The sequence below is a fragment of the Lolium perenne genome, chromosome 2, assembly GCF_019359855.2.
Source record: "Lolium perenne isolate Kyuss_39 chromosome 2, Kyuss_2.0, whole genome shotgun sequence".
NCBI classification, from domain to species: domain Eukaryota; kingdom Viridiplantae; phylum Streptophyta; class Magnoliopsida; order Poales; family Poaceae; genus Lolium; species Lolium perenne.
In genome coordinates this window covers 212,596,058-212,668,146 of record NC_067245.2, presented here as the reverse complement: position 1 = coordinate 212,668,146, position 72,089 = coordinate 212,596,058, and the positions used below count along the sequence as shown (strand labels likewise).

The window sequence follows — 72,089 nt, the reverse complement described above, 5'->3', positions numbered from 1 at the left end:
TCGTTGTGGAGGAACTCGTCGTCCGATGACGACGTCGTGATGCCAGTAGTCGCGCCGGAGCGCTCCCCAAAAACCTGATTGCCCCTCACCCGTACAGGTTCACGAGAGGCAGGGTTCCGGAGACCTACTGTCCCGGCAGTCGGTGCACGCCGACGGACGGGATGAGGAAGACAAAGGCGGCGGCGCAAAGAACTGGAAACAGGTAGTCGCGTATGCATCTAGACTTGCGGCTAGGGTTGCGCAGAGCCTTATGTAGTGCGGTTCGGGAAGGTCGTGGGGCGCAGCCCACGTCCGAGTCAGCACAGCCACGATCCAGAAAAACCGGAAGGCAAAACGGCTGAGTAACGCGTCCGTTAATGACTCAAAATTGATTACACAATTAATTTCCCAAATAACAAAAACCCATAAGCTCGGCTCGGCGAGATTCCCGCAACCCGCGGCGCGTCGTGACGTGTTGTGACGAGGCGAGGCGAGGCGTGGCGAGGCGAGCCATGGTTTGTGAAAGAAAGGTTGGAAGGAGTGCCAAATAAATATGCAATAATTCATGGGAGCCGCTCTTGAAAGTCCGGTTGGCGAGGTAGTTAGCGTACCCATTACCATTCGTTGACAACAACAAACACCTCTCAAAATAATTTTACTCCTGTCTTTATAAAAATGAAAAGCTCTAGCGCATGTTAATCCCTGCTTCCCTCTGCGAAGGGTCAATCTTTTACTTTTATGTTGTGTCTCCATTACTTCTTTGAGCACTATCTTGAGAGCACAACTGTCATTCTTAGTACAATATGCTTGTCTCAAAATATGATTGATTGTGGTATAACTTTGATGCATTTATCTTTTGACAATCACTACTTCTAGTCTTTCTATGAACTCCAGAGGTGCCCGGGCATTTATGTTTTGCCAATCAAATACAGGCAAGCGAGATACCACTTTATCATACTCTCTTATGAACATTGCAATCCTGCTTATATACATGATTCATGATACTTATTATTAATTGTTGGTACCTCTCCATGATTGATATAGCTGTTAGATGATCTTATTTGCATGTATCTCATTATGAATTGTTTAAGTATTAGCCATAGCATGAGAATATATACATCATATGAGCAAATGTGTTCGTGAAAGTTCTTTTATCGCTCAGTTGTTAACTGAATTGCTTGAGGACAAGCAATAAGCTAAGCTTGGGGGGAGTTGATACGTCCAAAACGTATCTACTTTCCCGAACACTTTTGCTATTGTTTTGCCTCTAATTTGTGTATTTTGGATGCAACTAACACGGACTAACGCTGTTTTCAGCAGAACTGCTCTGGTGTCTCGTTTTTGTGCAGAAATCCAACTTTCGGGAAAAACCTCGGAATTTATGCAGAAGGCCCTATTTTCCCAGGAAACTAACGGAGCCAGAAGGGCAATTGAAGTGGAGGCCCGAGGGCCCCACACCATAGGGCGGCGCGGCCCAGGGGGGGCCCGCGTGGCCCTGTGGTGTGGCCCCCTCGGCCGGCCTCCGACGCCCTCCTTCGGACTATTTATCGGCCTCGACCTAAAAACGCCAGGGGAGAAGTCGAAGTCGCCAGAAACCCACCAGAACGCCGCCACATCGCGAAACTCCGTCGCGGGAGCCAGAAGTCTCCGTTCTGGCACTCCGCCGGGACGGGGAATTGGAGGAGATCATCGCCGCCATCACCGCCAACGCCTCTACATCAACCAGCAATGTTTCCCCCATCCATGTGTGAGTAATTCCCCCGCTGTAGGCCGAAGGGGATGGTAGGGATTGGATGAGATTGGTCATGTAATAGCATAAGATTGTTAGGGCATAGTGCCTAGTGTCCGTAATTGGTACTTTGATGATATTGTTGCAACTTGTTATGCTTAATGCTTGTCACTAGGGCCCGAGTGCCATGATCTCAGATCTGAACATGTTATTGTTTCATCATGATATTCATTGTTTATTGATCTTACCTGCAAGTTGTATACACATGTCACTGTCCGGAACCGATGGCCCCGAAGTGACAGAAATCGGGACAACCGGAGGGAATGGTAGCGATGTGAGGATCACATGTGTTCACGGAGTGTTAATGCTTTGCTCCGGTACTCTATTAAAAGGAGTACCTTAATATCCAGTAGTTTCCCTTGAGGCCCGGCTGCCACCGGCTGGTAGGACAAAAGATGTTGTGCAAGTTTCTCATTGCGAGCACGCACGACTATATATGGAACACATGCCTATTGATTGCTCTGTACTTGGACACCGTTTTATTATTATCTGCAAATGCCCTGCTATGATTGTTACATGAGTTTCTCTCATCCATGCAACGCCCGTTATCCGTCCCCGTGCCTACAGTATTTTAATCCTGCTGTTTACTAAAATCACTACTGCTGTCTCTGTTACTCTGCTGCTGTTATTTCACTACTGCTCTTTGCTATAAAGCTGTTACTCTTGATAAACTCTTGCGAGCAAGTCTGTTTCAGTGCAGCTGAATTGACAACTCCGCTGTTAAGGCTTCCAAGTGTTCTTTGTCTCCCCTTGTGTCGAATCAATAAATTGGGTTTTACTTCCCTCGAAGACTGTTGCGATCCCCTATACTTGTGGGTCATCAAGACTATTTTCTGGCGCCGTTCTTGCGGGAGCATAGCTTTATTTGGAAGTTCACTTGGATTATTATTGTTCGTTGCAAATTCTCCATCATGGGTAAACCTCGCGATACTAAGATCGCCATATTACCATCCACTACAAGAAAAGGTACAATTCTGAGTACCTCCGCTACACTTGATTCACCATCTGTGATTGATAAACTTGTTTCACCGCCACATGCTTCGCATGCGGGTACATCTGCTGAATCTGAACACTCTCATAATATTGATAATGTTTCTGCTGTGCTTGATGATAGTGGTTCATTGGGATCTTTTCTAGATGCTACAATTGCTAGGTCTAGACAAATTGAAAATACTGAAACTCCTAATGATACTACACCTGTTAGTTCACCTGAACTTGGTTATTTTAGTGATGATCCTGAGGAAGATTATGTGGAGCTTAATGATGATTTTATTGAAAAATGCAATGCTACTACTGATGCAAGAAAAATTAAAAAGTTGCTTGCAGAACATGCTGTTAGATATAAACTGTCTCCTGATCCTAAGTTTGCCACATCTCCTATAAATATTAGGGATAAAGATTATGATTTTTCTCTTGATCTATCTCATATAGCTATTGTTGAGAAAACACCCTTTTGTGGTACTGAAAAAGAAAGTGCTGTTGAACACATGACTGAGCTATCTACTCTTAGTAGCTTGTTTTCTGATGATGTCAAGATGCGTACTTACTTTGTTGCTAAAATATTTCCATTCTCATTAAAGGATGACGCTAAAACTTGGTATAATAATTTGCCACCTAATTCTATTAGAAGTCCGAAAGAATTGCTTGATGTTTTCTTTCGCAAATACTTTCCTGCTAGTGCTCAACATATTGCTTTGCAGAGAATTTATAACTTTAATCAGGAAGATGAAGAGAAATTGCCTGAGGCTTGGTCGAGATTTTGCTCTCTTATTAGAGCTCGACCTGAGCATGATCTGGAAAAGCATGATTTACTTGATATATTTTATAGTGGACTAACCATTGAGTCTAGGGCATACTTGGATAGTTGTGCTGGTTGTGTTTTCAGGAAAAGAACTCAGGGCAATATTTGAAGAATTATTGGCTAAAATAAGCCGGAATCATGATGAATGGACTACGCCTGAACCGACTCCAACTCCAATATTGAAGAAGCGGGGTTTAATTAAATTGAATGATGAAGATATGAGGGAAGCCAAGAAGTCTCTCAAGGAGAAAGGTATTAAATCTGAAGATGTGAAGAATCTACCTCCTATAGAAGATATATGTAAGATAATTCCCCCTTCATCCATGATTGAGGTAAATTCCCTTCAACGCTTTACTAGGGAAGATATTCCGTATTCGAAACCTCCTGCACAATGCTTAGATGAGTTTGATAATTATATTGTTAAGCAAGAAAATTTTAATATGAGAGTAGAGAATCATTTAATGGAAAATTCTCGAGCTATTAGTGAATTGCATGATATTGTGGAGAGAACCTCCAATGATGTTAAGATGCTTGTTAAACATTTTCAAATGATTCAAACTCAAATTGATCAACTCACTAAAGTGCAGAATGACTTGTTAGGAAATAATTCTAAAGAGAAACATGCTTATGAAGTAACAACTAGAGGTGGTGTCTCTACCCAGGATCCTCTATATCCTGAAGGGCATCCCAAAAGAATTGAACAAGATTCTCAACGCATTGAACCTAGTGCTCATTCTAGGAAGAAAAAGAAGAAGAAGCATAAAAATGTTGTAGAATCCTCTGAACTTGTTAATGATCCTAATAGTATTTCTATTTCTGATGCTGAAACTGAAAGTGGTAATGAACATGATAATGATAAAGATAATGATAAGAATGATACTCCTGATAAAGAAGAGGTTGAAGAAGAACCTGAAAAGCATGCTAAAAATAAAAAGTATACTAAGGAAGACTTTATTGCTGAGAAACATGGTAATGAAAGAGAACCTTGGGTGCAAAAGCAAATGCCTTTTCCTGCTAAGAAACTAAAATCAAAGGAAGAAGAACATTATAATAAATTCTGTGATTGGATGAAACCTTTATTCTTGCAAATCCCTTTGACTGATGCTATTAAATTGCCACCTTATTCAAAGTATATGAAAGATATTGTTACTAACAAAAGGAAAATCCCCAATGAGGAAATTTCCACTATGCTAGCTAATTACTCTTTCAATGGCAAAATTCCAAAGAAGTTGGGCGACCCAGGTATACCTACTATTCCTTGTTCTATTAAGAATAATTATGTTAAAACTGCTCTATGTGACTTGGGAGCCGGTGTTAGTGTTATGCCTTTTTCTCTTTATAAGAGACTTTACTTAGATAAGTTGATACCTACTGATATATCTTTGCAAATGGCTGATAAATCTACTGCTATTCCTGTTGGTATATGTGAGAATGTTCCTGTTCAAGTTACTACTAACTGCTTGATATTAACTGATTTTGTTGTGTTGGAAATGCCTGAAGATGATAATATGTCTATTATTCTTGGGAGACCTTTTCTTAACACCGCAGGGTCTGTTATTGATTGCAACAAAGGAAAGGTTACTTTCAATGTTGATGATAGGGAGCATACCGTTTATTTTCCCAAGAGGATTGAGAAAGCGTGTGGAGTTAATACTATTTCTAATGTGAGAACTATCAAAGTGGGAACTATTGATTGTCCTATATATGAGCCCAAGGAAGAATATCAAACTCTCGTGATTGGATCCATATCAATACAATTCAAGGTAACATGATTGATTTGAGGTTTATTTCTTCTTATGCTATGAAATAGTTATTTGGTGACAAGACTTGATCAACCTTGTTAACGGATACTTTTTATATGCATAGAGGAGGTAAACAACATATCTTTCTTCCTCCACTTGCTCTAGTTGCTGTAGCATTTTTAATTTGCAAAGTTCTTTAGTTATTTGAAGATTTCGAAATTTTTCCTGGCCAGTAATAATAAACTAAATACCCAGAAATGTGCGTTTTTCAAAGTTTTCAAAAATTCACAAAAATTATACCGTTGGTCCTATTTTTCGACGAGGCACCTGGGAGCACCAGAGGATGACCTGTGGGGCACCAGAGGGCGCCAGACCACAGGCCGGCGCGGCCAAGGAGGTGGCCGCGCCACCATGTGGTGTGGGTCCCCCTTTGCCCCACTTTGCCATCTCTTCCTCCCAGACTCTTCTCTCTCCCGAAAAAACTCGTACCAAGTTCCTCTCTCTCGCGTTTTTGCTCCAGAGCTCCAGATTTTTTGATCTCTTTGCTCAGCCCAGATTTCTGTCTGAAATTTGGCACATTTGCTCTTCGGTATGTGACTCCTCCACCCATCCAAGTAGAATTTTGTTTGGTTGAGTATATCTTGAATATTTTGCTGCTGTAGGTAACATGTTTAGTGAGCTTGCATGCTTGTTCTAAGTGGTAGAAACTAGTTTTGATGCATGATTAGTACTCTAGCAAGTCCCTATGGTAGTTTCCCTCAATTATATGTCACCAAATCAAATTTTTATATTGTTTGTTGAAATTTCAGAAAATGGAGTGGAATAGATATCACTTGAACCAGCAAGAATTGGAAGTCCAACAAGTTATGATAGTCAATCGTGAAGAGGGAGTATACCCCTCTTACTACCCGTGCGCGGATTTCATGAGAAGCGCGGGGATATTTGAAGATGTTCAAACTCTAATTTCTCGTGCAGGGCTGAGTGACTTTGTTGAAGGAGAGCCAAGACAATATGTAAAATTAACTATGGCTTTTGTGCAGGACTTCAAGTTTAATTGGTCACGATCTAACCCCACGGTCCAGTATAAAATTTACAATAAAACTGTCAACTTGCCATTTAGTGCTTTTTGTGCTGCAATTAGAATACCGCAATGGGGGTCGTGCGAGAAGATAAGGGGATCGCCGCAAGAACTCTCGGATCTTTACAAGATGATTTGCGATGGAAGGAGTTTCTCAGGTGAAAGTGGTAAAATCACTAGTATTCAGCTCCCGGCTATCCGCTACTTTGCCTATTTTATTACCAAATGCGTTCTTGCTAAAAGGATTGGTGGTAAACTTTCTATCCCGGATTTGGCTTTTCTAGCTGCAGCACTGCAAAATAGTAGGTCTTATAATTTGGGGGCATTAATAGCTTATAGACTTGCTACTAACCGGGAGAAAGGTGGAATTTGTGGAGGTCTCATCGCCTCTCGTTTACTAGCTTTTCATAATGTAGAACCTCATCATTTTGATATTCCGTTCCCCATAGAAAAACTTGACATAGCCTCTATGATTAAACATGAATTTGTTTCAGATTCCTCCAACTTGGGTAACCTGTATTATAAGATGATATTTTATAAGAAAGTTTGGAGAATAACTAAGAAAACTGAGAAACTAGTAAGATTGCCTGCGCCTGTTTTGTCTAACCTTGATTCCAGGGGAGATTGGTCGGTTACAGAAGGTGCACTGGATGCACACATAGAGAGAGGAGGCCATCATGCAAGAGATGACATAGAGGTCGAGGAGCACCTCGACTCATCATCCGATGCAGCAAGTTCCTCGCATCAACATGGTGGATATGCGGAGCCTCCACGCTTTTCTTCTGCGCAGGAACTTTACTATGACTACTCCATGGACTACCCACCGGCGAGGAACAACGACCCTCGTTGGGGTTGAACTCCACTTAGGCCAAAAGCCTAAGCTTGGGGGGAGGTATACCGGCATCACTCATTCTTTGCATATTATGGTTGCTGGATACTTGCACATACTTGTTTTGTTCGTTTGAGTGGTTTTCTAATAAGAGGAAGATGATATTTGGGGAAATGCTGCCTGAAAACAGATTCTGGAACGTTACCGTAAAAATTGTCAAAAATAGCCAGAACGTCGTTTTAAGCTGCAAATTTTTGTGCAGGTTCCCCCGGTTGTTATCTAACTTTCATTAGTTGAACACTTTTCGATCTGAGCAACGTAAGATTTTTGTAAAAATCGATTTCTGTACTGCTGTCAGGTTTTGGCAGATTTCTGCCATCTCGCTTTTCTGTGTTTCTTTTAGTTTGCTATTTCTTGTTTTTGTTTTGTTTCCTTCCCAAAACACAAAAAGACCAAAAATATTTCTGTTGTTTCTCTTCACCATTTGTTTGCTTTGGTTTCTTGCATTTGTTTCACTTTATTTGCTATTTCTAGTTTGCTATAAGAAAACCCAAAAAGATTTTACTTTGTTTGCTTGTTTCCTTTTGTTCTTGTTTGCAATTCGAAAACACCAAAAATATTTGCTGTTCTTCTCTGGTTTGTAAAGTTCATTATGAGTTCAATGGTCTTCGGTGGCTGGAGCGTGGTTTTCATTTCATATTATCCAAGCTACACAAGTGAAAAGGCAATAATGACGATCTACGACAATCTGATTGTGGTGAGAGGCTGGTATGAACTCTATTTGTTTTCATTTTTGTACATATACTCATCCATATGAGCATGCTTAGTTGGTACATGTGAAGTATATGTTATTTGAGAAAGTCTAGTAGTTTATGATCTCTCATGTTTAGCTCCAATCTATTAATATGAGTAGCATGTCATGGATGTTTGTTTGCATTGTTTTATTCATAAGTAAGTATGGCATTGTGGTATCCTCCTCTGAATAATTCATTCATATCGACTTGGCACATGCTCACGCATGCATATGACTGAACAAAAAGTCAATTAAGCCTCGATGATTTATATTGCTTCAGAGTTCTTGTATCACTTTTATGCCTCCGTTAATATATTTTGCCGCAAGCATGATTATGACGATTCTTTGCTCTCTTGATTTGTCGCTCCCTAGTCTATTGCTAGCCTTCACTTGTACTGAGCGGGAACGCTGCTCGTGCTTCCAAACACATGAAAACCAAGTTATTCCAAAGTGTCCACCATAAATACCTATGCATGGCATTTCAAACCATTCCAAGTAAATTCTCATGCGCTACCTTTAAAACCTTCAAAATGCTTCTCAATTTGTGTTTATGTTTCATAGCTCATGAGGAAGTATGTGGTGTTTAGCTTTCAACCTTGTCATTTACTTTTGACGGACTCTCATATGGACTAGTGGCACATCCGCTTATCCAATAATTTTGCAAAAAGAGCTGGCAATGGGATTCCCAGTCCCGAATTAATTAACTTAAATAGACACTCCTCCATGGTTTGTGATTGTTGGACGGCACCCGAAGGATTCGGTTAGCCATGGCTTGTGTAAGCAAAGGTTGGGGGGAGTGTCATCATCATAATAAAACTAAAATAAAAAGGCACTCCTTCATGGTATGAGATTGTTGGCAGGCACCCGAGGATTCGGTTAGCCATGGTTTGTGAAAGAAAGGTTGGAAGGAGTGCCAAATAAATATGCAATAATTCATGGGAGCCGCTCTTGAAAGTCCGGTTGGCGAGGTAGTTAGCGTACCCATTACCATTCGTTGACAACAACAAACACCTCTCAAAATAATTTTACTCCTGTCTTTATAAAAATGAAAAGCTCTAGCGCATGTTAATCCCTGCTTCCCTCTGCGAAGGGTCAATCTTTTACTTTTATGTTGTGTCTCCATTACTTCTTTGAGAACTATCTTGAGAGCACAACTGTCATTCTTAGTACAATATGCTTGTCTCAAAATATGATTGATTGTGGTATAACTTTGATGCATTTATCTTTTGACAATCACTACTTCTAGTCTTTCTATGAACTCCAGAGGTGCCCGGGCATTTATGTTTTGCCAATCAAATACAGGCAAGCGAGATACCACTTTATCATACTCTCTTATGAACATTGCAATCCTGCTTATATACATGATTCATGATACTTATTATTAATTGTTGGTACCTCTCCATGATTGATATAGCTGTTAGATGATCTTATTTGCATGTATCTCATTATGAATTGTTTAAGTATTAGCCATAGCATGAGAATATATACATCATATGAGCAAATGTGTTCGTGAAAGTTCTTTTATCGCTCAGTTGTTAACTGAATTGCTTGAGGACAAGCAATAAGCTAAGCTTGGGGGGAGTTGATACGTCCAAAACGTATCTACTTTCCCGAACACTTTTGCTATTGTTTTGCCTCTAATTTGTGTATTTTGGATGCAACTAACACGGACTAACGCTGTTTTCAGTGAACTGCTCTGGTGTCTCGTTTTTGTGCAGAAATCCAACTTTCGGGAAAAACCTCGGAATTTATGCAGAAGGCCCTATTTTCCCAGGAAACTAACGGAGCCAGAAGGGCAATTGAAGTGGAGGCCCGAGGGCCCCACACCATAGGGCGGCGCGGCCCAGGGGGGGCCCGCGCGGCCCTGTGGTGTGGCCCCCTCGGCTGGCCTCCGACGCCCTCCTTCGGACTATTTATCGGCCTCGACCTAAAAACGCCAGGGGAGAAGTCGAAGTCGCCAGAAACCCTCCAGAACGCCGCCACATCGCGAAACTCCGTCGCGGGAGCCAGAAGTCTCCGTTCTGGCACTCCGCCGGGACGGGGAATTGGAGGAGATCATCGCCGCCATCACCGCCAACGCCTCTACATCAACCAGCAATGTTTCCCCCATCCATGTGTGAGTAATTCCCCCGCTGTAGGCCGAAGGGGATGGTAGGGATTGGATGAGATTGGTCATGTAATAGCATAAGATTGTTAGGGCATAGTGCCTAGTGTCCGTAATTGGTACTTTGATGATATTGTTGCAACTTGTTATGCTTAATGCTTGTCACTAGGGCCCGAGTGCCATGATCTCAGATCTGAACATGTTATTGTTTCATCATGATATTCATTGTTTATTGATCTTATCTGCAAGTTGTATACACATGTCGCTGTCCGGAACCGATGGCCCCGAAGTGACAGAAATCGGGACAACCGGAGGGAATGGTAGCGATGTGAGGATCACATGTGTTCACGGAGTGTTAATGCTTTGCTCCGGTACTCTATTAAAAGGAGTACCTTAATATCCAGTAGTTTCCCTTGAGGCCCGGCTGCCACCGGCTGGTAGGACAAAAGATGTTGTGCAAGTTTCTCATTGCGAGCACGCACGACTATATATGGAACACATGCCTATTGATTGCTCTGTACTTGGACACCGTTTTATTATTATCTGCAAATGCCCTGCTATGATTGTTACATGAGTTTCTCTCATCCATGCAACGCCCGTTATCCGTCCCCGTGCCTACAGTATTTTAATCCTGCTGTTTACTAAAATCACTACTGCTGTCTCTGTTACTCTGCTGCTGTTATTTCACTACTGCTACTGCTATAAAACTGTTACTACTGATAAACTCTTGCGAGCAAGTCTGTTTCCAGGTGCAGCTGAATTGACAACTCCGCTGTTAAGGCTTCCAAGTGTTCTTTGTCTCCCCTTGTGTCGAATCAATAAATTGGGTTTTACTTCCCTCGAAGACTGTTGCGATCCCCTATACTTGTGGGTCATCAATGTACACAATGAAATCATGTCCAAAGGACTTTGCAGTCCTCTGTCTCTTGCTCCTTCTGGGAGCTTCATTGTCATCCTCCACAGGATTATCAAAGTGTTCTCTAGCCATGGTAGGTTCAGGAAATAATTCCTGAGTAGATGAACTGGGCATCTCCTGAATTGATGAGCTAGACGTTTCTTTCATAGGAAAGATGTCCTCAAAGAAAGTCGCATCATTCGACTCCATAATTGTACCAACGTGCATGTCGGATACCTCAGATTTTACTATCAAAAATCTGTAGCCAATGCTATGAAATGCATATCCCAGAAGAACACAATCCACGGTTTTTGGTCCAAGCTTGCGCTTCTTGGGTATTGGCACATTTACTTTTGCCATATAGCCCTAAGTTCATAGGTAAGAGAGTTTCAACCTTTTCCTTTCCCATTCCTCAAATGGGGTAATGGTTTTGTTCTTTTTGGGGTGATACATCTCCGACGTATCGATAATTTCTTATGTTTCATGCTTGTTTTATGACATTACCTACATGTTTTGTTCACACTTTATGATGATTTTATGCGTTTTCCGGAACTAACCTATTGACGAGATGCCGAAGTGCCAGTTTCTGTTTTCTGCTGTTTTTGGTTTCAGAAATCCTAGTAAGGAAATATTCTCGGAATTGGACGAAATCAACGCCCAGGATCTTAAAATCCCACGAAGCTTCCAGAACACCCGAGAGCCGCCAGAGGGGAGCCCTGTGGGCCCCAGATGATAGGCTGGCACGGCCAGGGGGTGGGCCGCGCCCCCCTATTGTGTCGTCGCCTCGTCAGCCCTCCGACTCCGCCTCTTCACCTATATAAAGGTCCCTGACCTAAATCTTCGATACGGAAAAGCCACGGTACGAGAAACCTTCCAGAGCCGCCGCCATCGCGAAGCCAAGATCTGGGGGACAGGAGTCTCTGTTCCGGCACGCCGCCGGGACGGGGAAGTGCCCCCGGAAGGCTTCTCCATCGACACCACCGCCATCTTCATCACCGCTGCTGTCTCCCATGAGGAGGGAGTAGTTCTCCATCGAGGCTAAGGGCTGTACCGGTAGCTATGTGGTTCATCTCTCTCCTATGTACTTAAATACAATAATCTCATGAGCTGCCTTACATGATTGAGATTCATATGATGATGCTTGTAATCTAGATGTCATTATGCTAGTCAAGTGGATTTTACTTACGTGATCTCCGGAGACTCCTTGTCCCACGTGTGTAAAGGTGACAGTGTGTGCACCGTGTGGGTCTCTTAGGCTATATTTCACAGAATACTTATTCACTGTTATGAATAGCATAGTGAAGTGCTTATTTATATCCCTTTATGATTACAATGTGTTTTGTATCACTATTAATCTATCATGCACTCTAAGGTTATTTAAATATGAATATCGAATGTTGTGGAGCTTGTTAACTCCGGCATTGAGGGTTCGTGTAATCCTACACAATTAGTGGTGTTCATCATCCAACAACAGAGTGTAGAGTGGTTTTATTATGTGATCAATGTTGAGAGTGTCCACTAGTGAAAGTATAATCCCTAGGCCTTGTTTCCAAATACTGCTATCGTTGCTTGTTTACTGTTCTACTGCATCTGTACTGCCTGCAATATTAACACCATCAACCACACGCCAGTTGTAGCATCAAGTATTTTCTGGCGTTGTTACTGCTGCTCATATATATTCATACCACCTGTATTTCACTATCTCTTCGCCGAACTAGTGCACCTATACATCTGACAAGTGTATTGGGTGTGTTGGGGACACAAGAGACTTCTTGTATTGTGGTTGCAGGGTTGCTTGAGAGGGATATCTTTGACCTCTTCCTCCCTGAGTTCGATAAACCTTGGGTGATCCACTTAAGGGAAACTTGCTGCTGTTCTACAAACCTCTGCTCTTGGAGGCCCAACATTGTCTACAAGAATAGAAGCACCCGTAGACATCAAGCACTTTTCTGGCGCCGTTGCCGGGGAGGAAAGGTAAAAGGTACTCACACTCCGGATCTCTGCTACTAAGCTATTTTCCGGCACCGTTGTAAGTGCTCGAAGATATTTCCTTTAGATTCTGCAATTGCATCTTTTTGTTTCTTGTTTTACACTAGTTTGGCATAATGGAAAGCAACATGGAGCTTTTTATTCTTTTTCCTGAGTTAAGACATGGATGGTTTGATGCGAAAATTAAAAAACCCATGGAATATATTAGTATGAACACTTTGAACACCATTGTTGCTAATGATATGGAAAATTCTAAGCTTGGGGAAGCTGGTTTTGATGAGCATGATCTTTTTAGTCCCCCAAGCATTGAGGAGAAAATTTACTTTGATGATACTTTGCCTCCTATTTATGATGATTATAATGATAGTAGTCTTTTGGTACCGCCTGTTATGGAGGATAAATTTGATTATGATTACAATATGCCTCCTATATTTGATGATGAGAATAATAATGATAGCTACTTTGTTGAATTTGCTCCCACTACAACTAATAAAATTGATTATGCTTATGTGGAGAGTAATAATTTTATGCATGAGACTCATGATAAGAATGCTTTATGTGATAGTTATATTGTTGAGTTTGCTCATGATGCTACTGGACATTATTATTAGAGAGGAAAATATGGTTGTAGAAATTTTCATGTTACTAAAACACCTCTCTATGTGCTGAAATTTTTGAAGCTACACTTGTTCTATCTTCCTATGCTTGTTACTTTGCTCTTCATGAACTTGTTTATTTACAAGATTCCTATGCATAGGAAGCATGTTAGACTTGAATGTGTTTTGAATTTGCTTCTTGATGCTCTCTTTTGCTTCAAATACTATTTCTTGTGAGTGCATCATTAAAACTGCTGAGCCCATCTTAATGGCTATAAAGAAAGAACTTCTTGGGAGATAACCCATGTGTTTATTTTACTACAGTAATTTTGTTTTATATTTGTGTCTTGGAAGTTGTTACTACTGTAGCAACATCTCCTTATCATAGTTTTGTTGCATTGTTGTGCCAAGTAAAGTCTTTGATAGCAAGGTTCATACTAGATTTGGATTACTGCGCAGAAACAGATTTCTTGCTGTCACGAATCTGGGCCTAATTCTCTGTAGGTAACTCAGAAAATTATACCAATTTACGTGAGTGATCCTCAGATATGTACGCAACTTTCATTCAATTTGAGCATTTTCATTTGAGCAAGTCTGGTGCCTCTTAGAAATTCGTCTTTACGGACTGTTCGTTTTGACAGATTCTGCCTTTTATTTCGCATTGCCTGTTTTGCTATGCTTGATGGATTTTTCTATTCCATTAACTTTCAGTAGCTTTGTGCAATGTCCAGAAGTGTTAAGAATGATTATGTCACCTCTGAACATGTGAATTTTGATTGTGCACTAACCCTCTAATGAGTTGTTTTGAGTTTGGTGTGGAGGAAGTTTTCAAGGATCAAGAGAGGAGGATGATACAATATGATCAAGAAGAGTGAAAGCTCTAAGCTTGGGGATGCCCCGGTGGTTCATCCCTGCATATTTCAAGAAGAGTCAAGCATCTAAGCTTGGGGATGCCCAAGGCATCCCCTTCTTCATCGACAAAACTATCAGGTCACTTCTCTTGAAACTATATTTTTATTCGGTCACATCTTATGTGCTTTACTTGGAGTGTCTGTATGTTTTTGTTTTTGTTTTTGTTTGAATAAATGCTTGTGTGGGAGAGAGACACGCTTCGCTGGTTCATATGAACACATGTGTTCTTAGCTTTTAATTTTCATGGCGAAGGTTGAAACTGCTTCGTTAATTGTTATATGGTTGGAAACAGAAAATGCTACATATGGTAAATGGTATGATGTCTTGAATAATTTGATACTTGGCAATTGTTGTGCTCATATGGATCATGTTTAAGCTCTTGCATCATATTCTTTGCACCTATTAGTGAAGAAATACATAGAGCTTGCTAAAATTTGGTTTCCATGATTGGTCTCTCTAAGGTCTAGATATTTTCTGGTAAAGGTGTTTGAACAACAAGGAAGACAGTGTAGAGTCTTATAATGCTTGCAATATGTTTTTATGTAAATTTTGCTGTACTAGTTCACACTTGTGTTTGCTTCAAACAACCTTGCTAGCCTAAGCCTTGTATTGAGAGGGAATACTTCTCGTGCATCCAAATCCTTGAGCCAATAACTATGCCATTTGTGTCCACCATACCTACCTACTACATGGTATTTTCTGCCATTCCAAAGTAAATTGCTTGAGTGCTATCTTTAAACACTTCAAAAGTTATTACCTCTGATTTGTGTCAATGTTTTATAGCTCATGAGGAAGTATGTGGTGTTTATCTTTCAATCTTGTTGGGCAACTTTCACCAACGGACTAGTGGCTTCATCCGCTTATCCAATAATTTTGCAAAAAGAGATGGCAATGGGATTCCCAGTCCCAATTAATTAACTTTCATAATTTTACAAAAAAAATTGACACTCCTCCATGGTATGTGATTGTTGGACGGCACCCGAGGATTCGGTTAGCCATGGCTTGAGAAAGCAAAGGTGGGGAGGAGTGTCATCTAAATAAAACTAAAATAAAAAGGCACTCCTTCATGGTATGAGATTGTTGGCAGGCACCCGAGGATTTGGTTAGCCATGGTTTGTGAAAGTAAAGGTTGGAAGGAGTGCCACCCAAAAATAAAAATGTTTCATGGGAGCCGCTCTTTGAAGGTTTGTCTGGCAAGGGGGTTAGAGTGCCCACTACCATTCGTTGACAACAACAAACACCTCTCAAAACTTTACTTTTATGCTCTCTTTATGTTTTCAAAATAAAAGCTCTAGCACAAATATAGCAATCGATGCTTCCCTCTGCGAAGGGCCTTTCTTCTACTTTTATGTTGAGTCAATTCACCTACTTCTTTCTATCTTAGAGGCAAACACTTGTGTTAACTGTGCATTGATTCTTACATACTTGCTTATTGCGCTTGTTATATTACTCTATGTTGGCAATATCCACGAGATATACATGTTACAAGTTGAAAGCAACCGCTGAAACTTAATCTTCCTTTGTGTTGCTTCAATGCCTTTACTTAGAATTTATTGCTTTATGAGTTAACTCTTATGCAAGACTTATTGATGTTTGTCTTGAAAGTACTATTCATGAAAAGTCTTTGCTATATGATTCAATTGTTTACTCATTGTCTTTACCATTGCTTTCAATCGCTGCATTCATCTCATATGCTTTACAATAGTATGATTAAGATCATGTTGGTAGCATGTCACTTCAGAAATTATCTTTGTTATCGTTTACCTACTCGAGGACGAGTAGGAACTAAGCTTGGGGATGCTGATATGTCTCCGACGTATCGATAATTTCTTATGTTCCATGCTTGTTTTATGACATTACCTACATGTTTTGTTCACACTTTATGATGATTTTATGCGTTTTCCGGAACTAACCTATTGACGAGATGCCGAAGTGTCAGTTCCTATTTTCTGCTATTTTTGGTTTCAGAAATCCTAGTAAGGAAATATTCTCGGAATTGGACGAAATCAACGCCCAGAATCTTAAAATCCCACGAAGCTTCCAGAACACCCGAGAGCCGCCAGAGGGGATCCCTGTGGGCCCCAGATGATAGGCTGGCGCGGCCAGGGGGTGGGCCGCGCCCCCCTATTGTGTCGTCGCCTCGTCAGCCCTCCGACTCCGCCTCTTCGCCTATATAAAGGTCCCTGACCTAAATCTTCGATACGGAAAAGCCACGGTACGAGAAACCTTCCAGAGCCACCGCCATCGCGAAGCCAAGATCTGGGGGACAGGAGTCTCTGTTCCGGCACGCCGCCGGGACGGGGAAGTGCACCCGGAAGGCTTCTCCATCGACACCACCGCCATCTTCATCACCGCTACTATCTCCCATGAGGAGGGAGTAGTTCTCCATCGAGGCTAAGGGCTGTACCGGTAGCTATGTGGTTCATCTCTCTCCTATGTACTTCAATACAATAATCTCATGAGCTGCCTTACATGATTGAGATTCATATGATGATGCTTGTAATCTAGATGTCATTATGCTAGTCAAGTGGATTTTACTTATGTGATCTCCGGAGACTCCTTGTCCCACGTGTGTAAAGGTGACAGTGTGTGCACCGTGTGGGTCTCTTAGGCTATATTTCACAGAATACTTATTCACTGTTATGAATAGCATAGTGAAGTGCTTATTTATATCCCTTTATGATTACAATGTGTTTTGTATCACTATTAATCTATCATGCACTCTAAGGTTATTTAAATATGAATATCGAATGTTGTGGAGCTTGTTAACTCCGGCATTGAGGGTTCGTGTAATCCTACACAATTAGTGGTGTTCATCATCCAACAACAGAGTGTAGAGTGGTTTTATTATGTGATCAATGTTAAGAGTGTCCACTAGTGAAAGTATAATCCCTAGGCCTTGTTTCCAAATACTGCTATCACTGCTTGTTTACTGTTCTACTGCATCTGTACTGCCTGCAATATTACCACCATCAACCACACGCCAGTTGTAGCATCAAGTATTTTCTGGCGCTGTTACTGCTGCTCATATATATTCATACCACCTGTATTTCACTATCTCTTCGCCGAACTAGTGCACCTATACATCTGACAAGTGTATTGGGTGTGTTGGGGACACAAGAGACTTCTTGTATTGTGGTTGCAGGGTTGCTTGAGAGGGATATCTTTGACCTCTTCCTCCCTGAGTTCGATAAACCTTGGGTGATCCACTTAAGGGAAACTTGCTGCTGTTCTACAAACCTCTGCTCTTGGAGGCCCAACACTGTCTACAAGAATAGAAGAACCCGTAGACATCATGGGGACACGGTTTAGGACATGACATGCAGTCAATATCGCCTCCCCCCACCATGCCTTGGATAGACCCGATGTATCTAACATGGCGTTAACCAAATCAGTTAGAGTACGGTTCTTTCTTTCGGCCACCCCATTTGACTGAGGTGAGTAGGGAGGCGTCCTTTCATGGATAATACCATGTTCCGCACAAAAAGAATCAAACTCGTTGGAAAAATACTCTCCACCACGGTCAGACCTTAGCCGCTTGATCTTTCGATCAAGTTGATTTTCTGCTTCAGCTTTAAAGATTTTGAAGTAATTAATAGCTTCATCTTTAGATTTCAGGAGGTACACATAACAATATCGAGTAGAGTCATCAATTAAAGTCATGAAGTATCTTTTTCCTCCTTTTGTCAATTCACCATTCATTTCACAAAGATCCGAATGTATAAGTTCCAGCGGTGCCAAGTCTCTTGCCTCCGCAGTCTTGTGAGACTTACGTGGTTGCTTAGCTTGCACACATACTTGGCACTTGGATTTCTTGACAATAGAAAATTTCGGAATTATATTCATATTCGCCAGCCGCGTCATGCACCCAAAATTAATATGACAAAGTCGTGAATGCCAAATGTCGGACTTACTATCGTTGCAAACATGATTAATAATTTGAGTGCATATGTCTGACAGAGATAAGCGGAACAAGCCTTCGCACACATAACCCTTTCCAACAAATTGTCCACACTTGGAAATTACAACTTTATTGGACTCAAAAACCAACTTAAAACCATCTCGACATAAAAGCGATCCGCTAACGAGATTCTTATTAATGGAGGGAACGTGCTGCACATTCTTCAGCTGAATGGTCTTTCCCGAAGTAAACTTCAGATCCACCGTACCAACACCACGAACAGAAGCACGTGAGCCGTTTCCCATCAGCACGGAGCAAGTCCTTGCGACCTGATAAGAAGAAAACATAGAGACATCAGAACATACATGTGTATTGGCTCCGGTGTCTATCCACCAATCAGGAGAATTACATACTGAAAGGACAGTAGGAGAAATACCGTACCCAACGTCCTTCATCTCAGTATCAACACCAATAACAACATTTGCGGACTTGCCGCTGTTCCCACGCCGATCATGGCGTTCTGGGCAATCAGGAGCCCAATGTCCAGGAGCGCCACAAACATGTCAGTTCCCTTTCTTCTTATAAGGAGTCTTCCTCTTGAAGTTGGTTGAGTTAGAGGCTTTGTTCTTCTCGTCAAACTTGCCTTTTTCATTGTTCTTATTCTTAGACTTGTGAGATTGGAAGTTTTTCTTCTGTACCACATTGGCACTCGAACCTCCCTCAAAACTACGAGCGCGTGTGTCCTTTGCTCTCGCCTTCTCTTCCACATGAAGCGAGCCAATGAGATCCGAAACGGAAAACTCTTGTCTCTTATGTTTCAGAGAAGTAGCAAAGTTCCTCCACGAAGGAGGAAGCTTGGCAATAATGCCACCGGCCACAAATTTGTCCGGTAAGGTACACTTAAACTGCTCGAGTTCTTTGGCAAGTGACTGAATCTCATGAGCCTGCTCAACCACGGAGTGCTCATCAGTCATCCTGTAGTCATAGTATTGATCCATGACATACAATTCAGTGCCAGCGTCCGAGACCCCAAATTTGGCCTCGAGCGCATCCCACGCATCTTTACCATGGTCGAAAGCCATGTACGGGTCAACAATGTTGTCCCCAAGAATGCTGAACAAGGCCGCCTTAAACATGGTATCGACCTTCTCAAACTTTTCCTGCTCCTCTGCAGAGAGAGGCCCCTCGGGTCTAGCATCTGTGGCGCTAAAATAGCCTAGGTTTGTAAACCATAGAACTGCCTTTGTGCGCCACCTCTTGTAATGCATACCATCAAAGAGGGGAGGTCGAGTAGCGGCAGCAACGCTGCTTGAATTGATTTGCCTAAAATCAGGTTTTTGGATTGTTGGAAATATAAGCAAATATCCATATGAAATAATCCGTACGAGTAATTGATAAATCATGACTACGAAAATAACAAATAAACTAATCATGCAGACTAGTAAGGTAGATGAATAGATCACATGAAAAAAAGACAAACTGATCGCATCTACAACAGAAACTAGAAGAAGAAACTCTAACAGAGACTGAAAGAGAAACGACAAGATCACATACTTCGCAGCAGCGTCGTTGTCGCCTATGTTGAGGTTGTCGAAGAAGTTGCTGAGATCCGGGAAGAAGTTGTCGTTGTGGAGGAACTCGTCGTCCGATGACGACGCCGTGATGCCAGTAGTCGCGCCGGAGCGCTCCCCAAAAACCTGATTGCCCCTCACCCGTACAGGTTCACGAGAGGCAGGGTTCCGGAGGCCTACTGTCCCGGCAGTCGGTGCACGCCGACGGACGGGATGAGGAAGACAAAGGCGGCGGCGCAAAGAACTGGAAACAGGTAGTCGCGTATGCGTCTAGACTTGCGGCTAGGGTTGCGCAGAGCCTTATGTAGTGCGGTTCGGGAAGGTCGTGGGGCGCAGCCCACGTCCGAGTTAGCACAGCCACGATCCAGAAAAACCGGAAGGCAAAACGGCTGAGTAACGCGTCCGTTAATGACTCAAAATTGATTACACAATTAATTTCCCAAATAGCAAAAAGAGAAGCTCAGCTCGGCGAGATACCCGCGGCGCGGCGCGTCGTGTCGAGGCGAGGCGGGAGGCGGAGGAGGAGGAGTGCGCGAGGGCTCTCTCTCTTCTCACTCACTTACTAGGACTAGAACAGCCCACCTTATATAGCACTCCAACTCTTTCCCAACTAGCAATGTGGGACTAAACTTTAGCCTCCACTAGTGCTGCCACTGATTTTGGAATGGGCCATGTGAGTTTCAGAATTTGATAATGGGCCATAGCCAAAGGCTAAATGCCCTAAATTCCAGCACACATTACATCAAAAGGTGGTGATCTCTGCAACAAATATGTAAAGGTGGTGTTTTGCGCAACAAAGACAACAAAAGGTGGTGATTTGTGCAATTTCCTCGCGGCACATGGGATCCATGCCACGCGCCATGCTGCCCATGCATCCAGGAAAGGGAGACCGTACGGATGGTCGGGCGATCGATCGAGGCAGGACCTGGCGGCGGTGTCGCCCGAGGCAGTCGGGTCCGGCGGAGGCGAGCACGGAGAGAGGTCGTATCCAGCGCAGGCCCGCCGCGCGGGGGGAGAGGCCGGCTCTTCGTGCCCCCGTAGGCCGTAGCGTCGCGGTGTTCGGACGGTGCGGCTGATGGATTAGGAAGGTGTGCGCGCGCCTACTTTTGCTCCATATGTTTGTCTGCCATGCACATTGCTTCACAAGGAAGACACGGACGTACTAGGCTACAAACCTGGCGCTACTACTTAATTGGCAGCATCGATCCTACCTGAGCAGAGCCAGGACATTCTAGCCACCCACCATTGGTTAGTTCTGCCATGGATCTTGACAACAACAGAGAGAGCAATGGAGACGAGATGGTCGGCGCCATCGCCAGCTGCGGTCTGCTGCTCCACTCGCTCCTCGCCAGGCTCGGGCGTGGCGCCGCCGGGTTCGCCAGGAAGGTGCGCGAGATCGCCAGGGAGGACCCGCGGCGAGTGACCCACTCGCTCAAGGTCGGCCTGGCGCTCGCGCTGGTGTCCGTCGTCTACTTCGTCACGCCGCTCTTCAACGGACTAGGGGAATCAACCATGTGGGCCGTGCTTACCGTCGTCGTCGTCATGGAGTACACCGTCGGTACGAACGTGTACGAGCATGATTTTGTCATACGCACAATGTAGAATGTCCGTCATCTGAAACGTGCGTACGAAAGTATTTCCTTTCCTGTAACAGGAGCCACGCTGAGCAAAGGTTTGAACAGAGGTTTCGCCACCCTGGTAGCCGCCTGCATCGCCGTCGGAGCACATCAGCTAGCCGAATTAGCTGAACGCTTTGGTGTACAGGGAGAACCCATATCGCTCACAGTGTTCGTCTTCATCATAGGTACGCTAAGCATATGCATGTTCACTTGTTTGTTCAGTACCCTTTTTATTAGACTCTTCTCAACGGTATCAGAATCAGAAACAAGTTGCCTAAAGTACGGCATTTGCATATGTGCTGCTGGCAATAATGCAGCATCGGCGGCAACGTTCTTGCGGTTCATCCCGGAGATCAAGGCCAAGTATGACTATGGCGTGACTATCTTCATACTCACCTTCAGCCTGGTGGCCGTGTCCAGCTACCGCGTCGAGCAGCTCATCCAGCTCGCGCATGATCGCTTCTATACAATCATCGTCGGTGTCGTCATCTGCCTCCTTACCACCGTCTTCGTCTTCCCCGTCTGGGCCGGCGAGGGCGTCCACAAGCTCACCGTAGGCAACCTCGACAAACTGGCTCAGTTCTTCGAAGGTACTTACGTTAGTGTCAAGTCCTAAATTTGTTTAACATTCTACACTAGTGGAAAACAGGCCTTTTGATCCGGGTGGTTAGGGCCTTTTGTCGCGGGCGGCCAGCCGCGACAAGCAAGGCGCGATAAAAGGGTGGCCTTTTATCCCGGGTCACTTACGACCCGCGACATAAGGTCCACCACGTGGCAGCCGCGGGGCGCGCAGGGCACAGGCCCTTTTGTCGCGGGCGGTATTACCACCCGCGACAAAAGGCCTTCTACGTGGCGCGCGCACAACGCTTCTGCTTTAGGGTTTGAGGGGTGCAGCACCCCTCCCTCCCCCCGCCACCGACCGCCTGTTATTTCATTTTTTTCGTTCGAAAATGAAAGTTGCATATATTTGTACGCTACTAGAAGTTGTACACATTCATTCATTATATATATATATAGATCGATCAAACAAATATTGGAAGCAGAAGTCGATTCCCCTTACACATATTCGTAGGTTCCCTACATATATACATGGAGCTCACGATCGACAAACGGTACTAACGACCGTCTATTTGGAGGTAGAACAACTATCTGGACTAAACAAGCCTTTGTTGTTTATTACTTCTCTAACCAAAAGTCCCGCCACTTCCTCCGCGATTCCTAGTGCGTGTTCCTTTGGTTGGAGTCTGTCCCGCATGAAGTCGACCTATATACGAAAATGAGATGAGTATGACTATATCAGTCTTGATAACGAAATATTGATGATAATAAATAAAGTTGTGAATGTTATTGCTTACGTCGAATTTATTTCTGTTCTGCTTCTCAGTGGTTAACATGCGAATGGACTCGCAAACGTAGTATCCACATAGATTCGTCCCTTGTGGCTGCTGGGGGCACGCTACAGGAGTAAATGTTAGCTTCTTTGCAAAGGTAATGTCCTTATGAACATTCTTCACAGCTTGCCAAGCCCTGCCAGGCAAAAGAATGATTGAATGAGTGGATAATTAATTGATATCTCACGAAAGATAAAGCGCGGCGATGAAGGAAATTACACTTGGAGCAACTTCGCAAGTCCTGGAACCCGTCCGGGCCTCTACTCGGTGGGTCTCTTACTTCAACTATTCCCTTATCAGGTTGAATGTCTAGTAGAATCCAGTGGAAGCTGCACATGTTATGCATATACGTCAGGAATTACACTTAACATCGAGTAAGAAAAATTGAATGTGCATAAAAGATCATTAAGACTCTCACTCGTAGTTGTAAGGAAACAATATTGAATCACAGAAATATTGCTGCCCCAAAAACCTTAGTAGGTTTCCCCCCGTTTCTTCGCGTTTATGCTTCACCGTTTCAACATGTATTTTATCTGGGTCAACAAACCCAACATTGATAATATTATTACTTTTGCACTCACTGATCTTCATCTGCAAAAGAGAACCCATAAGATATAATGAGTATATATATGCAATGAAAACGAACATGAACTGAATGAAAATGAACTTATATGTAGTTAACAACTTACAAGCAATAGCAACTCATGAGAGATTTGTCGAGGGCTTCTAGATTGAATAACTGCCAGAGTTCATTCATCTCAATATGGATCTCCTCGTTTCGGTAGTAATATTCCCATGGTATACTCGCCACGATGTACATTTTTTCTCCTTGCATGCATCAAGGTACCACTGATGCAAATTCCGCATATGTGTTGGCAGTTTATGCAGCTGCTCTCTGCTGACCAAGTCGGCCCCGTAGACAAATTTAGGAGCTATATCAGCGAGTGGGTAGTGCAGCATCTGCGGCACCAAACAATTCCTCCACGGTAACTCCACATTGAGCCGCTAGAGTTGCAGCTTCTTCCATATTGACATCACCACCATGTTCCTCGTACACCTTGGGAACATTAAACACTTTGAGTGCTGGGATCGATTGTTTGGGCTGAGCACCGAGGAGGGGAACTTCCTTTCTCTTTTTGCCTTTTGTCGTTTGCTTGGCCTTGAGGGGTGCACTTGTTGAACTTGACCTTTTCTCATCTGCACTTCTAGCTGATGATTTGCTCGTGCCGGCCATGTCCTTCTCCTTGGCCTTTTCATCCTTTTTTGGTCAATTACCTTCGCAAGAGTGCGTGTATAGTCATCCTTCTTCTCGTGTAACTCATACTGCGAGGGTGTGTTCATAAAACTAGTAGCATATTCTATTTGCTTCTCTGTGTATGGCTCTGGCGCTGGAGGTTTTGGCTTATGGAAATGATCATAGTTGTGTTTCGCAACAGCGGCCGCATTTTCCTCGACAGTAAGATCCCAAGGACGGGGGGGAGGAACCTTTGGTACTTTTGGGAGGGGCGACCTCTTGGGGACAGGACTCTTGAAACGCTTCCGGCTGGGTGCATTCCGAGTCTTAGTGGGCGGAGGCGGCGGCGCTGGAGATGGAGATGGACTACCGATGTCGTGGTCGACGTCGTACCCACGGGGTGCTGGTGGCGACATGTGATCCGTAGGAGGAGGTGATGGTGGCCTGCGATCACCTGGAGGAGGTGATGGTGACCTGCGGGGACGATCGGGACTCGGTGCTACCCAGCCTGGCAGCTCGATGTTCTTCTTTTCCCAGAGAATGATTTCTCCCGAAGCACCTCTCTCGAGTGTAAGCCCCCCATCACCTCCAGGGATATGGAGCTCCAATGTCTCCCACTGCGGGACAACTGAATCCACCCCGACACGAGCATAGCCAGCTGGAATCGGATTGCCATGCCATGTTGTCGGCTCACCTTCAGGTCCAAATGCCGGTAAGACATAGCTGGCCGCCACCTTAACAGAAACCTTCCTGAACACCTCATGGAGATCACAAGGTGTTGTCTCCTTGATTCCATCCAAGGGGTCGCCAGGACCGGCATCTATCATCATCCGTGTAGGAGGGGCCTCCGAGTCGGCCACGCTGCTGTCTCGTCGCTGAGATATTTCAGCGGTATTATCTGGCGGGCGCTGTCCTTTTAGTTCATTTATCTCCCGCTGCTGCTGCTGAAGCTCCCGCTGCTGCTGGTCAAGTCGGCGTTGGAACTCGGCCATCCGGTCATTCTGCACCTCCAGCTGGCGTTGTTTAGCTCTCGCTCGGCTTCTATAAGTCTCCGCGTCGGCCGGAAACCCAAGCGACCACGGAACACTAGGGCCGAAGCCTCTTGTTCGTCCTCCCTTCTCAGGATTACCGAGGACAAGCGTCAGCAAGTCTTTCTCTCTATCGGGAGCAAACTTTAGTTTTCCCGCCTTTATATCTGTCGTCACTTCAATCCATTTTTGCCTGGGTACCCTAACCCTGGTGTCACTTTCAACAATGTTCCCTGTCTTCATGTCATACTCACAGCCATGCGCGAGGAACCAATTTCGAGCCCTTATGTCCCATCCTTCTCGCGTGGGTTCTGGAGTGATCCCGTTCAGCTCCATCTCAGCCTCTTGTGCATCCCACTTAGGCATGGCTCTTCCGTAGCCCCCTCGCCCCGTATGATGGTGATATTTCTTCTCGCTTGCATTCTTCTTGTTTTTCGCCGAGGTTCACAGCCTCCTCTCGATTCTTTGTACCTCACAAATTCTTCCCAGTTATGCTCCTGCTTCGCTAGGTAGTTCTCGAATAATGGAGGCTTCTTGTCTTTCTTATAATTTTTCCATAACCGGTTCTTATACGCCCGGAAAAGTTCCCCCATCTTCTTAAGAGCCCATTTCTTCACTAGCTCGCTGCTTAGCATTCTCAGACTCCGATCCCAAATCTGGCAAAGTGAAATGTGCCATCAGGTCTCTGAAAAGTGTGTCCTTGTACCTATCGGCAACCTGATTTTCGGACACATTCTTCGTCTTGTTCCATTCTCTGACAGTGATCGGGACACGATCTCTAACCACAACTCCGCACTGATTTTTGAACTTCACTCCGACATTCTCGGGTACCACCGGTTGGCCTTCCGGTGATATAACTTCAATTGTGAAGTGGTCTTTCTTGGTCAACTTCTTTGCCGGGCCTCGTTTCTCTATCTTATCTTCGGAGGCCTAAGAGAATACATATAGAATTGCATTAATGCCTCTATACTAATGCCTCAATACATATGTACATATAGAATTCCATTAATACCTCGTCACCGGAGCCGTCGTCGGCTTCTCCGTCACCGGAGCCGTCGGCTTCTCCGTCACCGGAGCCGTCGGCTTCTCCATGACCGGAGCCGTCGGGTTCTCCATGACCGGAGCCGTCGGCTTCTCCATCACCGGAGCCGGCTCGGTCGGCTTCTGTACCATCGCGGATTATGTCCGCGAATATGTCTTCCTGTTCCAAGTCCCGTTCGAATTGATCCATTGTTTCTGCAAAAGATTTAAATCGATAAGTAAATGTTCAAACACAAACCAAACCCTAACCCTAATCAAACACAAACCAAACCCTAACCCTAATCGGCGACACGTGTTTGCGAGAGGGAGAGGGTGTCGGCGACGCGTGTTTGCGAGAGGGAGAGGGTGTCGGCGACGCGTGTTTGCGAGAGGGAGAGGGTGTCGGCGACGCGTGTTTGCGAGAGAGAGAGAGAGAGGGTGTCGGCGTCGGTTGTTCGCGAGAAGGGAGAGAAGAGGGGAGTTGCGGCGTCGATGGTTTTCGCGAGAGGGAGAGGGGTGTCGGCTAGTGTTCGCGAGATGGAGAGGGGTGTCGGCGAGTGTTGTTCGCGAGAAGGGAGAGAAGAGGGGAGTTGCGGCGTCGATGGTTTTCGCGAGAGGGAGAGGGGTGTCGGCTAGTGTTCGTGAGATGGAGAGGGGTGTCGGCGAGTGTTGTTCACGAGAGGGAGAGCGGTGTTCGCGAGAGTGTTTGCGTCGGTTTAATCTACGAAATTTGAACTAAGTAACTACGAAATTTGAATTAAGTAACTACGAAATTTGAATTAACTATCTACAAAAATTTAAACTAACTAACTAATACTAAATTTAATCTAAATACTAATACTAACTAACTAATACTAATTAAAACTAAATACTAATACTAATACTAACTAACTAATACTAATTAAAACTAAATACTAATACTAACTAAACTAAACTAACTAACTTAATTAAAAAACTTAATGAAAAAAGGCCGGGGCATGGGCGCCGGCCGGCACCGGCGGCCGCGCGGGGCGGCGGAGGGTGGCGGCTACCTGCTTCTCGAGGGTGGCGCAGAGGCGGCGGCGGCCGGGGGTGTCCCAGAGGAGGCGGCGGCCGGAGGAGGCGGCGGCCGGAGGTGGCGCGCGCGGGAGATCTCGTCGAGGTGGCGCGCAGAGGCGGCCCACAGTGGCGGAGGTGGCGCAGAGGGCGGGGGCGGCGAAGAGGCGGCTCAGAAGTGGCAGGGGCGGCGGCCGGAGGCGAGGAAGATGGCCGGCGGCGGCGGCGGTGGATTTCGGCAGCCTGACGGCGCGATTTCTGCTAAGGAAAATGGCCTCCGGTGTCGCGGGTGGGGGCTCCGCCCGCGGCGGTAGATATTTATACCTAGGGCCTTTTGTCGCGGGTGGGGGCTTGACCCGCGACAAAAGACCCCCCTTTTGTCGCGGGTCAAGCCCCCACCCGCGACAAAGGGGTCTTTATCGCGGGCCGGGGCTCGACCCGCGACAAAAGGGGGGGGGAGGGGGGAGGCGGCCGATCCGCGTGAAGCGCATCCAACGGCTCCGGCCGTTTGAATCCAACGGCCTGGAGCCGTTGGACGCGGATCAGGCCTGGACCGTTTTTGTTTTTCTGTTTTTTGTTTTTCTGTTTTTTGTTTTTCTGTTTTTTTTAAATAAAAACTATTATTTCAATAACTTTTAAATGGTAACTCAAAAAGAAAAGTGTTATATATGAAAATTGATCAGAAAAATCCAATGAACATGAATATGACATCCATAGAACTATTTGCATCTCGCATATATAAATGCTGACACGTGCCTCGCCCGCCGACGCCGGCGGCGTGCGACGTGTAGCCACCGCTGACACGTGGCTCACCCCGCCGATGCCGGCGTGCGACGTTTAGCCACCGCTGACACGTGGCTCCCCCCGCCGACGCCGGCGTGCGACGTGTAGCCACCGCTGACACGTGGCTCACCCCGCCGACTCCGGCGTGCGACGTTTAGCCACCGGCCGACACGTGGCTCACCCCGCCGACGCCGGCGTGCGACGTTTAGCCACCGCTGACACGTGCCTCGCCCGCCGACGCCGGCGTGCGACGTGTAGCCACCGCTGACACGTGCCTCACCCCGCCGACGCCGGCGTGCGACGTGTAGCCACCGCTGACACGTGCCATGCCCCGCGTGCGCTATATAGAGCGACGAGTGCGGGCGCAACCACACGTCGCCACCGCCTCCACTCATTCATCTCCGGGATGCCTCCATGTCGTCGAGGGGCGTCCGGTTTCCGTGGCGTTCGAGTGCATCCGAGCGGTAGGTTCACCGCCGAGATACGCGCCGGTGGCTTCCGCCTCACCCTCGGCACGTACAACACGCCGGAAGAGGCGGCGCGCGCCACGACGCGGCGGCGTGGCGCTTTCGGCGGCCAGGGCACGACATGAACTTCCCGGATGTTGAATCGCTAGAGGAGGCGGAGTTCCTCGCGCCACCGCCGTGCCTCGTCACCGACGAGGACCGTCACCGGCATCGCCAGGTGCAGCGCCGGATCGCCATCGCCGAGCGCGACGAGCAGTTGATGCGCCAGTGGAGGGCGCGGTCCCCCGACGCGTTCTTTGCTAACCTTAGGGCACAACGCAGGTCCAACAGGCGCCACCGTCGGGCCGTCGCCGCCTTCGAGCTCGAGAACTCGAATACAACTTGGACCGAAAACGACCCTCGGTGGGATGACCTTTGGACGGAGACAACCTCCGACGACGAGTAGAGACTAGACTAGTAATTTATCTATTTTATTGTAATTTCAATAAAGTCGTTGTCGGTTCTATTAGTTTAAATTTAGTTTATAAAGTCGTTGTCGGTTGTTTTTGTTCAATAAAGTGGTTGACACGAAATTTATTACGATTGAACTGAAATTAAAGTACAGAGCTCAACAGAAAAATAAGATACATGGCCAGATTCGAATGTTGGAGCCATTCAATCATAGTCGTGCCTAGTCCTATACACGTCGCCACTGTAGTCATCAAAGTCGCCGACGTCATCGTCGCTAGCATCGGGGTCGCGGTTGTCGAACCTCGGCGGATGACCACGCGTGGGCTGGGATTGAGGGTAGCGCAGGCGGGGGCCACGATAGGCCAGGACGCTCTGGAGAGTCCGGCCGCGCCACCACATCCGACGGCCGGCCTCGTTGAAGTTCGAAGGAGGCGGGCCGTCCTCCTCGTACTGGCAACCGCCCTCTCACGCCGATTGATGAAGAAGCTGTCCCAAGTCGGGCTGTAGTCGGGATGCCACTGGGGATTCCTCCGCTGCTCAGGCGTGAGCTCGAAATAGTAGTGGTTCGTGATGGCCATCTCGCGTGGCACACCTACAGGGATAGGAGGGACCGGTACGCCTCCGACGCTCAGCAACCAGCCGGTCGGGACGCGGTAGCCGGGCGGGCAGGGGTAGTTCGAGGCGCAAAGCGCCTCCGCCTCCCGGGGTGTTAGACATACGATGGAAGCCATGGGAGAGAGTGATGAGGTTTGCAGATATGAGAGTCCAAGCCTACATATATATAGTGGAAAAATGGCGGGAATGCGGGAAGAAAATAGGCGGGAACGAAGTGGCGCGCGAAACTTTCATCCCGGGTGGAGGCTCAAACCGCGACAAAAGGCGGGGAGGCTTATCTAGGAGGGCCTTTTGTCACGGTTGGTGGCTGCAACCGCGACTAAAGATGTCGGCAGGATAATAAGGATGTGTCGGTAACCTTTTGTCACGGTTGGTGGCTGCAACCGCGACTAAAGCTGTCGGCAGGATAAGGATGTGTCGGTAACCTTTTGTCACGGTTGGTGGCTGCAACCGCGACTAAAGGTGTCGGCAGGATAAGGACGCGTGGGTGGACGCACTGCTCGATGAGATAAAGCATGTAGCGCGAAGGAATAAGACAAAGTAGAAGCGGTGCCGTGCCTATAAAAGGAGCATCGATACGCCTTGCCAAGCAGATCAACAAGCCAAGCACAGTTTAATCTTCATTATTACATAAATGTAGAGATTGTCTTGGGAACTATATATGAAGAATACATTATTACATCGCCATCTAGTGTTGTGATCTTCTACGCCGTAGCCATGGAGAATCTTCATCATTTAGCAAGATGCTTGGGTCAATTTTCACCGTGAAGGGCGGAATTTCTTTAAACTTATTATAATCTTCTGACATGTCTGTCTTGTCATCCACTCCCACGATGTTTCTTTTCCCCGAAAGAACTATGTGGCGCTTTGGCTCCTCGATTGATGTATTCTTTTGTTGATTTCTTTTTCTTGATTTGCTAGACATGTCCTTCACGTAGAAAACTTGAGCCACCTCGCTGGCTAGGACAAAAGGCTCGTCCAGTGCACGCAAGATTGTTGGGATCCACTGTTATCATACCGTACTTATCGTCAATATGTATAGCGCTGAGCTTCACCCATTTGCACCGAAACAAAGGGACCTTAAAAGTGGGACCATAGTCAAGTTCCCATATCTCCTCTATGTATCCATAATATGTGGTGGTCTGCCCATTCTCGTCTGTTGCATCGAAGCGGACACCGCTGTTTTGGTTGGTGCTCTTTTTATCTTGGTCGATCGTGTAAAATGTATTCCCATTTATCTCGTACCCTTGGAATGTACATATGTTTGAAGATGGTAACCTGGCCAACAAGTACAGCTGCTCCACCGCAGATGGGTCATTAATGAGATGTCTTTGCAACCAAGCCGAAGGTATTCATGTGTTGACGTGTAATCAAGGACTCGGGCTGGCCCGGGTTTATTTCTCGTAAAACATTCTTATGTTTCTCGATGTACGGAGCCACCAAGCTGGAATTGTATAGAACTGTGTAGTGCGCTTGATTGAAAGAAATCTTGTCCCTCCACACCGTTGCTTTCCTTCCTAGTGTGCCTTTTCCAGTCAGCCTCCCCTCATACCGAGATTCAGGAACACCAATCGGCTTAAGGTCAGGAAGAAAGTCAACACAAAACTCAATGACCTCCTCGAGTTCCGTAGCCCTTTGAGATACTTCCTTCCGGCCTAGCTCGGTTATGAACATATTTCTTTAAGACTCCCATGAACCTCTCGAAGGGGAACATATTGTGTAGAAATACAGGACCGAGAATTCTAATCTCTTCAACTAGGTGAACGAGGAGGTGCGTCATAATATTGAAGAAAGATGGTGGGAACAACAACTCGAAGTGACAAGACATTGGACCACATCTTCCCGTAATCCCGACAAAGTTTACGGATCCATTACCTTCGAGAAATTGCGTTCAGGAATGCACATATCTTCACAATGGCTAGTCGAACATTTTCTCGGTAGAAGTCCCCTCAATGCAATCGGAAGCAATTGTGTCATAAGCACGTGACAGTCATGGGACTTCAGGTTCTGGAATTTTTTCTCCTTCATATTTACTATCCCCTTTATATTCGACGAGAAACCAGACGGAACCTTGATACTGAATAGGGCTTCAAAAAAGATCTCCTTCTCTTGTTTGGTAAGAGCATAGCTGGCAGGCCCTACAAACTGCCCTGGATGATTGCCGTTTCGTCCTTTATGAAGTTCCTGGTCCTCACGTGCTTCTGTTGTATCTTTTGTCTTTCCATACACGCCTAGAAAACCTAGAATATTCACACAAAGATTCTTGGTCAGGTGCATCACGTCGATTGCAGAGCGGACTTCCAGGACTTTCCAATATTCTAGCTCCCGTAAAATAGATTTCTTCTTCCACATGGGCGCGTGTCCGTCATCGTCTTTCGAACAGGTCGACCGCTGGACCCTTTCCAAAGATAACATTTAAATCCTTGACCATGTCAAATATATCAGCACCACTACGGGGACAGGCTTCGGACGGCTGTCTTGCTCGCCATAGAAATGCTTGCCTTTTTTCCTTAATGGATTCTTGCTCGGAAGGTATCGACGATTGAAAGTGTACACAACTTTTATTCTTTTTGCCAAATATTTTCTTTCCGTCTCATCTAAACAGTGTGTGCATGCATTGTATCCTTTGTTCGTCTGTCCTGAAATGTTACTGAGAGCAGGCCAATCATTGATGGTTACGAATAGCAACGCTCGTAGGTCAAATTCTTGCTCCGTGTGCTCATCCCACACACGTACACCTGGTTTGGCCCACAACTCCAAAAGTTCATCGACTAATGGCCTTAGGTACACATCAATGTCGTTGCCCGGTTGCTTTGGGCCTTGGATAAGCACCGGCATCATAATGAACTTCCGCTTCATGCACAACCAAGGAGGAAGGTTGTAGATACATAGAGTCACGGGCCAGGTCTTTGTGTTGCAGCTCTGCTCCCCAAAAGGATTCATGCCATCTCGTACTTAGACCAAAGTATAAGTTCCTTGCCTCACCTCGCAAAATCCGGGAACTCTCTCCCGATGTTTCTCCACCGCCGACCATCAGCGGGGTGCCTCAACATCGCGTCTTTCTTACGTTCTTCCATGTGCCATCGCAACAACTTGGCATGCTCTTTGTTTCTGAACAAACGTTTCAACCGTGGTATTATTGGAGCATACCACATCACCTTCGCAGGAACCCTCTTCCAGGGTGGCTCGCCCTCAACATCACCAGGGTCATCTTTTCTGATCTTATACCGCAATGCACCACATATCTGGCATTTATTCAAATTCTCGTACTTCTCACCGCGGTAGAGGATACGATCATTAATGCATGCATGTATCTTACGCACATCTAATCCTAGAGGGCAGACAAGCTTCTTTGCTTCATATGTACTGACGGGCAATTCATTATTTCTTGGAAACAGCTTCTTTAATATTATCATCAATTTCTCAAATCCCGAGTCAGTCACACCGACCTCTGCCTTCCATTTCAGCAATTCAAATATGCTACCCAGCTTTCTATGCCCATCTTCACAACCTGGGTACAACAATTTGTGGTGGTCCTCTAACATCTTGTCGAACCGCAACCTCTCCTTATCCGTGTCACAGTCTCTTCTTGCATCGTAAATGGCCCGACGAAGATCATCATCAACAGGATCATCTGATGCCTGTTCTTCACCTCCTTCTTCTTCATTGTCGTCCATTGCGGTATCAAAGCATTCAGAGAACATAGATCGATAATACTTCTCATCATTATCTTCTTCCTCATCGCCGTCTTCCATCATAACCCCTTCTTCTCCGTGCTTGGTCCAAACATTATAACTGGACATGAACCCAAACCGAAGCAGGTGGCTCTTAATATCTCTTGAGCAAGAGTAATCCTTCTCGTTCTTACATTTTAGACATGGACAGCACATAAAACCTTGCTTCGACTTGTTGGCCTCGGCCACAAGCAGGAAAGAATTCACGCCCTCTCTGAAAGCGGGAGCACATCGGTTACCGTACATCCATGGATGACTCATCTGCATCATAAGTACAATTATATATGTATCAGATGCAATCACCTTGCTAAAATTAGTATTGTACGGACTATGCATATATATATAGTCGAGAAAATAGTTGCTAACCTTTTTGGATCAAAAAGAGGAGAAATCTTATCAAATAAACCAAGTGGCATCCCTCTCACAAGCATTCCATCAAACACCTCTTGTGCACATGTAGAAAAAATGAGCTAGCATACACCTCCACCTTCACCACCAAGGAAAAAATGAGGTGGGGGGGTGGCTGGCTGCTTCTATATATAGGGCGGGGACATTTTGTCGCGGGCCGTATTACGACCCGCGACAAAAGGGGTGGCCACGTCGCTCCTACCCCTTTTGTCGCGGGTCGTAATACGGCCCGCGACAAAAGGCCGCGACAAAAGCCTCCGCGCGCTCCACATGGTTTCGGGGCGACGTGGCCAGGCCATTTGTCGCGGGTGCAGGCGCGCCCGCGACAAAAGGCTCCCACGGAAGCCCTGTTTTCCACTAGTGCTAGTTGATGCAGGGCTAGTGCCCTGAAATAGAAACCGAGAGACTTGTGCTCTCGAAAAGAAAAAGGATCAGATCACAAAGCAACATTCTGATAGATAGCACTTCTCTATGGCTTGAAACAGATTATTCTTCCAGGCCGCACACCAGAGAATTAGTCATTGCCCCTATCCTCCCACAGTTTCTTTACAGTAACTCCCATCCTTCTTCAGTAATCATATGTAATGATGGATCCAACTTCTCCAAATGTAACAAATCCAGTGTAGTCAGTGGCGAAAGATGGAAATAATATGAGGTGGGCGGCGAATTCTTAGAAAATGATGCAGAGACCAAAAATAGTCATGAGACATTGATGTTACATATGATTCTAACACAATCCCTTAGAACAATAAAAATATAAACATATTTGATTATAAGTAGAACCTACCAACATACCAAAATGTCATCTCAATGTTTTTTCATATTCTCTATAATTCTATCGATCAAAACTTCTGAATATCCCTCGATCGATGCGTAACTCGGTCTTGATGATCTTTGTTGCCGGGAAATACATTTCAGTTCTTACCATCGTCACTGGTAAAAGCAAATCTAATTCATTGAGCTGATAATGTCCCCCATAGGAAATATGGTGTGCCTTTCAAATATCAAGAAGTTAAAGCCACCAATTCTCCTTGTATGAATAACAATTAGCTCAATGTTATCTTGTATATAGTAAGGTTCATGGTAAATCTTATTAAGTCAAGCAATCTTATTCACATTCAATATAGAAAATGAGTCTATATTTTTTTAATACCTAGTTTCTTTTTGGGTTCGAAATAAGTTTTACGCAGTGTTCACTAAAATAAGTATAACTTTTTCACACGAAGTCCTTTTTCGATGTATGACCACTCGAATTATTCAGAAAAAAACACGTGCATTTAAATGCATTTACCAAAAATCAAGGTAGGGCGGCTGCCCTGCCTTGCCCAAAGAGGAGCTTCGTCCCTGAGTGTAGTGCCTTTCGGCAAACTTGAGCAATTGAAACATTGTGAGGCCATGTTAATATCTTTTATGGTAGTATATCTTTTATGTTATGTGTTATGTTTAAGGCACAAGTGTCCCACGGTGGATATTCAAACTTTGAACTTCATTCTTCTATAATTTATCGGCATGCAGGAATGGAATCCGAATGCTTTGGAATAAGCACAGTCACCGATAATTTGGAAGCAAAAGACTTCCTTCAAGAATACAAGAGTGTTCTAAACTCGAAGGCCACCCAGGACTCTCTGGTAAGTGTACTTTACGGGATCTTATGGTATCACCCTTAATTGTGTTATTGTAATCTCATGTCATCAAGATTAGACATTGGTTAATACTAGTTCAAACATCCCACTAGAGTAATACTACTGGGTACTTCAATAGTTGACAAAAACAGTGCCTCTAAATTTAGTCAAGAAGTCAATGTTTTCTATGTTTAACCAGTTTATAGACAAGTACTACATGACTAAATTAATAGAGTATCAATAGATACACCACAAAATATATTTGCATAGTGTATTTATTCAATTTTATAGTATATACTAGCAAAAATGCCCGTGCGTTGCACTGGGAGAAACAAATTAGTAAAAGCTATAGTGAATCATGTGTGTTTATTCACATTTACTCATATTCATGAGGAGCATAAACATACCTACTAAAAATTAGATTACAAGCTCCTCACTGCACGGACTTGTAATACCGCATACTGGTCATGATGGTGGATGTGTCATCCTTAAATTTATTAAGATATGATATATCGAATGACACAAATGGTTTCAAAATAAGTCTGTGCATTATAGATTAAACTTTTGAAGACTCTGATTTGTTCGCTATGTTTTTATTATCACAAGAACTATTCACTTTGTGCCAATATGTATTTTATCTAATTTTTATATAACCGTCAAACGTGCGCAACCTGAATTGTAATAATGCCTTCTCAGCTTGAACGGGTGTACTTCCCTAATAAAATAGTTGAATGATCCAAAAACATGCACATAAATATTGAATCAGGCATCTCCAGCGGGCCTACGCATTTCAGACGGTCAAATTGACCGCATGTGTCGGCTCGCGGACCCATACGAACCGTGATGACTGTTTGCGTCGGGGGTATTCCTAGCAGTGTGGATGCATTTTTTTTTAGCACTGACACCGTCAAGATCGGTAATGGCGGTTTAACGTCCCGTCGAGGCTGCCGCCGGCGATTACCGGTTCCCGCGCGACGACGGTGGTTTCCGCATGTGGCCAACAGATTGGCACGTTTTATCGGCGTTTCGCGCGGGCAGGAAACGACTACACGCGAATGTCGTTTCCTGCCCCCGCAGTGGCTATGTATCGTGGACGCCAACGAGCGTGACAGGCACACCTCAACCTAAACCCTAGCATCCATCCATATGGCCGAGCACAACCGCACATGTGCCCGCCTTGTTCAGATTGCCCGCCAAGTCTACCCGGATGATGTGGACCTCGCCGAGCTCCGCGCGATGGAGGCGTTCGATGAGGAGCAGCTCGCCGCCGATGCCCTTCAGGCCTAGCAGCTGGACGGGGAGGCGGCAGAGGCGGAGGTTGCAGAGGCAGAGGCGGCAGGGCGCACGTTCACCCTGACGCTAGAGCGTCCGGGGCAGCGTGAGCACCGGGCGGCGGCCATGGAGGGACTCCAGGAGTAGCTCACCGAGGCCAGGGTGGAGCTCGCCGAGGCGCGAGTGGAGATGGCGGCGGGTCCTCTGTTGCCGGCGGTCCCACCCACAGATGTCGCCATCCACGACATCGCCAACGACGACGAGGATGACCACATCCTGTACGGCGGCGAGCAGCGGGCTCTGCTCGCGTCGTTCGAGAGCCTACCTAGGGACGCCGATCGTCTTCAGGCTCTGGCAGCGGAGGCAGAAGCTTGCAACCCATGCGCTCGCCATGAGTCGGGCGCACCTGTGCTCCGACCTGGATTCGGTCGCGCGGATGGAACCAGAGCACACGCGGGTCGACCGGGAGAACCGCGAGCTGGAGGACGTCATCGCCACAAGGGACGAAGCAGTGGCGGCTAGGGCCCGCTACCACGTCGACATGGCGGCGGCGGAGGCGACGGCGAAAAGATTCCACTTGGACTCCTATCTGCCGAGGCCCTCAAACGCCGCAAGCGGCAGGACGAGGAGTCCGATCGGCGGCTTGCGCGACGCAAGGAGTGCGTTAGGCCGACGCGCTCCGACGACGGTGTCGGGCCCTCAGGCGGACAGTAGTAGGCTGCGCGACTGCGAGTAACCCCAACCGTAGTAGGCCGCGCGACGGCGAGTAGGTACGGTTGTTGTAGTTTTAAGTTAACTCGACTAACCATTTTTGTAAAGACGTAAAGACGGACATTTTGGCTGGAACTATTTTGCTTACCTTAGTCACTGCCTATCGGCCCCGAATGCAACCAACGCGATCACTTGACGTGACCGCCCAGCGTCCGCAGAGACGCAAACGTGTCGCATATTTAGGTCGTGTTTGCGTCTCCACGTAGGCCCCAGACCACGATGCCCCGTCGCCCCATTGAAAATGGCCTAAAGATCTACATGGGCGCTTGCCGTAAATCGTGATACCCAAAAGTGGAGACCAGGGAATGGAAGAGCTGCGTAAGCAGTGAATGGAGTACCTTGACGCATTTGCGCTTCTTAAGCCGGATGCGCGTCTTCTGAATTTTACTAACCAAATTTCCCAGTAGAGGATGCTTGCATTATTAACTACCAGAGCAGCAAAGTAAATACATTAATCTGCGCTTACAGCTACAAAAAATCAACACCTGAGTGATTCAATTCTCACGAGCATATGAACAAACAGGTATAGAGCACCGGTTAACAATCAACACCTGATTGATTCAGCTCGATTCATTCAGCTCTCAACGAAGTAGTGGCCATGGCCTACAGCGGGGGGACGCGAAGTCGCGAATCTCCGTTCTATTCACGGGCGCCATCGACCAGGTCTCTGCCATCATCCTCGAGACGAATCTGATGGTGAATCGATGGAAGAAAATGACATCGGGAGAAACGTGGACAATCCATGGAGATTGGGAGTAGAATAAATAGGGCTGGAGATCCAGGAAAAAAAATCTTCGAATTAACCCGATCTAAAAAAAGAGGCATGAACTCCTTTTCATCTTCACTGGATCCCAATCTTGGTGGGAAGCAGGGTCAACTCAACAGCGGAGGGGGAGCAGCGGCTGGGACATCCGCTCAACGGCTCGATCTGCTACTTGCTCGCCTCCGTCTCGGCAGCAGCAGACTTTGGACAAACGCTACGCACGTGAGGTTCAGCTGGGTGATCGGGGAGGAGTTGTTTTTTCTTTCTCATCGGGACGATCCAGGCCGGAAGGAACACAAACTCCAGCGACGGAGGGCACTTATGGATGGCACAGTGGGTAATTTCTGCAAACTTTGGAGGCAATTCTAATTAGGACGACGACCGAGGGAGAAACCCTTTTGCTTTTATTATTAAGTATAGATTTATATTATATATATTTGCAAAAATTTCACATTTTCAAATTTAGTTTTTCTGATAACTAGATGATATGAAAGGCCTATCCAGTAGATAATTTTGTCCTAATATGGACGTGGGCCATCCAGTCCTTATTTTTTGTGGGAATGGGCCATTCAGTCCTTACGCCATTAATTTTCTATTTAACATTTTTTAAGTTTAATTAGTCTATTGGTCGAGGTGGTGGGAATAACGTCGGAGATAGGGAAACATAGGCCGGGGGAGAAGGTTGGCCAGTGACTACAATCTAGAGGAGAACGATAAGATGGCGGGGATGCAGTCAAACTTGAAAAAAATGGCTCGAGTGGGATGGCTTTGAGGAGGCCGAGTGGATAGCCGTTGTGGGTTTGCAAATTTAGCACTTCGAGGGGGGGGGGGGGGGTAGTGTCTGGCTGTTTTCTTTTTATGAGATTTTAAACTTTTTTCTTATTTATTCTAGTTAGATCGTGTCAAAATGCAGGTAGGAGTCTTTGCTTGTAATCAATCTTGAATAGCTAACCATTGAAAATTAACTATACCACTGTGTCATTTGCAAATGATTATATCTCTCGTCGAAAACTGGTTGGAATATCTTTAGCGAAAAAATGTACTAGTATGTAGTTCATTCAAAGATTCTTATTAAAATAAAAGGTTTTTACAGTGCTATTCTCCAAACCACAGAGCACCTTTGCGAAATGGGAGCCTCGTCATGGGAAATTCAGATTTCGACACCCATGGAGCCAATACCAGAAGGTCGGAACTCTGTGTCGGCAATGCGCATCATCCATGGAGGCTCTTGCTTCATATGTCATCACGACCACAAAAACTCAGGTACATATAACTCTTAACAAAATTCCCCCACTACGGAACGAAATGACTAACCAACTTCGATGATTCTTGTCTCCTGTCCATCACCAGTACCCTGCAGCTGCCAGCCCAGATCTGTCCTATAAGGTTCGAAAAACATGCGGCGAAATGAGCTTGCATTCCGCCAAGGCGCTCAGACAGCTCGAGACGGCAACTGAAACCATGACCGTGCCGCCTCCGGCGAACCTCGCCGTGTCCGCGGCCATGAAAGCAGCGGAAGGCCTCAGACTCGAGCTTGCGGAGAACGCGGCTATGCTGCAGGTGATGCACGTTGCCGTCACCGCGTCGCTTCTCGCGGACTTGGTTGCTCAGGTGAAGGAAATCGCGGACTGCGTGGATGTCCTGGCAAGAGAAGCACACTTCAAGAACCCTAAGGACGAACGGAGAGACGTCGCCGTGGATACCTTGAGTCGAGGGAGAAGCGGTCCTTTGCCGGACGTTGTTGTTCAGTGTCCAGAGTAAACCCGTGTCGAGAGCATCGATAAGAGATGATATGGATGTATGGTGCAGATCAAAGTGGTACTATAGAAGTATGTACTACTACTACATCTACATCTAGTGTCTAATTTCTTCGAACTTTCCTTATACAGTGAACTAAACCATGAATCTATGATGCTGAACTCTGGTAAGTATGAAACGCTGAACTCTTCGAGACTGTTTTGCACGACCGTTCACGGGCCTCCTGGCTGTTGTGGATGTGGGAGTGCGGCCCATCCTATGGGACATACCGTGCGGCCCAGACATATTTTGTCTGATCTAATAGAAGCCCAAGTACCAAGAACGGGGAAACTTTGGTGAAATAAAAAATGTCCCCAGAATTAAAATTGTCACAATTATTTAAAATCGTATATTTTGAAAAAGTCAGATTTCAAACAAATATTCAGATTTTAAAAATATTCAAAACATGAAACTCAAATTCAGATACAATGAATATTTGGATTTGATAAATGTTCAATTTTTGAAGAAGTTTAGATTTTTTAAATATTTAGATAAACTGAAAAGGAACCAAAATGAAAACAACAGAAAAAACGCCAAAAGAACTGGTAAAAGAAGAAGAAAACGAGAAAAAAAAACGGGCGTAAGTTTCTGAGAGCCTCCCAAAACCGGTGCAAGCGATCTGTGTAGACCGGCCCATAAGGAACACTAGGAAGAGAGAGGGTGCCCGTAGTGAAAGCTATGTACTGGCTAGGAAATGCAGCAACATGGGCAGCTTTGCTTCGATATGGTGTGGAGCGGAGGCGGTCGCTCGTGGGCTGTTGGCCTGTTGCTAGCGGCTGGCCATATCATGGCCATTTGGAGCATGTTAGTTTGGTGGTTCACGTGAAATATAGTTAGACCCTCAAGAGAAGATTTTGGTCTGATTGTATGCATGCCTGCCCTTCAAGTTGTGACCCGCGGGATGATTAAAGCATCATGTGGCCAAGCCCGCTAGGAACTGACAAATTGGCCATTTCCGTGGAGTCACCCGCGCCAAAATGGAGAATCTGGTCGGTAGGGCCATCCATGGAGATGCCACGAGCTCGCGCGCTGCAACGAATGTGGAGGGACAAATTCTACCACCACCCGCGTAAAATTACCCCCTCCCTTTATGGGTGCGGCACTGTCACCGCCCAAATCCAAATCCACCATTTCTCCCCTTCGAGCTCCTCCGCCCTTCAAAATCCACGTGAGCTTCTTCACCGGTTGCACCTACGAGCACGGTGGTGGCGGTCGTCGGTGACCAGGTAGCTTCTCCCTCTTCCCCAAGATGTGTGATGGATGCTCTTTTGGTGGATGTAAGAATCTCAGATCCTTGATCTTGTAGCTTAGACAATAAGCATGTGCTAGATATGTGTGGATCTGAATGGATTTGATGGTTCTTGTTGCTAGTGAGTGTGTAGTTGGGTCATATGCAAGCGCTTACCATTGTAGGCCTACATGTTGATTTGTTTTCTATTTGACTTGCTCGTGGCCTACATGTTGATCTGAACTAATATAATATATTCTCAATCGTAGGCCTTCCTAAATCATGTTAACTTGCTGAACAAGTCCATAGTGAATCCCTCAGATGAGCATGATCTTCATGCCCAAGTACGTTCATCCTAGCCAACTCTTCGATCCGTGCTTACTGATCAAGAAAGCTGAAGGTGGTCTCTATGCTTAGATGACAGACGGGAGGGCCTGGCATAGGACCTAACTATGAAGGCAATATGATCAGTGCTACTCCTTTGTTGTTCATCTTCTATCGATGGTGGTCATGCTATGTTGGCGAGGTCATGTATATTTTGGGAGGGGACTGATATCCCTCCATTGTCTAGGACTTGATTAAAACTGATCTCTGGTCTTTCATATTGTGGGAGATGGTACATATTAACCCCTCTGATGATGAACTTGTAATGCATATATGACAAGATATAGTTCCTTAACTTGTGGTGCATCAACCATTAGGGAAACTATTAGTTCGGGTGGTGTTGTCTACTACCACCCCTTTTAACGAATTGATTATTTGAACTCCTTAGTAAGCTGATGTGCTAACCTCTTACATTGGAGTGGTCGATTCAACACTAGAGCATGCAGCCGATCCTGGATACATAACTATATGAAGTGTGCAGTGAGGGATCTTTATTGGTAGCTAGTCTTTCACTTCTACCTCTCCACTCCCATGTCTTTCTTGGTCGGACCAACCCAACCAGCGATTTCCGACAAGTCTTTCTACTTAGAGCAAGAAGCGGAACCAAAATAAAGCTTTCTTTATTTTCATTTATGGATAAGCAATCCATTTTCCAATATAGTTGGGAGATTTTACCCATGAAATGGGTACATAAAATGAAAATATCGGACACTGAACCACTCCAATGTAAGAGGTTAGCACATTAGCCTATTGCTTGCGACCAAATGCCTTTGATTTGCACCAGTCGAGACAACAAGTTAAGGGTTAGGTGCAGTCTAACAAGCAAAGGAGAATAGATGCCCACCCAATGCCATGGTAAGCGAATAAATTGGAGAAAATTACCCAAATCGTGTTATGGCTCGAAAATTATGTCAGACTACCAACCATGATCTTGGGGTTTCAACATGACAGCGTTCCACTAGACTCGACAATTTAGCAGATTAGTAGACGTCGGCCGCCTATCTCTTTGAACGCGTGCCCGTGGGCATGAATGGATAATGGGTACGCACTCTTTGCTCGGTTGTTGCCCATGGCACCGATTCAATGATGACCTAACCCCCTTGGGGCAGCCGATCGAGGCCGCCGATGTCAGTTGTAATCAAGGTAGTTAGGATCGGAATTCTAGATCAGATTGACACATATCAGGTAAGATCGTAAATCATAGGATCATAACTAGTAGAATCATAAAATCGTGAAATTATTTTTAAAAAAAAATGGGCACTTTATTACTTAATGCAATAGACCCGGCCTCTGCATATCTAAGATTCACACAGTCGCACAAATATCTGTTACAAAACCACACTGATGTTCGAAAACGATAACAAAGTTCCACGAAGATAAAAGACTAGCTATGTGGATCCAGCCGAAGATCACGCTGCCACCCATATTGGAAAAAAATATCCCTCGTTGTGTCCTCCAATCGTGAAGATACCTCCGTAAAGAGGTCTCGATGCTCCACCCGCTGCAATGGCATCCAAGAGCGGAATGTAGCTGTGCACCGGTAAATCACCTGCATAAAAGAGGAAGAAATATTGTTGAAAATCTTGTCATTTCTACATAGCCACAGCGACCAAATAATTGCAATCGCTCACATCCTAATAAGACGTTTAAACCTTACATCCACACCATTGATTCAGTTGCCAAATATATTAGCAACACTACGGGATGGGTATAAGGTAGACCCTATTTGAACGGCTGGCCATATAGACCTAGCAAAGTTACATTGAAATAATAAGTGTTTGATAGTCTCATCCTGATGAATTTGGCAAGATTATCTTTAGTTAGAATAACCCCACGACGAAGATACCATGCAAAGACTTTTGTTTTAAGCGGTATCCTCATCTTTCAAATTTTTGTGTTATTATCAACCAGAATATCAGGCTGGATAAGAGCATTGTACATGGAGGCTACTCACAATGAACCATTCCCGGTAAGATTCCAGCGAAACACATCCGTTTCCTGCGTCAATTGAACTAACTCAAGACGCTGTAACAATTCCTGCCAAGAGGTTTGCCTGGGACTAATGAGGCTTCTTCTAAAGGCCACATTTCGTGGGAAATTTTTTATCATCTTAGCGATAGTATCACTTTTGTGTCGCACAATATTATACAATGTCAGATACTGTTCTCGGAGCGTGGTATTACCTAACCATTTATCCTCCCAGAAACGAACTTCCGATCCATCCTTAATAGAGAAACATCCATATGGAAAGAAATACTTCTTTGTGTCCATAAGACCAACCCAAAAATGAAAGTATCCCGATTTCCAAAGAACCTAGGATAGAGCTTTTGAGCCAATATACTTTATCTTGAGGAGTGTTTGCCAGATACCCTCTTTGGTAAGAAGCTTGGATATCCATTTACCTAGAAGTGCCATGTTCTTGATCTGGAGATCTTGTATACCAAGTCCCCCATGATCTTTAGGTCGACAAAGAACACTCCACTTAGCCAGCCGATATTTACGCTTCTCACTATCCCCTTGCCAGAAGAATCTTGATCGGAAATAATCCAATCTTTTTAAGACTCCTCTAGGAAGTTGGAAGAAAGATATCATATTGATGACCCACAAGTATAGAGGATCGCAACAGTCTTCGCGGGAAGTAAAACCCAATTTATTGATTCGACACAAGGGGAGCCAAAGAATATTTGTAAGCCTTAACAGCGGAGTTGTCAATTCAGCTGCACCTGGAAACAGACTTGCTCGCAAGAGTTTATCAGTAGTAACAGTTTTATAGCGGTAGCAGTAGTCAAATATCAGCAGCAGTGTAACAAAGACAGTAATAGTGATTATAGTAAACAGCAGGATTAAAATACTTTAGGCACAGGGATGGATGAACGGGCGCTGCATGGATGAGAGAAACTCATGTAACAATCAAAGTAGGGCATTTGAAGATAGTAATAAAACAGTATCCAAGTACTAAACAATCCATAGGCATGTGTTCCATATTTAGTCGTACGTGCTCGCAATGACAAACTTGCACAACATCTTTTGTCCTACCAGCCGGTGGCAGCCGGGCCTCTAGGGAATCTACTGGAAATTAAGGTACTCCTTTTAATAGAGCACCGGAGCAAAGCATTAACACTCCGTGAACACATGTGATCCTCACATCACCGCCTTCCCCTCCGGTTGTCCCAATTTCTGTCACTTTGGGGCCTCGGGTTCCGGACAGCGATATGTGAACACAACTTGCAGGTAAGATCATAAAACAATGAATATCATCATGAAACAATAACATGTTCAGATCTGAGATCATGACACTCGGGCCCTAGTGACAAGCATTAAGCATAACAAGTTGCAACAATATCATCAAAGTACCAATTACGGACACTAGGCACTATGCCCTAACAATCTTATGCTATTACATGACCAATCTCATCCAATCCCTACCATCCCCTTCAGCCTACAGGGGGGAATTACTCACACATGGATGGGGGAAACATGGCTGGTCGATGGAGAGGCGTCGGTGGTGATTATGGCGATGATCTCCTCCAATTCCCCGTCCCGGCGGAGTGCCAGAACGGAGTTTCTGGTCCCGAGACGGAGTTTCGCGATGGCGGCGGTGTTCTGGATGGCTTCTGGCGATTTCGTCTAACCCCCGTGCGTTTTTAGGTCGAAACCCTAAAGTAGTCCAGAGGGGGGCACCTGGCGCTACCCGTGGCGTCGCCACCATAGGGCGGCGCGGCCCAGGGGCCCACTGCGCCGCCTAATGGGGTTGGCGCCTCGTGGCCCCCCTCCTTCTGGTCTTCTGGCTCCGTCCCTCTTCTATGAAAATAGGCCCATTGGAATAAACTCCGGGGATTTTCCTGAAAGTTGAGTTTCTGCAAAAAAACGAGACACCAGGGCAATTTTGCTGAAAACAGCGTTAGTCCGTGTTAGTTCTTTCCAAAATACACAAATTAGAGGCAAAACAATAGCAAAAGTGTTCGGGAAAGTAGATACGTTTTGGACGTATCAACTCCCCCCAAGCTTAGCTTATTGTTTGTCCTCAAGCAATTCAGTTAACAACTGAGTGCGATAAAAGAACTTTCACGAACACATTTGTTCATATGATGTAAATATTCTCATGATATGGACAAGTACTTAGGCAATTCATAATAAGATACATGCAAATAAAATCATCTAATAGCTATGTCAATCATGGAAAAGGTACCAACAAATTAATAATAAGCATCATGAATCATGTCTATCAGCAAGATTGCAATGTTCATAAAAGGATATGATAAAGTGGTATCTCGCTTGCCCGTATTTGTACAGCAAAACATAAATGCTCGGGCACCTTTGAGGTTCATGGAAAGACTAGAAGTAGAGATTATCAAAGATAAAAGCATCAAGGTTATACCACAGTTAATCACATTTTGGGACAAGCATATTATACTAAGAATGACAGTTGTGCTCTCAAGAAAGTGCTCAAAGAAAGGATGGTGACTCAACATAAAAGTAAAAGATTGACCCTTCGCAGAGGGAAGCATGGATTAACATGCGCTAGAGCTTTTCATTTTTAAATCAGGAGTAAAATTATTTTGAGAGGTGTTTGTTGTTGTCAACGAATGGTAATGGGTACCCCAACTACCTCGTCAACCAGACTTTCAAGAGCGGCTCCCATGAAGGACGTTATCTTTACCAGCAAGGTAAATCATCCCTCTTCTCTTTTGTTTACACACGTACTTTAGTTTTATTATGGGTGACACTCCCCCCAACCTTTGCTTACACAAGCCATGGCTAACCGAATACTCGGGTGCCTTCCAACATTCTCATACCATGGAGGAGTGTCTATTTGCAAAATTAAGTTGCTTACTGATGAATCAGGGCAAAACATGTGAAGAGAATTATTAATGAAAGTTAATTAATTGGGGCTGGGAACCCCGTTGCCAGCTCTTTTTGCAAAATTATTGGATAAGCGGATGCGCCACTAGTCCACTATGAAAGTCTGTCAAAAGTAAATGACAAGGTTGAAAGATAAACACCACATATTTCCTCATGAGCTATAAAACATCGACACAAATTGAGAAGCATTTTGAAGGTTTAAAGGTAGCGCATGAGAATTTACTTGGAATGGTTTGAAATGCCATGCATAGGTATTTATGGTGGACACTCTGGAATAACTTGGTTTTCAGGGGTTTGAAAGCACGAGCAGCGTTCCCGCTCAGTACAAGTGAAGGCTAGCAATAGACTGGGGAGCGACAATAAAGAGAGCAGTAATTGTCATAATAATGCTTGCGGCAAAATAAATTGACGGAGGCATAAAAGTGATACAAGAACTCTGAGGCAAAGTAAATCATCGAGGCTTAATTGACTTATGTTCAATCATATGCATGCGTGAGCATGTGCCAATTCGATTCAAGTGAACTATTCAGAGGAGGATACCACAATGTCATACCTATTTATGAATAAAACAATGCAAGCAAATATCTATGACATGCTACTCATATTAATAAACTGGAGCTAAACATGAGAGATCATGAACTACTAGACTTTCTTAAATGACATATACCTCACATGAAACAACTAAGCATGCTCACATGGATGAGTATATGTACAAAAATGAAAACAAATAGAGTTCATACCAGCCTCTCACCATAGTCGAGTTGTCGTAGATCGTCATTATTGCCTTTCACTTGTGTAGATTGAATAATATGGAATGAAAACCAAACTCCAGCCACCGGAGTCCACTGAACTCCATAATAAAATTTACAAAACCAAAGAAGAACAACAAATATTTTTGGTGTTTTCGAATTGGAAACAAGAACAAAAGGAAACAAGCAAACAAAGCAAAATCTTTTTGGATTTTCTTATAGCAAACCAACGATAGCAAATAAAGCAAAATAGAAGCAAGAAACCAAAATAAACAAATGGTAAAGAGAAACAACAGAAATATTTTTGGTCTTTTTGTGTTTTAGGAAAGAAACAAAGCAAAAACAAGAAAATGAAAACTAAAAGAGTCGCATAAGCACAAAGCAGCAGAAATTAGTCAAACTTGACAGCAGTACAGTAATCTATTTTTAAGAAATTCTTCCGCTGCTCAGCTCGAAAAGTGTTCAACTAATGAAAGTTAGATAATAACCTGGGGAACATGCAAAAAAATTGGCTTCGCAAAATAATGTTCTGGCTGTTTTTGAGAATTTTTTTGGTATCAGTCAAGAATCTGTTTTCAGGCAGCACTTCCCCAAATATCATCTTCCTCTTATTAGAAAACCACTTAAAGAAGCTAAACAAGTATGTACAAGTATCCAGCAACTATAATATGCAATGAATGAGTGATGCCGGTATACCTCCCCCAAGCTTAGGCTTTTGGCCTAAGTGGAGATCAATCCCATGGTGCCCATGAAGTGGCACCTCCGTAGTAAGACGAAGATGGATCCTGTTCTGGGTATGTGCTGGAAGATGCACCAGGATACGCGACCGTGTACCCGTAGGAGGGCTCGGCGTCCTTGGAGTCATGCTGCTGGTGGAAGCCATGTATCCTCAGCTGCTCATCCACCTCCTCCTTAGAGCGCGACCACGGTTTCCTGTGAATATCGAACAAAACTGTTTGCGGCAAAGGGATTTTCCTCTCATCCCCGTCAATAAACAACATTTTATAGACAATATTATCTAAACTAGAGTCAGTTGTAACAAATTGATGACTCTTCATAGCAGCAATATAAAGCCTTATAGGAGTTAATTTCACGTCAGTAGGGTCAAGAGGAAGATCTAGATATGCCAACATACGTGAGGCAACAATTCCTCCAAAAATGGGCCCCCTAGTGGACAAACGACGGGCAACAAGAGCACCAAGATGATAAGGTGTTTTTCCAGTAAGTGCAGCAACTAAGAAAGCAAGATGGTAGCTAGAAATGTTGCTAGTGTTCTCCCTACCAAGAATGCTAGTAGCAAGATAGTAAGCGAAATATCTAATGGCAGGGAGTTGAATGTTTCTTATCTTGCCGCGCTGAATGGTGCGGCTATCATCATTGGTAACTTCTCGATAGAGCTCCAGCAAAGCCTTGGGATTATTCTCGATCTTCTTCGCTGTACCTACAGGGGCAATATCCAATGCAATACAAAAATCCTTCAACTTCATAGTAATAGGATTATCATAAATCCTGAATGTAACTGACGGTTGATAGTTCTTGTTGTTGAACTGAAAGCTCTCAACAAAGATTTTAGTTAGCGTGTAGTATTGATCCCTCTCATCTTCCATATAGGTGGTTAAGCCCACATTATTGATGAGGACCAAGAAATCATCAAGCAGCCCTGCATTACTCAAAAAGTTATAACATGGAAAAGATGAAGCGTTAGGGACTCCACTATCCTCTTTAACTTCGATGCTCGATGCGATGACATCCTCATTATAGGATCGTCTAAATCGAGTGGCTGCCCTTGAGGGCCTCCCCGTGCTTGTCGTCTCTCTTTTGAACACTTCTCTAAAGTTATAGTTATCCATCCTCCTTTTCTGAAATTTTTCAACAAACATTATAAAATTTTATTTGGAGACATATAATTGAGGAAAACTACTATAGGAACTTGGTAGAGTACTAAGCATGCATCAAAACTAGTTTTTATAACTTAGAACAAGCATGCAAGCTCACTAAACATGTTACCTACAGCAGCAAAATATTCAAGATATACTCAACCAAACAAAATTCTAATTGGATAATCGGAGGAGTCACATACCGGAGAGCAAATGTGTCAAATTTCAGACAGAAATCTGGGCTGAGCAAAGAGATCGAAAAATCCTGAGCTCTTGAGCAAAAACGCGAGTGAGAGAAAGTTGGTACGAGTTTTTTCGGGAGAGAGAGTGGAATGGGAGGAAGAGATGAATAAGTGGGGCAAGGAGGGGCCCACACCACAGGGTGGCGCGCCCCCCTCCTTGGTCGCGCCGGCTGGTGGGGTGCACCCCTGGGGTGCCCCACTGGTCATCCCCAGGTGCTCCCAGATGGCTCTTCGAAAAATAAGACCAACTGTATAATTTTTGTGAATTTTTAAAAACTTTGAAAAATGCACATTTCTGGGTGTTAAAATTATTATTACTGGGCAGAAAAAGATTTTCAAATCTCTAAATAACTAAAGAACTTTGCAAAACAAATAGTGCTACAACAAATAGAACAAGTGGAGGGAGAAAGAAATGTTGTTTAGTTCCTCTATGCATATAAAATGTATTTGTTAACAAGGTTGATCAAGTCTTGCCACCAAATAAATTTTACATAGCATGAGATGAAATAAACCTCAAATCAATCATGTTACCTTGTATTGAATTGATATGGATCCAATCATAATATTTTGATATCCTTCTTTAGGCTCATATATAGGACAATCAATAACTCCCACTTTGATAGTTCTCACATTAGAAATTGTATTAACTCCACATACTTTATCAATCCTCTTGGGAAAATAAACGGTATGTTCTTTGTCATCAACATCGAAAGTAACCTTTCCTTTATTGCAATCAATAACATCCCCTACAGTGTTAAGAAAGGGTCTTCCAAGAATAATAGACATATTATCATCTTCAGGCATTTCCAACACACCAAAATCAGTTAATATTAAGCAATTATTAGTAACTTGAACAGGAACATCCTCACATATACCAACAGGAATAGCAGTAGATTTATCAGCCATTTGCAAAGATATATCAGTTGGTATCAACTTATCTAAATAAAGTCTCTTGTAAAGAGAAAAAGGCATAACACTAACACATGCTCCCAAATCACATAGAGCAGTTCTAACATAATTATTCTTGATGGAACAAGGAATAGTTGGTATACCTGGGTCGCCCAGCTTCTTTGGAACTTTGCCATTGAAAGAGTAATTAGCAAGCATAGTGGAAATATCCTCATTAGGAATTTTCCTTTTGTTAGAGACAATATCTTTCATATACTTTGAATAAGGAGGCAATTTAATAGCATCAGTCAAAGGGATTTGCAAGAATAAAGGTTTCATCCAATCACAAAATTTATTATAGTGTTTGATGACCCACAAGTATAGGGGGTGTATCGTAGTATCTTCGATAAGTAAGAATGTCGATCCCAACGAGGAGCAGAAGGTGTTGACAAGCAGTTTCGATGAAGGATTCACTGTAAATGCTCACAGACAAGTATTCAGGGGGTTTTGATGTAACAGTTGAATAAAGTACGAGTAAGTAAAGTGCGAGAGTAATAATTGCAGCGAGTGGCCCAATCCTTTTTAGCACAAAGGACAAGCCGGTTTGTTTACTTATAATGACCAAGCGTTCTCGAGGACACACGGGATTTTAGTCTAGTGCTTTCGCTACATACGGCTAAATAATCTTCATTGTTATGATAAGTGTTGTGTGGGTGAACCTATGCTAATGTACCGCCCTTCCTAGGACTAATACATACTTGTGATTATACCCCTTGCAAGCATCCGCAACTACAAGAAAGTAATTAAGAATAAATCTAACCACAGCCTTAAACTCTGAGATCCTGCGATCCCTCCTGCATCGATATACCAACGGGGGTTTAGGTTTCTGTCACTCCGGCAACCCCGCAATTAGCAAACGAATACAAGATGCATTCCCCTAGGCCCATAAATGGTGAAGTGTCATGTAGTCGACGTTCACATGACACCACTAGAAGAATAACACCACAACTTAAATATCACACCATTGAATATTACTCAACCATAGTTCACTACTAACATTTAGACTTCACCCATGTCCTCAAGAACTAAACGAACTACTCACGAGACATCATATGGAACATGATCAGAGGTGATATGATGATGAATAACAATCTGAACATAAACTTGGTTCAATGGTTTCACTCAATAGCATCAACAACAATTAGAGATCGATACCGGGAGAGTTTCCCCTATCAAACAATCAAGATCAAACCCAAATTGCTACGGCGGTGACGGTGTCCAGCGGTGGAGACGGTGGTGATGATGGTGGAGATGATGTCCAGCTCGATGACGGTGACGATGGCGTCGATTTCCCCCTCCCGGAGGGAATTTCCCCGGCGGATTCCTGCCCGCCGGAGAGCTCTTTTCTCTCTGGTGTTCTCCGCCCCGCAGAGGCGGCTGTAACTCTCCGCGAGGTACCCTCTGTGGCTTAGGTTTTCGGGACGAAGGATTTCGCGAAGAAAAGGAGGCGAAAGGAGCTGTGGGCCCCCCACACCACATGGCGGCGCGGCCAGGGCATGGGCCGCGCCGCCCTAGGGTGTGGGCCCACCCTGGGTCCTCCTGGCTCCTCCTTCTGGCTTCCTTCGTCGTCTTGAAAAATAGGATTTTTGGTATAATTTCCTCCCACAGTTGATCTTCCGAAATATTGCGTTCTGACGGTGCTTTTTCCCGCAGAATCCTGGCTCCGGTGTTTGATCCTCCAATAATGATGAAACATGCAAAATAGATGAAATAACATAAGTATTGTGTCCCAATATGAAATATATCAATGAATAACAGCAAATTATGATATAAAATAGTGATGCAAATTGGACGTATCAACTCCCCCAAGCTTAGACTTCGCTTGTCCCCAAGCGAAACTGAGCTCGATAAACAGGACCACATGTTTATGGAGTGAAGAGTCGATAAATAAAATACGGACAAGAAGCATCATATTCATTCACACAAGACATTATAGTAAACAACCTCTTATAACTCAACTTGAAACAAGTATAAGGTAATCACAAGTAAAGGTGCATAAGAAATCATAATTGGTGATGGCAAACTTCGTTCTTGGTCAGAGAACAATTAACAGATTATACTTATCTCATTGAGCAGCGCTCTCATATTAAAGTTTATAGGGCACAACTTGCATACTCAATCATAATGGTCTCTTCATAATCATTGATAACGTGCAAAGCTATATTCATTCAGATAAAACTTGTACTAAACAAAGAAGAATAAAAGACATGATGAAGCAAATCACAATATAATGGTTTGATCACAACTACTCAAATGCTTGCTTGAGATGGAGGGAAATAGGTTTACTGACTCAACATAAAGTAAAAGACAGGCCCTTCACAGAGGGAAGCAGGGATTAAATCATGTGCTAGAGCTTTTTCAGTTTTGCAATCATATAAAGAGAATAAAAGTAACATTTTGAGAGGTGTTTGTTGTTGTCAACGACTGGTAGCGGGTACTCTAGCCCTCTTGCCAGACAACCTTCAAAGAGCGGCTCCCATATTATTTTCATTTTGTGTGGCACTCCTTCCAACCTTTTCTTTCACAAACCATGGCTAACCGAATCCTCGGGTGCCTGCCAACAATCTCATACCATGAAGGAGTGCCCTTTTTATTTTAGTTTTATTATGATGATGACACTCCCCCCAACCTTTGCTTACACAAGCCATGGCTAACCGAATCCTTCGGGTGCCGTCCATCAATCACATACCATGGAGGAGTGTCTATTTAGTTTGATTAATTTGGGACTGGGAATCCCATTGCCAGCTCTTTTTGCAAAATTATTGGATAAGCGGATGAAGCCACTAGTCCATTGGTGGAAGTTGCCCAACAAGATTGAAAGATAAAACACCACATACTTCCTCATGAGCTATGAAACATTGACACAAATAAGAGATACTAAGTTTTGAATTGTTTAAAGGTAGCACATGAAGTATTTACTTGGAATGGCAGAAAATACCATGTAGTAGGTAGGTATGGTGGACACAAATGGCATAGGTTTGGGTTAAGGTTTGGATGCACGAGAAGTATTCCCTCTCAGTACAGGTCTTTGGCTAGCAAGGTTAATTAGCAAGCATAAGAGTCGAGGGAAACAAACAAGTATACATATGATAGAAACAATCATGCATCTTCCTTGTAAGTACAAACAATTTTAACTTTAGAATAATAAGCTATGAGCTAACAAGAAAGACAATGAAACATCTACATGTATTTCTCTTTTCTACTTAAACCTCAAAGTGTTGTTGCTATTAACCAATGCTAAGTTTGCCAAAACCAAATAGATTTATTCAATGCTCCCAAAGTGATACCAATACTAACAACAAGGTGAATCATATGATAGAGATTGCAAACTAAAATAAGATGTGCAATATGTAAATGATAAGACTTCTCATTAATATTCCATAACGATAACTCACACCAAGGGATACATAGACAACCAACTAAAGGAGAGATACTTCCAACTGCAACCCATCTTATATGATAACTTCCCTACTCATGATATGACACTACTTGACAATAAAAAGTAGAAGGTAGTGATAATGTGATACCGCGGCACTCCCCCAAGCTTGGAACAAACCAAGGGGATGCCAATACCGATGATGAATTACTCCTTTGGCGATGGTGGTGATGAATTCCTGACAAGCTTCTCAATAAGCTCCTGAAGCTCGTCAATCCTGTATATGAGATTGCGAATCATCTCTGAATTGTGCTCGACGCGGTTAAAGAGTCTGTCTGACGGCGAGTCCCAGCTCTTGGAGTTATTTCCCCACTCTTCAGCCTCAGGCTCCTTCTCTCCTGCAGTGTTAGAGCGATCTATATCCCACTGGCTAGGCAATGCTGCCTTGGGAGTCCCTTCAATTTGATTATTGAAAATTAGATTGTGGAAGGGGTGATGAGTGCCTGATAGAGATGTTTTCGAAGCTAGGTAATGACGTGGAACCCCTCCTCCAGTGCGAATTCTTGCGCTCTTGTTTGCACTAAAAGGGTTGTCCACCACCTTGATGCTTGCGATAGTAGCACGCGGGTGTGCGCGCGAATCTTCCTCCACCTCTTCTTCATCCTCTTCCTTGACGTCCTTGTCTTCCTCTTTCCACCCAAGATCTCGATCATCTTCATCCGGAAACTCCTTGCCCTTGTTCTTGGAGACCATGGTGCTTCTAAACTAAAAACAGATCCTGGCAGAAACAGCTCGAAACAAAACACGTCGAGAACACGATATACGGACCTCCAGGGGTCCGGGGGATTATATAGCAAAAATTTTCACGACAAACGGAAAGTACCAGATCGAACCAGAGTCAGAAAGGGGCGACGGGGCGGCCAAACCATAGGGCGGCGCGGGCCCAGGCTTGGCCGTGCCGGCCTATGGTGGCGCCCCCTCGTGCGTCCTTTCCACTCCGTTTCGAACTCGTAATTTTTCATATTTTCCAAAAACAGCAAAAATATTGTTCGGAAAGTAAATTGCGTACTTTTCATTACCGATCATTACCTATTCAAAGTCGAGTTACGCGGACTGTCAATTTGCCCTTTGATGAAAGCTTCCGGTGTTTCCACTTGAATAATATCAACATCAACATTATAGGAATCACCTGAGATATAATGCTTGAGTCTTTGTCCATTCACCACTTGCGTAGCATTGCCTTGGAGAGAGCTAATTTTGATTGCTCCTGAACGATACACCTCCTCGACAACATACGGTCCTTCCCATTTCGAGAGTAATTTCCCTGCAAAGAATCTGAGACGAGACCGATACAATAGGACTTTATCCCCAATATTAAATTCTCTTTTGATGATCCTTCTATCATGCCATTTTTTAACTTTCTCTTTAAAGAGTTTAGCATTTTCATAAGCTTCACTTCTCCATTCATCTAGAGAACTTAATTGCAACAACCTCTTATCACCGGCAAGTTTAGGATCTTTATTTAATTCTCTAACAGCCCAATAAGCTTTGTGCTCTAGTTCTAAAGGTAAATGACAAGCTTTCCCATAAACCATTTTATAAGGTGACATTCCCATGGGATTTTTGTAAGCAGTTCTATAAGCCCATAGTGCATCCTTCAATTTACTAGCCCAATTCTTTCTAGTTTTATTAACGGTCTTTCCCAAAATAGATTTAATCTCTCTATTTGATAATTCTACTTGACCACTAGTTTGAGGATGATAAGCGGAAGCAATTCTATGATTAATACCATACTAGCAAGAGTTTTTCTAAAACCTCCATGAATAAAATGAGAACCTCCATCAGTCATAATATATCTAGGCACTCCAAATCTAGGAAAAATAATATCTAAAAGCATTCTTAAAGAGGTCTCACCATCAGCACTTTTTGTAGGTATAGCTTCCACCCATTTAGTAACATAATCAACGACAACAAGTATGTGAGTGTTACCTTACGAAGACGGAAAAGGTCCCATGAAGTCAAATCCCCAACAATCAAACGGTTCAATAACAAGAGTATAAATCATAGGCATTTCATTACGTCTGGAGATATTACCAACCCTTTGGCATTCATCACAAGATAAAATAAACTTTCTCGCATCCTTGAAGAGAGTTGGCCAATAAAAACCTGATTGTAGAACCTTTTGTGCGGTTCTTTCTCCGGCGTGATGTCCTCCATAAGCACTACCATGACATTTACTCAATATTTCTTGTTGTTCATATTCGGGAACACATCTTCGCATAATACCATCCACTCCTTCTTTATATAAGTGTGGGTCATCCCAGAAATAATGCCTCAAGTCATAAAAGAATTTCCTCCTTTCTTTGAGTGAAAAGGTTGGAGGCAAGTACTTGGAAACAATAAAGTTAGCATAATCAGCATACCAAGGACTGTCTCGCGAGCTCACCTTTATTACAGCCAATTGTTCATTTGGAAAACTATCATTAACAGAACAGGATCATAAGCAATATTTTCCAATCTAGACAAATTATCAACAAGGATTATCGGCACCTTTCCTATCTACAATATGTAAATCAAATTCTTGCAAAAGAAGTACCCATCTAATAAGCCTCGGCTTAGCATCTTTCTTTGTCATTAGGTATCTAATTGCAGCATGATCAGTATGAATAGTAACTTTTGAATCAACAATGTAAGATCTAAATTTATCACAAGCAAAGACTACAGCTAATAATTCTTTTTCAGTTGTAGCATAATTTCTTTGAGCAGCATTAAGAGTTTTACTAGCATAATGAATAACATTCAGTTTTTTATCTACTCGCTGTCCAAGAACAGCGCCTACAGCAAAATCACTAGCATCACACATAATCTCAAAGGGTAAGTTCCAATCAGGAGGTTCAACTATAGGAGCAGTTGTTAAGGCTTTCTTAAGAGTTTCAAAAGCTTCCTTACAATCATCATCAAAAACAAATGGTACATCTTTTTGAAGAAGATTAGTAAGAGGCTTTGAAATCTTGGAGAAATCTTTAATAAATCTCCTATAAAACCCAGCATGACCAAGAACACTACGAATACCTTTAACATCCCTCGGATAGGGCATCTTCTCAATTGCTTCAACTTTAGCTCTATCAACTTCAATACCTCTCTCAGAAATTTTATGTCCCAATACAATTCCTTCATTAACCATAAAGTGGCATTTCTCCCAATTAAGAACAAGGTTAGTTTCTTCACATCTCTGCAAAACTTTATCAAGGTTTCGCAAGCAACTATCAAAAGAATTCCCATAGACGGAAAAATCATCCATGAATACCTCTACAATACTCTCACAAAAACCATGAAAAATAGCAGACATGCATCTTTGAAAAGTAGCAGGAGCATTACATAAACCAAAAGGCATACGTCTATAAGCATAAGTTCCATAGGGATAAGTAAAAGTGGTTTTCTCTTGATCCTTAGCTTTAACAGCAATTTGTGAAAACCCAGAATAACCATCAAGAAAACAAAAATGAGTATTTTTAGACAATCTTTCTAGCATTTGATCAATAAATGGTAGAGGGTAATGATCTTTCTTAGTAACTTTATTAACTTTTCGAAAATCAATGCACATTCTATACCCTACAACTACTCTTTGAGGAATGAGCTCATCATTATCATTAGGCACAACAGTCATTCCTCCTTTCTTGGGAACGCAATGCACAGGACTAACCCATCTACTATCAGCAATAGGATATATAATACCTGCTTCAAGAAGTCTTAATACCTCATTCCTTACCACTTCCTTCATCTTCGGAATTAGACGACGCTGATGTTCAACAACAGGCTTTGCATCATCTTCCATATTAATAGCATGTTGGCATATAGAAGGAGAAATCCCTTTCAAATCATCAAGAGTGTAGCCAATAGCACCTTGGTGCTTCTTCAATATTTCCAATAACCTTTCTTCTTCAAACTCTGAAAGCTTAGAACTAATAATAACAGGATATATTTTCTTATCATCAATATGAGCATATTTAAGGTTATCAGGCAAAGGCTTTAAATCAAAAACAGGATCTTCCTTTGGTGGCGGTGTTGTACCCAAATCTTCCACCGGTAAATCATGCTTGAGAATAGGTTGGCGAAGAAAAATTTCCTCAAGCTCATCTCTTTCTTTCCTAAAAACTTCACTCTCGCTATCCTCCAAATGTTGCTGCAAAGGATTATTAGGAACAAGAACAATAGATGCACACTGCTCCATTTTAAAATCATTACTAGGCAAATCAGCTTTATAAGGAGTTTTAGTAAATTTAGAGAAGTTAAACTCATAAGATTCACCAGCAAATTTAGTCAAAATTTTCTCTTTCTTGCAATCTATAATAGCTCCACAAGTATTTAGAAAAGGTCTACCAAAAATAATAGGACAATAATCACTAGCAGCAGAACCAAGTACCAAAAAGTCAGCAGGATATTTAATCTTACCGCATAAAACTTCCACATCTCGAACAATACCAATTGGAGAAATAGTTTCTCTATTAGCCAGCTGAATAACCACATCAATATCTTCAAGTTCACAAGAATCAATTTCATGCATAATCTCCGTGTAAAGCTCATAAGGGATAGCACTAACGCTTGCACCAATATCACATAATCCATAATAGCAATGATCACCAATTCTAACAGATAGCATAGGAACACTAGCTTGTTTGGGTTTATTAGGATGTGAAACAATATTAGAAGCATCTTCACAGAAAATAATATGACCATCCTCCACATTTTCAGTCACAAGATCTTTAACTATTGCAACAAAGAGTTCAACTTTTATTTGTTCTTCAGGTTCTACAGGTTTCTTTTCACTTTTATGAACCGCACTATTTATAACAGAGTACTCCTTCATTTTAGCAGGGAAAGGAGTTTTTCAATATAAACTTCGGGAATAACATGATCAGCAGTTTCAACTACAACGCATTTATTAATAGATGAATCAATTTTATCTTTATACGGTTCATGATACTTATCAAAATTCTTCTTTGGCAATTCATAATGAGAGGCAAAAGCTTTATAAAGATTTACAGCAACTTGAGAATCAAGACCATATGTAGCACTCATATTACGAAATTTATCGGTATCCATAAAAGCTTCAATGCATTTATAATCATAAATTATACGATTCTCTATCCTTGTCGTTCTCCCAACCTTCGGTATTTTCTTGGATCCGATCAAGAAGGTCCCTTTTAAACTCTTCTTTGTTGCGTGTAAATGATCCAGAACAAGAAGTATCCAAAGAAGGTCTTGTCTTGAAAAGAAAGTCTTGCATAGAAATTATCAATAATAACATTACCAGGAAGCTCATGAATGGGGCATTTGAGCATTAAAGACTTCAATCTCCCCCAAGCTTGGGCAATACTCTCTCCATCATGAGGCCAAAAATTATATATGCGATTCCGATCCTTATGAATTTCACTTGGAGGATAGAACTTAGAATAAAACCGGGGCACAATATCATTCCATTCAAGAGAATCCCCATTATCCAGTAATTTATACCAATGCGCCGCCTTACCGGACAGCGATAAAGAGAATAGTTTCTTCCTCACTTCATCCATAGCAATACCTGCACATTTGAATAACCCGCATAATTCATGCAAAAACAGTAAATGATCACCAGGATGGACAGTTCCATCCCCTTCATAGCGGTTATCCATAACACGTTCAATAATTTTCATAGGTATTTTATATGGTATCACTTCCTCACCTGGCGCCTCATCCACTACCGTTGCAGTAGTAGTAGATTTCCCAAATAAAAATTGAAGAGAAGATCTCTCCATAATGACTTATAGCAGCAGGCAGAAATAAAATCAGCACAACAGTAAAGGTTTTCCTTACCAATTCCACTTACCAATAGCGCTTCACTCCCCGGCAACGGCGCCAGAAAATAGTCTTGATGACCCACAAGTATAGGGGGTGTATCGTAGTATCTTTGATAAGTAAGAATGTCGATCCCAACGAGGAGCAGAAGGTGTTGACAAGCAGTTTCGATGAAGGATTCACTGTAAATGCTCACAGACAAGTATTCAGGGGGTTTTGATGTAACATTTGAATAAAGTACGAGTAAGTAAAGTGCGAGAGTAATAATTGCAGCGAGTGGCCCAATCCTCACTACTATGAAAAGGCTTACCACCGGCGACCTGAAAAGGCTTACCGCCGGCATTTTCGGATTCGCCGGCGATCACCTCGCCGGTGGTAACGCCTTACCGCCGGCACATTCGTTTTCGCCGGTGGTAACATGCCATTATCCCCGGCGCCTTCGCATATTCGCCGGGGGTATCTGTTACCCCCGGCACATAAGCCATATTTGTATATGCCGGCGGTACATATTTAAAGAAACAAAAAAAAAAGAATTAAAATCAGTTACCCCTGGCATCCAGGGCTAAGCGCCGGCGGTAATGAATTTAAGAAACAAAAAAAAGATTTTAAATAATTATAAAGTTACAATGTGCGATCAGATGTAGCACAACAAGCTAGCTAGCTGCCCGCTGCACCCAGCACAGCGCGCGGATGCCCGCCTCCATCCCGCCAGCTTCCTCTCGATCCATCAAGTGCTGGGCTCAGGACGCCTCCAGCTTGCGGCCTCGTGGAAGCTTTAGCTGGACAAGCAGAGCTCCAGCTTGTCTCAGCTTCTTGCCACCGAGAGGGCAGTGTCGGTCTCGCCGGCTCGACAAGGAGAGCTTCCCCGACCTTGTCGTCATCCTCAACGTTCTCCTCAAGTCAGGAACCGATATAGCATAATTATTCAGATAACCTGCACAAGCAAAAACGAAGTTGCTGTACTTCATATTCAGATAAGCTGATGCAGGCATGTATATTCAAGTCCGATAAAAAATAAACGGAAAGCAATAATTATGGATATTAGCATCAAGCAAAGCGCATTATTTTCAACTGGTTGAGCAAAAAACAGATTAACGTACCTCTTTATTGTCTTTGTCACCTGATATATCTTCAAACCAAACCGTTCTTGAAATGTGCACCTAGTTAAGTGGCAACCGACAGAATTCAGATCAGCATATACATGTGTATGTTTTGAGCCAGTAAGCAATTCTGAAATCCAAAATAAATTGAAACACAATGATCAAAAGCTTTCTTCATCAAAATCAATTGTAAGCCTGGGCTTCAGCCCCAGGGATATGTTTATTGGACATTGCGGCCATATTTGCTGTTAATAGTGAATTCAAGCACCAGGAGGATTAATAAACTGTTGCAACTACAGAATTTAACAGAACGCTATTAATGAACTGTTGCAACTACAAAAGGTTACTGGGTGGGCTACAAAAGAAAGACAAGTTGACATTCTACATGGCCTGACTAACTCAATCAGAACATAGTTATCGGAATAACCTATCTAGACCTACTGACTGAATTACATTCAACTGCAGCTTGCTTCTCTCAATTCATAACTGAATTTTCGTAACAGCTTCCAAAACAAGTGTTCTGCCCCTTACCCAATGGCAGCATTGCTTCAAAACATATCATGGCTACCAATCGATTTACTGTTATCCCAATGGCCACCTCGATTTATTGCATACCGACTAGAAATGTTTACAGTACACATGTATTACATTATCCATAATCTGCAAATAGTCATCAAATTATGGAGAATTAACCAACAATACAAGAACAGAACTTGATCAGTAGGATGTCTACAGCCTGAGAGGTTTCTACATCTGAACACGCACAAAAAAGTAAGATAACATCCATCTTGAGACCACAGCTGACGAGCATGCGTAGCATCTAAGTTAAAGATCGGCAAGCTACATACCTATCTCATCCGGTTTAGCAGGCTCATCACAGTGGTAATTACCCAATCAAGAGCAACAGATCAAGCCTTATACGCATATAGAGGACAAAATTAAGGCTCGCAAGCTACTACAAGATTCAGCTATGCCCAGTTAGACGTACGTAACAAGCAGAACCGAGGAGCTAGTTGGAACTCGGCCCTAACACGAACAGATCTCGACAACAACAATTCGACAAATTCCCTAGGAAATCAACCAGTAAAATCCCTAGGAAATAGCAAGCGCGTCGTCGATCTAACATGAGCGAGCAGATCGACTGCCAAGTCCAGGCCACCGCAACATCGGATCGAACTACACAAATCCGACAGCGCTACGCCACGAACTACACAGCGATGAATTGGCAGAGCACCTCGGAAACGCAGATCTAGAAGGGGCGGGGAGATGGGAAGGAGGCGCGGTACCTTGGTGCGCTGGGGGAGAAGGATTCGACGAGGGGAAGGAGGGTGCTGGCGGCGTCGCCGAACTTGGCCCAGTTGTGGCGCTCGACGGCGGCCTTGGAGAGTCGCGCGCGGGCGAGCTTGCGGACGCGGGTGGTGGTGGTGACCTTGAACTTGTTGCCGTCCTCGTCCCTGCCGGCCGTGAGAGCCACGCCGGTGGCGGGGTGGTCCGTTCGCCGGAGTTGGGTAGCCCAAATCGAGCACCAGGGCTAGGGTTCACCGTGGGAACGAGGGGGAGGGGGCTGCAGGAGTGAGAGAGAGGTTGGGGTGCAGGGGAGAGAAGAGGGCGGTGGTGCCCGGAGGCGGAGGAGGAGGGGCTTGGGTGGCCGCCGCCGGCGCGTCACGGGGTTGGGGAAGAGAAGTGGGGGTTGGGGAGGAGACGGGAGTGGGGAATAGGTGGGGGTGGAACGGGTGGCATAGAGCCAAATACCCCCGGCGAGTTTCAGCTGAAAAAGCCGGCGCTAAATTTGGTCCAACTCGCTCACAGTTAGCCAAGGTTTACCTCTGGCGAAAATAATTCGTTCTTGCCGGTGGTGTTAAAGTTACCCCCGGCGTTTTCGGGGCCAAATCGCCGGCGGTAATGGGAAGTTTATCTGGATGCTCCTGGTCCAACTTACCTCCGGCGGTTTCAGTCCCGACTCGCCGGCGGTAAGGGGTCTATCCCCGGCGACCTCAAACCAGCTCGCCGGTGGTAACTTAACACCGGCCACCTCGAAGTGGACTTGCCGGCGGTAATAATTGCGGCTATAAGGCTTTTCTTAGTAGTGCCTTTTTAGCACAAAGGACAAGCCGGTTTGTTTACTTATAATGACCAAGCGTTCTCGAGGACACACGGGATTTTAGTCTAGTGCTTTCGCTACATACGGCTAAATAATCTTCATTGTTATGATAAGTGTTGTGTGGGTGAACCTATGCTAATGTACCGCCCTTCCTAGGACTAATATATACTTGTGATTATACCCCTTGCAAGCATCCGCAACTACAAGAAAGTAATTAAGAATAAATCTAACCACAGACTTAAACTCTGAGATCCTGCGATCCCTCCTGCATCGATATACCAACGGGGGTTTAGGTTTCTGTCACTCCGGCAACCCCGCAATTAGCAAACGAATACAAGATGCATTCCCCTAGGCCCATAAATGGTGAAGTGTCATGTAGTCGACGTTCACATGACACCACTAGAAGAATAACACCACAACTTAAATATCACACCATTGAATATTACTCAACCATAGTTCACTACTAACATTTAGACTTCACCCATGTCCTCAAGAACTAAACGAACTACTCACGAGACATCATATGGAACATGATCAGAGGTGATATGATGATGAATAACAATCTGAACATAAACTTGGTTCAATGGTTTCACTCAATAGCATCAACAACAATTAGAGATCGATACCGGGAGAGTTTCCCCTATCAAACAATCAAGATCAAACCCAAATTGCTACGGCGGTGACGGTGTCCAGCGGTGGAGACGGTGGTGATGATGGTGGAGATGATGTCCAGCTCGATGACGGTGACGATGGCGTCGATTTCCCCCTCCCGGAGGGAATTTCCCCGGCGGATTCCTGCCCGCCGGAGAGCTCTTTTCTCTCTGGTGTTCTCCGCCCCGCAGAGGCGGCTGTAACTCTCCGCGAGGTACCCTCTGTGGCTTAGGTTTTCGGGACGAAGGATTTCGCGAAGAAAAGGAGGCGAAAGGAGTCGTGGGCCCCCACACCACATGGCGGCGCGGCCGGGGCATGGGCCGCGCCGCCTAGGGTGTGGGCCCACCTGGGTCCTCTGGCTCCTCCTTCTGGCTTCCTTCGTCGTCTTGAAAAATAGGATTTTTGGTATAATTTCCTCCCACAGTTGATCTTCCGAAATATTGCGTTCTGACGGTGCTTTTTCCCGCAGAATCCTGGCTCCGGTGTTTGATCCTCCAATAATGATGAAACATGCAAAATAGATGAAATAACATAAGTATTGTGTCCCAATATGAAATATATCAATGAATAACAGCAAATTATGATATAAAATAGTGATGCAAATTGGACGTATCAGTGTTCTTCTTCCTTTGATTTTAGTTTCTTAGCAGGAAAAGGCATTTGCTTTTGAACCCAAGGTTCTCTTTCATTACCATGTTTCTTAGCAATAAAATCTTCTTTAGTATACTTTTTATTTTTAGCATGCTTTTCAGGTTCATCTTCAACCTCTTCTTTATCAGAAGCATCATTCTTATCATTATATTTATCATGTTCATTACCACTTTCAGTTTCAGCATCAGAAATAGAAATACTATTAGGATCATTAACAGGCTCAGAGGATTCTACAACATTTTTATGTTTCTTTTTCTTTTTCTTGGAAGGAGTACTAGGTTCAGCTCGTTGAGAATCTTGTTCAACTCTTTTGGGATGCCCCTCAGGATATAGAGGATCCTGAGTAGAAACACCGTCTCTAGTTGTTACTTCATAAGCATGTTTTTCTTTAGAACTATTTTTTAATAAGTCATTTTGCACTTCAGTGAGTTGATCAATTTGAGTTTGAATCATATGAAAATGTTTAACAATCATCTTAACATCATTGGAGGTTCTCTCCAAAATATCATGCAAATTACTAATAGCTTGAGAATTTTCCATTAAATGATTCTCTACTCTCATATTAAAATTTTCTTGCTTAACAATATAATTATCAAACTCATCTAAGCATTGAGCAGGAGGTTTTGAATACGGAATATCTTCCCTAGTAAAGCGTTGAAGAGAGTTTACCTCAATCATGGATGAAGGGGGAATTATCTTGCATAAATCTTCTATGGGAGGTAAATTCTTTACATCTTCAGATTTAATACCTTTCTCCTTAAGAGATTTCTTGGCTTCCCTCATATCTTCATCATTTAATTTAATCAAACCCGTCTTCTTCAATATCGGCATCGGGGCTGGTTCAGGTGTAGTCCAATCATCATGATTCCGGCCTATTTTAGCCAATAATTCTTCAGGTTCGTCTGGAGTTCTTTTCCTGAAAATACAACCAGCACAACTATCCAAATATGCCCTAGACTCAATGGTTAGTCCACTATAAAATATATCAAGTAAATCATGCTTTTCCAGATCATGTCCAGGTCGAGCTGATAAGAGAGCAAAATCTTGCCCAAGCTTCAGGGCAATTTCTCTCCATCTTCCTGGTCAAAACTATAAATTTTCTGCAAAGCAATATGTTGAGCACTAGCAGGAAAGTATTTCCGAAAGAAAACATCAAGCAAACCACTTGGACTATTAATAGAATCAGGAGGCAAACTATTATACCAAGTTTTAGCATCATCCTTTAATGAGAAAGGAAAAAATTTAGCAACAAAATAAGTACGCTTCTTGATATCATCAGAAAACAAGCTACTCAAAGTAGAAAGTTCATTCATGTGTTCTACAGCACTTTATTTTTCAGTACCACAAAAGGGTGTTTTCTTAACAATAGCTATATGAGATAAATCAAAAGAAAAATCATAATCCTTATCCTTAATGTTTATAGGGGATGTGGCAAATTTAGGATCGGGAGACAGCTTATATCTAACAGTATATTGTGCAAGAAGCTTTTTAATTTTACTTGCATCAGTAGTAGCATTGCATTTAACAATAAAATCATCATCAAGTTCCACATAATCTTTATCAGGATCATCACTAGAGTATTCAACAGACTCAGGTGAATTAACAGGTGTAGCAGTATTTTCATTAGGAGTTTCAGTATTTTCAATTTGTCTAGACCTAGCAATTGTAGCATCTAGAAAAGATCCTAACGAACCACTATCATCAAGCACAGCAGAAGCATCATCAAAATTATAAGAATTTTCAGATTCAGCAGAAGTACCAGCATGTGCAGCTTGTGGTGGTGAAACAAGTTGACTTATCACAGATGGTGAATTAAGAGCAGCAGAGGTACTAAGAGTTGTACCTTTTCTTGTAGTGGATGGTAATATGGCAACTTTAGGATCGCGAGGTTTACCCATGATGGAGAATTTGCAGCGAACAATATCAATCCAAGTGAACTTCCAAATAAAGCTATGCTCCCCGGCAACGGCGCTAGAAAATAGTCTTGATGACCCATAATTATAGGGGATCGTAACAGTCTTCGTGGGAATTAAAACCCAATTTATTGATTCGACACAAGGGGAGCCAAAGAATATTTGTAAGCCTTAACAGCGGAGTTGTCAATTCAGCTGCACCTGGAAACAGACTTGCTCGCAAGAGTTTATCAGTAGTAACAGTTTTATAGCAGTAGCAGTAGTCAAATATCAGCAGCAGTGTAACAAAGACAATAATAGTGATTATAGTAAACAGCAAGATTAAAATACTGTAGGCACAGAGATGGATGAACGGGCGCTGCATGGATGAGAGAAACTCATGTAACAATCAAAGTAGGGCATTTGCAGATAGTAATAAAACAGTATCCAAGTACTAAACAATCCATAGGCACGTGTTCCATATTTAGTCGTATGTGCTCGCAATGAGAAACTTGCACAACATCTTTCGTCCTACCAGCCGGTGGCAGCCGGGCCTCTAGGGAATCTACTGGAAATTAAGGTACTCCTTTTAATAGAGCACCGGAGCAAAGCATTAACACTCCGTGAACACATGTGATCCTCACATCACCGCCTTCCCCTCCGGTTGTCCCAATTTCTGTCACTTTGGGGCCTCGGGTTCCGGACAGCGACATGTGTATACAACTTGCAGGTAAGATCATAAAACAATGAATATCATCATGAAACAATAACATGTTCAGATCTGAGATCATGCCACTCGGGCCCTAGTGACAAGCATTAAGCATAACAAGTTGCAACAATATCATCAAAGTACCAATTACGGACACTAGGCACTATGCCCTAACAATCTTATGCTATTACATGACCAATCTCATCCAATCCCTACCATCCCCTTCAACCTACAGCGGGGGAATTACTCACACATGGATGGGGGAAACATGGCTGGTTGATGGAGAGGCGTCGGTGGTGATGATGGCGATGATCTCCTCCAATTCCTCGTCCCGGCGGAGTGCCAGAACGGAGTTTCTGGTCCCGAGACGGAGTTTCGCGATGGCGGCGGTGTTCTGGATGGCTTCTGGCGATTTCGTCTAACCCCCGTGCGTTTTTAGGTCGAAACCCTTTAGTAGTCAAGAGGGGGGCACCTGGGGCTGCCTGTGGCGTCGCCACCATAGGGCGGCGCGGCCCAGGGGCCCACCGCGCCGCCTTATGGGTTTGGCGCCTCGTGGCCCCCCTCCTTCTGGTCTTCTGGCTCCGTCCCTCTTCTATGAAAATAGGCCCATTGGAATAAACTCCGGGGATTTTCCTGAAAGTTGAGTTTCCGCACAAAAATGAGACACCAGGGTAATTCTGCTGAAAACAGCGTTAGTCCGTGTTAGTTGTATCCAAAATACACAAATTAGAGGCAAAACAATAGCAAAAGTGTTCGGGAAAGTAGATACGTTTTGGACGTATCACATATATAGTATCATATTACTAAGTACCGCATTTATGAGTACTAATCTACCTCCCAAGGACACTAATTTACCTTTCCAACTGCTTAATCTAATCTGTAGTCTTTCCTCGACCATTTTCCATTCAACATTGATGAGTATCCGATAATGAATCGTGATACCCAAATACCTAATCAGAAATTGTCCTTGACCGGAGCCGAACAGTTCAGCATAGTCTGCAACATGGTCTTGGGCCTCACCAAAACAAAATAACTCACTTTTATGAAAATTGATTTTTAGACCCGATAGATGCTCAAATGCTGAAAGAACTAACTTTAGATTACGAGCCTTGTCGATGTCATGATCCATAAAAAGAATTGTATCGTCGTCATATTGAAGAATGGACAAACCTCCATCAACAAGATGAGGAATGACCCCTTCAATCTCACCCTCAGACTTTGCGCGTTCAATTAAAACAGCAAGCAGATCAGCCACTATATTAAATAGCGATCTCCCTGTCTAAGTCCTTTATTGGTTTGAAAGTATTTGTCCACATCATCATTGATTTTAATGGCAACACTCCCCCCGAGACGAAACTACTGATCAACGCACACCACTCATCAGAGAATCCTTCCATTCTGAGAGTTCGTTGCAGAAAAGACCACTTAACCTTATCATAGGCTTTTTCGAAATCAATCTTTAAAATCACCCCATTTAACTTCTTTCTATGCAACTCATGAAATGTTTCATGGAGGACTACAACCCCATCCAGGATATTTCGTCCTTGCATAAAAGCAGTTTGTGAAGTACTTATCACATGATCAGCCACCGTGTTGAGGCGGATCGTGGCAATCTTAGTGAAAATTTTAAAGCTCACGTTAAGGAGACAGATAGGACGATATTGTTGGATCCTTTCTACTTGATTAACCTTCGGCAATAAAATAATTTCACCAAAATTTAGCTTAAAAAGCTCCAACTGGCCAGCATGAAGATCCGCGAAAAGAGCCAACAGGTCAACCTTGATGACATTTCCAGAAAGACTGATAAAATTCAGCTCGAAAACCATCGGAACCAGGGGCTTTATTATGCTCCATCTGGAAAACAGCTTTCCTTACTTCCTCCTCAGTGTAAGGTGAAGTGAGAAAATCGTGAAATTCTACTTATTGAAATCATAGAATTTAGATCGTAAAGCTATACAATCGTAGAATAAAATTGGGATTCTGGCTACCTTGGCTATAATTATGTTGTGGTCCATAGTGATAATAAGATTGTCGGAAGGCATATACGTGGAAGCGAGAAGCCTGATCCATACGATAACCTAAATAAAATCCATGGGTCATTCGACCGAGAATTGTCTTAATTCGTAGTCAGGTAATGTTACCAAATCTTAGTTGCAAACAATGTTGCAAGTCATCACTTAGCATGAATCACAAATCAATTTAACGGTCCGATGCATTTTTCTCACTCGCAACCAATGTTGCAATTGATGATTAACACTGGTGGAAAAAAGAGCTTTGGTCGCGGTTGGCAACTGCCATTAGTCGCGGTGGCGCAACCGCGACCAAAGCAGCGCGACTAAAGGCCCCCCCCTTTAGTCGCGGTTCCTTACGAACCGCGACTAAAGGCCCGTCCACGTGGGCCGCAGGCGGCGCCGAGGCGGAGGACCTTTAGTCGCGGTTCTTCTGGCCAACCGCGACTAAAGGCCTCCGCAGGGTTTAGGGTTTTAGCCCCCCTCCCCCTAAATCTGGTTTCTTTTTAATTTGTATTGTTTTATTTCTTTTGGGTTTTAATTTTGAAGGAGTTTCACATATTCTACGGTACTGTATACATACATGCATATGAATGTACAATTTCAAACAAATTTGAAATTAGAACCAAAAAGAATTCAAGAGGAATATACAATATATATTCAATATCGGATGACCATATACAATATATATTCAATATCAGATGACCATATACAATTTTGAACAAGTTAGTTACAAATTCTGGTGCATATAAAGTTCTACGTCATCGTAATAGTGTTCTCCTCTAGGATCGATGACTTCCCTCGCCAACCATCCAGCTAGTTCCTCTTGAAGTGGTCGGAAGCGAGCTTCTAGACTAAGCGTCTTCCGGAGGTTATTCCTCAGGATGTTGTTCTCACACGTCTGGTCCCGCTCATTGCAGTATCTCCGGATCCTCTCACAAACATAGTATCCACATAGATTGGTCCCCGGTGGCTGAATATCCCCAGTCGTCCGCACTGCCATTTTAAAATGTAGCTCTTTTTTGAATTCACCGACCTTGGTATCTACGAACCGTCTCCAAACCCTACGAGGCAAAGAAAATTAAATAAACAAGAGAGTTATTAATTAGTTACTTGATATTAGGAAATGATGAACGAAATAGGCCGATCGATATAGAGCGCAAATGAATGAAAATAATTACTTTTGCATCATTTTTCTCATGTCGCCCCAAAGCGCCGGATCCATATTCGGAGAGTCGTGGACGAGAACCGAGGAGGTCTGAACTTTAATTACCATAAGAATCCAAGTGGAACCTGCGGACACGATACATGCACGATCATGCATAACTCATCGATTAGCCACATACCATGCATGGAGTAAACAAAAGAGAATGTGCTCAAGACAGAAACACTCACCCAAAATGGTAAGGAAATAGAATATCACTTTTACATTCTTGTTTTCTAATAAACCGCCACAGGTCATCCTCCACGTCGGCGGGGTGGTGTTCTAACACATATGAATTAACGATTTGTGGGTCAATGAACCCAACATCATGGATGTTCCTTATTCGCATTTCCCGCTTCTTCATTACGCATAATAGCGTACACAACAAGATAGTTAGGACGGTGCGAGGCAATGAACGAGATGGGGTAGAAATTAATAAATCACTTACGTAACGTAGCAACTGATGATAGATTTGTCGAGGTCGCGCAGATTGAACAGCTGGAACAATTCACTCAGATGAATTTGTACCCAGTAATGTTTGAAGTGATGCTCATATCTAACTTCCGCATAGATATACTCTTTGGCGTTTTTATGTTTTATGTAACCCTTGTACCAATTTAGCAGACCTTTCATTTGTCGAGGTAGATCCTCTTCTGCGCAGGCTCGACGAGAGGGCCATTCTTCACATATGTAAATACTACGTCCTTCATTGGCGCCTCATCAAGGCCTAGCGATTGCACGAAGAGTGATACCTAACTCGGCCGCTTGTTCTCCGGCACTCGTTACGGTCAATCCATGTCTTGCCGCAGCTGCTATGATATCGGGGGCATCCGGATCGGCGGCTTGCACTATGAGCGGGGCGATCGATTGTTTACTTTGTTCCCCGAGCTGGGCAACTTCTTTCCCCCTTTCTAATTTTGACTCGGCCTCGTCCTCCAAGGCTTTCTTCTCCGCCAACTCTTTCCTGTTCTTGAACGTGAGTGCTTGCCTACGAAGTTCACGTAAATAGTCGTCAGGCAGATTCTTCGCGGCTTGGGACGGTGTGTTCAAAAATGACTTAGCCCACTGCTTTTTCTTGTCGAATATCTTGGCTTGGGCTCGCCCTCTCTTTTCTTCTTGCACTCCTCCTTCCATTTCTCATGCCGAGCAGCCACGGCCGCCGCATTTTCCTCGACACTAAGTTCCCAAGGCCTCGGGATGAGAGGCTTCGGTGATGGCTCTGGTATCTTTGTTTTCTTAGGTACATAAGGGTCCGGGTTAATAACCCAGGACTGCTTCGCTTCTTCGCCGGAGGTGGATTGGGGGCGGTGTCTCGCTGATCACCCGCCGGACGAGGACTAGGGGGCGGCGTCGCACCGCCGGACGAGGACTGGGGGGCGGCGTCGGCTAACGTGAAGGAGGTGTATTAGGTGAAGCACCACCACCACCGCCGCCACCGCCACCGTCACCGCCACCGCCACCGCCACCGCCACCACCACCACCGTAGGGGGGTGGACTTGTTGGCGCCTCGCCTGGAAACTTGATAAACTTCTTCTCGCCATAGAATGAATCGGCGCTTGACATCTCCAAGTCTTTTCACCCCTTCGGGTGTAGCAATGTCAATGTCCAGGTCCTCAAACCCTTGGACTATCTCCTCCACCGTCACACGAGCATAGCCATCTTGAATGGGGTTGTTGTGGTGGAGTGCTCCAGTGGCAAAGCATCGCCGATGGCTACCTTCATGGACATGTTCCCGATAGGATAATACAGATGACATGCTTTCATCTCCTTTATATCGTCCACGGGGTAGCGAGGAGGCTCCGGTGCAGTAATTTCGACCACCAGAGGCTCCGGTGCAGTAATTTCTATCGTCGGTGCACCAGCCGGTGAGGCCTCCGTGGAAGCCACGCTGCTTCTTCTCCGCTGCGGCTTCCGAGATCCATTGGATGATCTTCGACATCTTTGCGCCCGAGCTGCATCTCTTTCGCGACTAGTACACTCACGGTTTTCTTCATCACATCCATTTCCGTTACCAACTTCGCCACAACATCTGCATCCCGATCCATCTTTCTCTTACGGCTTCGTAACCGTACGGGTCATCGTTACGGGGAACCCTACTTTCCACGGAATGGGCCCCATGCCTCGTATACGTCCTCCGTGTTCGGGATTCCCGAGGGCTTTTGTCGGGCGTCGTTCTCTCTGTTGAACCTGATCCTCCCTCTTAAGCCTCCTCATTGCCTCAATAAGCTTTTTGGTGGGTGTAATTATTTTGCCCTGGTAAACACACTCCCCTGTCTCCGGGT

At 44.1% G+C, this 72,089-nt stretch overlaps 1 protein-coding gene and 1 long non-coding RNA gene across 2 annotated transcripts; one reads left to right on the top strand and one right to left on the bottom strand.

Annotated features, from left to right (window-relative positions):
- Nucleotides 1-21,112: 21,112 nt before the first annotated feature.
- On the top strand, nt 21,113-40,028 carry LOC127334780 (aluminum-activated malate transporter 1). The gene is made up of 6 exons (XM_051361314.2): nt 21,113-21,537; nt 21,634-21,783; nt 21,916-22,188; nt 35,279-35,391; nt 39,305-39,454; nt 39,542-40,028. The coding sequence occupies exons 1-6, from the start codon at nt 21,240-21,242 to the stop codon at nt 39,950-39,952; spliced, it is 1,395 nt and encodes a 464-aa protein (XP_051217274.1). The 5' UTR covers nt 21,113-21,239; the 3' UTR covers nt 39,953-40,028.
- A 19,992-nt stretch (nt 40,029-60,020) lies between these two features.
- Nucleotides 60,021-62,324, bottom strand: LOC127334779 (uncharacterized). Its single transcript, XR_007872422.1, has 3 exons — nt 61,877-62,324; nt 60,591-60,650; nt 60,021-60,424 (listed from the first exon to the last, which is right to left on the bottom strand). It is a non-coding gene; the product is annotated as an uncharacterized lncRNA (long non-coding RNA).
- Between the last annotated feature and the right edge of the window lie 9,765 nt (nt 62,325-72,089).

Coding starts and splice junctions, on each gene's coding strand:
- LOC127334780 (XM_051361314.2), top strand. CDS start 21,240: ATGGATCTTGACAACAACAGAGAGAGCAATGGAGACGAGATGGTCGGC. Junction 35,392..39,304: donor AGGCCACCCAGGACTCTCTG/GTAAGTGTACTT, acceptor TCCAAACCACAG/AGCACCTTTGCGAAATGGGA. Junction 39,455..39,541: donor TCACGACCACAAAAACTCAG/GTACATATAACT, acceptor GTCCATCACCAG/TACCCTGCAGCTGCCAGCCC.